Genomic DNA, 72089 nt, shown 5'->3' with positions numbered 1-72089 from the left:
AACATGAAAAATCTTGGAGACATTAAATCACAAATTAGCAATTGCAAGAACACTCTTTGATGGTGAGATTTCGTTGGTGTCCTGGTTTGAGGTAAAACAGAACCGATTTTTCTGTTCAGTAATCTTACGTCTTAGATAAGCCTTTTCTAACTCTCTGAAAATAACAGCATATCGTGCAGAAAACTGTTCATTCTCAGAGTGATAAGAACTATGTTTATAGTTGATGCCAAGCAATGGTATGCAGAGAGTCTCTGGCTTATACTTATTGCTATAACAACCAAGGTCAGCCAATTTCGTTATTTGACCCGCTGGAAGGTCGGATATGGAAAAGCATAGAGGGATCCCACTTGCAGGGAGGAGCGGACAGGACAGGTGACCCAAAACTGACCAACAGGGTATTCCATCCCATCTGCCCCATGCTCAGTATAAAAGCTGAGGGAGCAAAGGGTCATCCCTCTTTCTTCAATGGCCTACATCCGAGGAGGACCCTGTTTGTTCATCTGCCTTTGATCCCGATCCATGTGTTCCTGAAGCCAGAGCTGGAATCCAGTTCCCATCCATCGCTGAGTCCAGTCTGGGACTTCCCCAGTGCCTGCCGGCGATGTCATCCTGGGAGCTTGATATGGTTTTGTAGATATTGTATCTATTTCATTATTTCCTTTTAATTTTATGATTAATATTTCATTAAAGTAGTTTAGTTCCTTCTAAAGTTGTAAATCTTTTTATCCCTCCTCCCCCTCTCCTTGGAGCGAGAAGTGGGTGAGAGCATCTGTCGCCAGTCATTGGCCGATTCCACAACAGTTGGCTAAGGAATGTATCCTCAGAGAAGATCACATTGATCCTCATCCTGTAGCTGTTCAGAATATGGTGAACATCCATATGCCATCCACAGGTTTTCCCCCATAACGTCTGTTTTGTAAATAAATACATGTACAAATATGTGCTAGAATTCAGACAGAGGACAAACTGGCTTTGGTCTGGAGTCTCGCGCACAGACCTGCATTCTTTGGTGCCAACAGCTTCTCTTTCTTTCTGCCCCCCACCCCCTGCCCCCAATTTATGCCTATTAAAGAACTCATCATTTATTGGTTTTTTTCAGTCTTCTGTTTTTAAAAAAATAACATTGGAGCAGGGAGTACAATACAGGCATTACCTTAAGATATTTTAGCTCTTGGGGTGAAAGAGCTTCCCCCTGTTGATTTCTTTCTTGCTTTGTGTATGCAGTTCCATGAGCATTGATGATTGTGCTATCTACCTGATGTGTGCCTTATACTTGTTTAAAACTTAATTACACTTTGAACTCCTCAAACAAAGGATCCTACTATTTTGGCCTGGATTCCTCCTAGCTAATGCTAAGCTCTTAAATGGGATGTATGAATTACGAGTTAAGAGGTTCCTACTTTTCCTCAGTAATTACAGAGGGATCTACAACTTCTTCAAGATAATTCCTTTCTTCGGTGGTCTGACTGTCTCAGAAAGTGCCAATTACTTTCCATTGAACATAAAGGCATCCCAAGATATGTGGTTTCAGTTTAGTTGACTCAATTTCAGCACCTAAAGAAGTGAGTCTGAATCTCTCTATTTTTACGGTGTCATAGACCTAAAGAATTATAAAATATTTTCTGTGTAGTTTCAGGTGAAAGTACTACCTATGGTTGGACTATTCATGTCTGTTGGCCCCAGCTGAATTCAGGAGTCCATGTTGTTAGGGACCATACAAACATATTGCCATTAATTCTTCTTCCACATCATTGTTTAAACGAACATCACAAGCAGAAACTGAGATGAGGAACAGGAAGGTGAAATGTCCTGCTTGAATCCAAACAGCAGATCAGGAAAGCTGCAATCAGTATCTTGGTCTCTTTACTACTACTCCAGTTCCCTTGACATTTTAGTTCCTTGCTGGAGCCAAGAAACATACAGCCCTATCTATTAAAGAAGTTCAAAAACGTTTTGGGAGCATGAATGCTTCTCCTATCCACCCTTAAAAAGTGATTAAAATAATTTCCTTCCGCATACACCCACACACACTTCTCAATTTCAAATTTAAAGTTGGCTGTCATTTGCCCTGGCCAATTGTTATTCGGGAAAAAAAAAACTAAAAAAATAATTCTCCAATTGCATGAGTGCAAAACTCAAATAACCCTTTATTTTAACATCTGTTTCATAATGGATTTTTTTCATAGGTTTATTGTAAATGTTGCTTCAGCTACTTTCCAACACATAGAATGATACCTCTATTTGGTATATTCTCTTAATCTATTTTTGGAATTAAACTTATTCATAGCCAGTGATAACCAGATAGGCTTAACAAGGTATATTTATTTTGGTCACCATTCTTTAATAGTTATTTGCTGTCATAATTAAATAGAATAATCTGCAAATTTTCCTTTTCTTATTACGCTTTTCCATTTGTATCTCAGAATATTTGAGAAGCTGATGTCAAACTCCCTAAGTATTGCTTGTAGATAGCGTACACAAATAAAGACTGACCCTATGTTACAGCTTTTAGAAGAACAGATAAAGGACGTGAGAAAGTGAGACTTACTGTAGAGCCAGGGAATTGAAACACAGAGAAATCCCACCAAGACAGACATACAAGCTTCACTCAAGGCACATGAATAATGAAATCACTATTGTGATATTGTCCAAATAATAGCAGGGGGCATGGGGAGGTATCTCCAATTGAGTGTGGTTCTGAGGAGAACAATTTTTTATTGAGGTGAGCATAATTAAGAGTGAATAAATGAATAATTGAACTGAATGTCTAGAAAGACCCCTTAACAATGCTTGCTCTGTGGGGACACAGAATATTTTCTTCAGGGGACTGACAGAAGATCTGGTACTTGAAACATTTGAAACCAAACTGGATGAAGAATTAAAAAGTTTATAGTCTGTCCCAGAAAGAAGTGCTCTGTAAGTGCCTTTAATGTAGGTTTTACCTTCTTCCCATTCCAGAAAACTGTGATTTATTGCAAGCAAGCATTCAGATCTCTATTAGAATTAGAATTACTACTTAAGGGTCTGGTTTCTCATCAATATATGGGGATTTATAGACCTGATTTCAAATAAAGTTAATGCATGTTGCCTCTGTAAATCCTCTTTATGTGATGTGAGACTAGACCACCTAGAATAAATAAAAAAAAGTGAGATTATTTACCTAATAGTTCCAAAGAACTCCTCTGGCACGCATATCAATTTTAAAGCTTCATCTAATTTGCCTGATAAAGGACAACAGCTCCTCTGCTGCTGTTAAGGCCTGCAGGAGAAATAATTATACAGGTGCTCATATTTACTTAAGGAAAAGTGCATATTATTTAACTAATCCTTTGTTGTTCATCTACAAGAATTGCTGATGAATGTCCAAGGCTGAGTTTTGTTCTGTGATATGGATGGGCAGAACCTGTTAAACAAATAAAAATTATGCACGTGCATCCAAAGTCAGAAGTATTTAAACATACCTGGAAAAATTTCAAAATTTTGAGTGCAAACTAGATCTTATGGCCTGCGGAGCATATTTCTTGCTAAATGGAGTTTTCAGAATTGCAGCTTGGGGTTTAGTTGTCTGTAGCTATCCTAAGTCTTATTTTAAATTTCATGTTTTCCATGATTGTGGATCCTCAGTTATAAGCCACTTGGAGTGCATCCTTCTGATTCACATGCTTGTTAATTTAAACCTGCTGAAGATCAGAGCCCTAACTCAGGACCCTGAGTTTATGCCTGAACCATGTGAGGATTACATAAAAAAAGCATTCTTCTAAATTCTTATTCTCACTGAAGTCAGGGAACATGGCTGATGGAAACAGTCCTTGCTGGAGTCTCACCTCACCCCGGGCTGGGAACCATTTCTGAATCCCACAGACTTACTGAATACATTGCAACCAAAAAGCAATAGCAACAGGCTGTAAATCACATCCTTTCTTTTTAACTACATTTTTTGGTGCTTTCTCAAGATCCCTTTTGACAAGTGACATTCTCTGGCACCTAGATGACTTTCTTAGAGTCATCATGTAGAGAGGCACAGCTGAGAAGTATAGAGAATTAACTCCAGTTAATACAAGGAATTTAAAGTTAACCAGATGGATGTGTGGACACTGTCATTTTGAAATAAAGTTAGGCTGTTTGACCTGATGTCACTTTATTTCTGAATGACAGTCTTCATGCAGAGTTTTAATCGACTGCAATTAGAAATATTTCAATTTTTATTTTATTATTATTTATCTTTAACTTTACATGTGGTGAGCAGACAAGCTCTCAGGATTGTCTTGTTTTAAGTAGCAATAACATATTCCTTCTCCAAGACTGATAATATATTGTTTCTCATATCAGTTTCACATGCCACATTGCTTATTATGGTACAAAACTAATGGGACAAAAGCCAATCATGTTACTAAGGTATTATTCTGGGGCTCAAGAGCTGTGGGTTTGTATCAGCTACAGCAACAATTTTCCTTTATTTTTTTGTTTTGTATTCTTATTTTTTGAGGCATTACTCACCTCCTCTTACTCCACCCCTTTTAGACTAAGGATGTGGCTCTATCATTTGTACCAGTGTCTGTTACAATATCTCCAACTTTGGCTGGGAGACCTAGATATTATTGTGATAGAAATAATACTTTAGATGACTGCTAGACAGCTTTCACAGCTCTATTTTCAATAGGGGAAATAGAGAGAAGGAAATATTTCTGTGGGTGCCTTTCTGGGCACTCTCAAATGCCTGTTGAGGTCACTGGGAACAGGATATTGACTGCACCCTCAGTAAGTTTGCAGATGACACCAAACTAGGTGGGAGTGTTGATCTGCTTGAGGGTCGGCAGGTTCTACAGAGGGATCTGGACAAGTTGGATCAATGGGCCAAGGCCAATGGGATGAGATTCAATAAGGCCAAGTGCCGGGTCCTGCATTTCGGTCACAACAACCCCAGGCAACGCTACAGGCTTGGGGAAGAGTGGCTGGAAAGCTGCCCAGAAGAAAAAGACCTGGGGGTGTTGGTGGACAGCCGGCTTAACATGAGCCAGCAGTGTGCCCAGGTGGCCAAGGAGGCCAACGGCATCCTGACCTGTATCAGGAATAGCGTGGCCAGCAGGAGTAGGGAAGTGATCGTGCCTCTGTACTCGGCCCTGGTGAGGCCTCACCTCGAGTACTGTGTTCATTTCTGGGCCCCTCACTACAGGAAGGACATTGAAGTGCTGGAGCATGTCCAGAGGAGAGCCACCAAGCTGGTGAGGGGTCTAGCGAACAAGTCATATGAGGAGAGGCTGAGGGAACTGGGCATGTTTAGTTTGGAGAAGAGGAGGCTGAGGGGGGACCTCATTGCCCTCTACAATTCCCTGAAAGGAGGTTGTAGAGAGGTGGGTGTTGGCCTCTTCTCCCAAGGGAATAATGACAGGACCAGAGGAAATGGTCTGAAGTTGCGGCAGGGGAGGTTTAGATTAGATATTAGGAAGAATTACTTTACTGAGAGAGTGGTCAGGCACTAGAACAGCCTGCCCAGGGAGGTGGTGGAGTCGCCATCCCTGGAGGTATTTAAGGAACGTGTAGACATGGCACTTCAGGGCATGCTCTAGTGCCCGAGATTGTTAGTTTGTGTCTGTTTGTTTGTTTGTTTGTTTGTTTTTTTGTGGTTGGACTCGATGATCTCAAAGGTCCCTTCCAACCATGAGGATTCTGTGATTCTGTGATCTCACAGGTGGTTCCCTTTCCTTCTTGCCTGTTCAGGAGAAAATCCAAGACTCGCGCTTGGTGGCAGTGTTTGGCAGAAAATTTAGAGAGAGCCCACAAGCAGCATCCATGATCCAAATGGGGATCTGGGTTCATGTTTATTAAGATGAAAGATTCAGTTTGAATTTGTGCATTATCCTTGTGTTTGATAATAAAGCTTTGTCAAAGTCTGCAGAAGTAATTTAAACGGCCATTAAAAAAAAGAGAGAGAGAAGCTTTTGAGCCAACCCCCACTGCCATAATAAATTCTTGCTTCGTACAACTTTCTTATCCAGATTGTCAGAGCACATAAACAAACATGGGGGAGGTTTGCTGAGCCCCTGCTGTAGCCAAGCAGGGCCTGTGATGCCACTCTCTTGTTGCTATCTGTGTTTGCCATGTTTATCTTACACAGAGCAGAGGCATCGATGCATTGCAGAGAGCAAGGTTCTTGTAAAGGAGACTGTAGATAACTAGATGTCATTGGCAGTAGGGCTGTCAAGCAACTATATGTATGTGTGTGCACCTGTATGTGTGTATGCTGTGTAAAGAATAGCTAGAAAAAGTACAGTGCATGTATTTATTTTCTTTTCTTCAGGTCAGGATTCTTTTATCATATATGTTTTACCTAAGCCAGACATAATGTTAAGGTTTTAACAAATAATCACATAAGATAAGAAGACATGGATATCGTCCATGTTAGAATAGAACCAGCTCAAGGCTCTGAAGGCTGATCTACTCTAAGGAATGGATATCTTTGCAATGTCAAGATCTGGCACTCAGTAATGTCCATAATTTGCACCTAAGGCTTTGGCTTTGCTTTATGTCCACCTCTAACACCAGAGGCTGTTGGTATCTATTAGCATCTTGTCTGCTTAATAGCTGTCTGCTTATCAGAGCATACCTGTGAACTCTGGCACTGGGGTGATCCTTGCATACTTTCAGCAGTCTTGGGCTGTTTAACGCAATAAGTTACTTGTTACTTTATTCAAAGGAAGCAGCCTGTAATGATTACAGGGCTACTTTTATCCCCATTTCAGTTCTCTATTTATAAGCATACAGGCTTCCAGCCTGCCAGTAACACTGCTTATAAACACACACGTATGGGAAATATTTCAAATTGAGATGATGAAGTAATTTCACTATACCCTAAAATACCATAAAAAATAGCACAGAAGTTTCCTGCTTCAGCAGGGGAGTTGGACTAGATGATCTCTATGGTCCCTTCCAACTCTAAAAAAATTCAGTGAAAATTTAGTGAAAATTCTAGTCCAAGAAGATGGAGAGATGTGATATGTTCTTGGAAAGTTACCACTCTAGCTTTCCCACCTCATAACAGTTTTTGAGGCAAAACTGAAATACTAGAAATGTTCATGATGATAAGCTAGAAGAATATAGGTTGACTCAATCAACATATTTTGTTTCAGTAATTTAAGATGTGATTGATTGTGGTTTGGGCCATATAATTTTTAATTTTTTAACATAATAAATAACAATTTTCAAATGGGAAAGTCTTTCTGCCACCTTGATAACATTGTATAAATGTATAACGTTTGGAACAATATATACCATATACATTCTATAAGTCTCTAAAGGTAGATGTACAACACTGAAAAAGCACTTTCTACACTGTATTAATGAATGCAATCATGATACAAATAATAAAAAAAAAAGAGTCTACAACAGTCCTACAACAAAGGTATTTAGATCTTCCAGTTTTCCAGACTGGAAAACTGACCACTAACAACAGTGATTCAGAATAGAAAAACTCTTTCTGAAAGTGAATGGACTAAGTTCCCCTGCATCATGAACAAAGAAAACCTGCCAACATTACAGAGAAATTCCCAGGTGATTCTGGCCTGAATGTGAACAGCCAAGCATCTTTCATTTCTCTACCCAGAGTAAGAGTGAGATTGATTCATCATGGCATTACAGACACAGGAGCAAGTTGGAAAATCCATCAGGTCTAAAACTAGAAAAAAATGTCTAGAGAAGCACCGCACAGAATCAAAGAATGATAGGGGTTGGAAGGGACCTCCGGAGATCATCTAGTCCAACCACCCTTGCCAGAGCAGGTTCACCTGCTCCTGTGCAGGTTGCACAGGAATGTGTCTAGGCAGGTTTTGAATGTCTTCAGAGAAGGAGACTCCACCACCTCTCTGGGCGGCCTATTCCAGTGCTCTGCCACACTCAAAGTTCCTCCTCATGTTTAGGTGGAACTTCTTCTGTTCAAGTTTGTGCCCATTTCCTCTTATCCTATCCCTGGGCACCACTGAAAAAAGACCATCCCCATCCTCCTGACACCCACCCTTTAAGTATTTAAAAGCACTGATAAGATCCCCCCTCAGCCTTCTCTTCTCCAGACTAAAAAGACCCAAGTCCCTCAGCCTCTCCTCATAAGGGAGATGCTCCAGGCCCCTAATCATCTTCATAGCCCTTTGCTGTACCCTCTCCAGCAGTTCCCTGTCCTTCTTGAACTGGGGAGCCCAGAACTGGACACAGTACTCCAGATGGGGCCTCACCAGGGCAGAGTAGAGGGGCAGGATAAGCTCTCTCGTCCTGCTGGTCACACTCTTCCTGATGCACTCCAGGATGCCATTGGCCTTCTTGGCCACAAGGGCACATTGCTGGCTCATGGTCATCCTGTTGTCCACCAGGACTCCCAGGTCTTTTTCCACACAGCTGCTCTCCAGCAGGTCAGCCCCCAACCTGTGCTGGTGCATAGGGTTATTCCTCCCCAGGTGCAGCACCCTACGCTTGCCCTTGTTGAATTTCATCAGGTTCCTCTCTGCCCAACTCTCCAGCCTGTCCAGGTCTCACTGAATGGCAGCACAGCCTTCTGGTTTTTGTAGCAGTTTTGTGTCATCAGTAAACTTTCTAAGGGTACACTCTATCCCCTCATCCAGGTCATTGATGAATATATTGAAGAGGGCTGGACCCAGTACTAACCCTTGGGGAACACCACTTGTTACGGACTTCCAACTAGACTCTGTGCCACTAATCATGATCCTCTGAGCTCTGTCTTTCAGCCAGTTTTCAATCCACCCTACTGTCCATTCATCTAACCCACACTTCCTAAGCTTCCCAGTTTTGTCCAAAGCCACCTGTGTAAAATAAAGCATTTATGAGAGCTTGACGGCTTACTGGGAAATTGTTTACAGGACAGTAATGGCTCTGCATGCTGAAAGCACATCCTTAAAGAGACAAATAAATGCCCATAGGATCAGACATATGAGCAATCTTGTGGTTTAAGAATTCACTGTGTGTCAAGTTGAAACAAAGAAGCTGGAGTCAACAGCCAATGTGACTATCAAGCGGTATTCTGTATTGCAGCGCTGGGGTCGCATCGGGATTTTTCCTCAAGGTGCTCCTGCTCAGCCACGGTTTCAACAGGCTTATGTGGGACGAGGCCTGAAGAGCAGAACTCCAAGTACTGCTCAATTAACAAGCCAGGACATGTTGGAACTTGTAGGCCATAAACCATGGGAAACTGAGGGTGGTCCTGACCATAGAAGGGTTAGACAAGGACCTGAAAACAGGTACTTGACAAATGTTGCCACACTGAGATGGGCAGCATTGAGATGGGCAAGTTCCTGGGCCCTGCCTAAAAAGGCCTTAAGGACTGAGTTGTTAAGTTAAGATAACTGTGTCCTCAAGATAAGCTATGGTTGATGGTGTGATAATATATCACTGACCAATCAGATGCAGCCGCGCGAGCAGTGTGTGTTCAAAAGGACCAATCAGTTTAAAACACGCAGCCAAAGTAAGCATATATAAAGGAATGATGGTATACAATAAATGAACATTTTGCTTGCATCAAGCTGTGTCCCGTCTTGTGGAGGAATGGCTGAGTGAAAAAGGGCACGACTTGATTACAATGAGCAACCCAGTCTTTGATAGGGATGAAAGCCTGGAGGAGGCTGTGAACTCTCCTTGAGAAACAGAAGTATGAAGAAGTAGCTACATGATAAGTAAGTGATAAGCGGTACTGCCTCCGGGAGATAGAGAAACATCTGCTGCGCGTGGACAAGAGGTCTGCACTAATTGTGTGAGCGCTCTAGGCGCGTGAACAGAGACTGTAAGCCAATCGTATAATTGTTGCTAGCGCGTGCTCTGCTTGTCTGTCTTTATATACTCTGTGTGAACTTGAATAAAGTGAGAACGACCATACTCATATTGAGACTCATCGTTACTCTGGGTCCGTCTCCCACTCCGACATCTGGTAGCAGAGGATGCACAGAGATCCATAGCTCAGCGGGACTGAGTTCTCCGAGTCTGCGGTAAGCAGCTAGAGGAGGGGAGTGGGAAACCACGGCTGGGAGAAGTGCTGCTCGGGCGCAAAGGCGGGAGCAGACAATGGTGCGAGGTGGCCTCTCGCCTCCCAGGCGCAGTGATGCAAGTAGAAGCTGCGGCCACGCTACTCGCTGGAATCCTCTCTAAGAGAGGGAATGAAGTACTAGCGAAACTGTTGATAAAGTTAATTAAATTAGGACAGCGATGGGGCCATTTTTCTGACGCACCTATGCTGTTTTCTGTTTCGGAATGGCGAGATTTTGGAGGGACGATGTGGCAAAAAACAATCGAGGGGGATGAAAAAGAGGAGAAAGAGATAAAAGCCGTCCGTGGGTTGTGGCATACTGTGCTAGAGACTTTAAAAGCAATGAAAGCGGAGCGGGAAGTAGCCTGTGCAGCTGCTCAAATGTTAGGTCCAGGAGCGGCCGCCTTAAAACCTGAAAGTAAGCCTGGACCTATTGCGCGGTTCTTTGGGCTGCCCGCGGTAAAGGGAACGACCTGGACTGTGTGTAAAACTGTTGCTGAAATTCGAGCTAATGAGGACTCTGACCCTCCTGAGAAAAGTAAAGACTTGCCGCTGAACCCCTTGCAAAACTCGGGAAAAGCGGAAGCGACCAATGCGAAACCAAACCAGAAAAGTAATGCAAATGCGGAAGCGTCTCCTCAGAAAACTCCAGCAGGGGAGGGGCCTGAAACGTCTACTGATCTCATCGATTTGGGAGGAGCAGCGTGTCGGCCTCCACCCACAGCACTGCCTCCAGCAACTCCGCCTCTCTTGTATCCACCGTTACCCCCCTCCAGTGATTCGTCTGGTCCGCCAACTCCACCTCCCGACAAGAGTCGTAAACTGTCCACAGACAAAATGCTACAGACAGTTTTAAGGCGGCTCGACGAGTTAGATTTACGTGTGGCGAGGAAGGATGATAACATGCCTCCATGGCTAGTGAATCCCTCAACACCTCCGAGAACTGCACGCTGGAATGGCATTATTAGAGACGCTATATTAGAAGGACAGTGGGGAGCAGCCGCTAGTCTGGGCGGAACTCCACCTCTCGCGTGTCCCGTCGTACATGTAAACAATACTGGCAAATGGGAACCACATGATTGGAAAATTTTACAACAAGCTCGCACCACCATCTCAACTTATGGAGTAAAATCTGAGGCTACCCGACAAATTGTCAGCTGGATTTTTTCTGCTGATCTGATGTGTCCATATGATTGTCGTAACCTAATGAGACTGTTGCTTAATCCAACACAATATTTGTTGTGGGAATCCTCCTGGCAACAACGAGCTATGAATGCAGCAGCTCGAAGACAAGGGGAGGGAGACCCCCTCCGTGGAGTCACGGCAGACATGTTCGCAGGGCACGGAAAATTTAGTGACTTGCAAGTACAATTGACGTTTCCAGCAAACCTATTACAGCGATCGGCGCAACTTGCCCTGGAGGCGTTTCTCGGCCTCCCAGGATCTACTATTCCGTCATTTGGTACCATGATGCAAGGAACTACAGAAAAATATAGTAACTTTGTTGACCGACTGTGGGAAGCAATCATGAATCACCCTGATTTAGATGACAGCGGCAAACAACAGATGTTCAAAGTATTGGCTTTTGACCATGCCAATAAGACCACCAAGCAAATTCTAGCCAGTCTACCAAAAGGAGCAGGCGTTGAAGAAATGTTATTGAGAGTAGAAAGGGCTGAAGCTCAAAAACAAAGCACCGCAGTTGCTGCAGCAGTTCAAGGAGCTGTCTGAGAAGTCGTGCAGCCCTTGGCCGCAATTTTCCAGCAGAAGCAAGTACGGCCGCCTGAACAACCCTTCCGTGGAAGTTGTTTCCGCTGTGGTGAGTCTGGCCATGTTAAAACCAACTGTCGTAGTGCCGTATGGTGCGACAAGTGTCAAAAGAATACTCATGCTACAAAAGTCTGTACGGGAAACTGGAAGCCAAGCGCGGGGAGAGGCCGCGTGCAGAAACAAATAAACCCTCAGAACAAGACAAAGGTTTTCTACAACAGCACCAACCAGCAACCCGAGGGAGCATGGGAATCGACGTGGAAACTACAATAGATGTTACCCTCATTGACTCCAACGTCCAGAAAATTCCTAGCAACGCTGTAGGGCCTTTATTTCATCAAAACAGTGCTATTGGAGGACTGTTACTAGGCCATTCGTCAGCAGGAATCAAAGGACTGATTGTACTGCCTGGAGTCATTGATGCAGATTACACTGGTTGCGTCCACATTATGGCCTACACCGTTTGTCCGCCTTTATTTATTCCAAAAGGTAGCAGAATTGCACAAATAGTCGCTATTGACAATCCATTGGATTATCCGCCAGAATCAGATGTCTATCGTGGTGATCATGACTTTGGGTCCACTGGGCCTGCGGTGTGTTTTACCACAAAAATGGACCAGCGCCCCACGATGAGTGTAATCATTTCACAGCATGGCATGTCTAAGCGAATTATGGCAATGCTAGATACCGGAGCCGATGTTACAATTATAAGCCGAGCTATATGGCCTGTAACTTGGTCGGTAGAGTTACCAACGTCATCCATTGCAGGCGTTGGAGGACAGTCTACACCTTATGTCAGTAAACAGCCAATACATTTGCAATTTCCAGAAGGCCAACAAGTAAGTCTCAAGGTATACGTGCTACCCTTACCTGGGACATTAGAAGCCTTAATCGGCCGTGATGTTCTAAGCCAAATTGGAGCAGTTTTAACTACAAGCCATTTTTAGTCATGGGCACTGGAGAGCAGTTGCCCAACCCGCCGTTAACTTGGACCTCCAATGAACCCGTGTGGGTTGACCAGTGGCCCATGACTGAAGAGCGACTGCAGATCGCTAGACAGCTAGTTGCCGAGCAACTTGCAACTGGCCACATAAAACCTTCTGTTAGCCCATGGAATACGCCCATCTTTGTAATCCCAAAAAAGAGTGGAAAATGGCGACTTCTACATGACCTATGAAAGGTTAATGCACAAATGCAATCTATGGGTGCATTACAACCTGGAATGCCTTCCCCTAATATGTTACCAGATGGATGGCATATATTGATAGTGGACTTGAAAGACTGTTTCTTTACCATTCCCTTACACCCTCAAGATAGACAGAGATTTGCCTTTTCTATACCAGCAGTAAATAAAGCCTCACCTGCAGACCGCTACGAATGGGTTGTTTTACCACAAGGGATGAAAAATTCACCCACGCTATGCCAACTTTACGTAGCACGGGCACTACAACCACTTCGGAACCAATGGCCGAACACAATAATCTATCATTATATGGATGATATTCTCTGTTGTCAAAAGGAGCCTTTCACTGAAGAGTCTTTGCAGCAATTATCAAGAAAAGGCCTTGTTATCGCACCCGAAAAGGTGCAGCGCACAGCTCCCTGGAAATATCTCGGATGGTCCATCATAGACTCCAAGATTCGACCGCAAAAAACCGAGCTCGCAACTCAATTGCGCACACTGACTGATGTCCAAACCCTGCTTGGAGACATTCAATGGGTGCGGAACTGTGTTGGCATCTCCAATACTGACATTGTACCCTTAACAGAATTATTGAGAAGCAATCATCCAGCCAACAGCGTTACTCTGACGGCGACGCAGCAAGCAGCACTACAACAAATTGCACAAAAACTGCAATCGACGTGGTCATCTCGACGCATTTTAATGTTGCCAGTGTCTCTGATAATATGTAATGGGAAAGATTCACCATATGCAGTCATTTGTCAATGGCAAAACAAAAAGGGGGAACTTGCTACTCCTTTCTCCTTTGGTGATGCCACTGACAAATGCGAAGGGAAGGTAACAAAGGAGGATGTGTTCAATGTCTTGGAATGGGTGTTCTTAAGTGTACAACCAAAAACGAGCATTCAAACGCGAACTGAAGCAGTAGGTGAATTGATACGAAAAGGAAGATCACGAATCATAGAAATCAGTGGTAAAGAACCAGAGGATATTAGCATACCTGTTAACGCTGTAGATTTAGAATGGTGGCTGCGCAATGACGCTGCTATGCAAAAGGCCTTGTTAGGCTACAGTGGGAGAGTGCATTCACAACAGCCACAAGGGAAATTGTGGCAAGTTCTAAAAAGAAATCAGTGGCTAGAAAGACCCAAGGTACGGAAAGACCCATTGTCAGATGGTATCACTGTGTATACAGATGCAGGCAAACGCTTAGAGAGACAGCTAATCCTAGGCTGGGGAGTTTATTTATTCGGTTGTGATCTATACTTGACCAAAGAACAGCTGCCTGTTGTGTTATCCATATTCGTAGTCATCAGCTAGACCTTGGACTAGGCCAGGGCAATCAACTTGCTGACAGCCTGGTTAGCTCAGTGTGTCATGTGCCTCCTATGGATAAATTTCAACAAGCTAGGCAGAGTCATGAGAATTTTCACCAAAATGCAAAAGGGCTAAAAAGACAATTTAATTTAACAGAAAATGAGGCTCGAGGCATTATCCAAGCCTGCCCGAAATGTGGGAGCCATGGCCCAGGAATAGGGTTAGGAGTGAACCCAAAAGGATTAAAGGCGTTAGAGTTATGGCAGATGGATGTCACACATATCCCAGAGTTTGGTCGCTTGAAGTATGTACATGTGACCATTGATACATTTTCAAAAATGATCTGGGCAACCGCATTGCCCGGAGAAAAGGCACATCACGTCTGTAAACGCTTCCTTGCTTTGCTGTATTAGGAGTGCCTGAATGCATTAAAACTGATAATGGGCCTGCTTATGTTAGTCAAAAGGTTAGAAAGTTCTTGCTAAGATGGGGGGTCGATCACACGACAGGGATCCCACGTTCGCCTACGGGACAAGGATTAGTGGAACGCACTCATCAAGTATTGAAGGACTATCTAGGTAAACAAAAGGGAGTAGAGACAGATGCTCAGCAAAGGCTACATCGTGTGCTCTTTACGTTGAACTTTCTCTGTCTCATGGGTGATCGAGAGGAACCGCCAGTGATGATTCACCATCAAAACCTTAAGTTCAATAGTACAACAATACTCTCGCAACTCAAAGTGATGTATAGAGATCCAGTCTCTGGAATTTGGATGGGGCCTGTTCCTGTTATATTTAATGGTCGAGGTTATATGTGTGTCTCCACAGATTGCGGTCCAGTGTGGGTGCCCAGTCGAGCTGTAAAACCTGCTCTGACTCGACATGATCCGCCTAACAACCAAGATGTTCAAGATCCTGACCCCTGGGGATATTGATCCTGGGGATATTGTCTCTCAGTCGCCGCAAATTGGTGACCCCGACGTGATGGGTTTATGAACCGCCTAGCTGAGCGACTTGCTGCGAGTCCCACAGAACTTTGAATGAGCTGCTGAAAGGAAGCAGGAGCCGGCCGGCCTGAAATCCCTCCGGAGTAGAGAGGTGAGCTGTGGGAAACATGGGGAATCAAGCGTCTTCCCCGGAAAGAGACGTATGTGAACTTATGAAAGGTCTACTTAAAAAGCATGGGAAAAATATTTCCGGGCATGACCTCAAGGCAATGCTTAAATGGGTGCAGGTGAAAATACCCACTGTAACTGCATCGAGTATTTTTACATGGGAACTCTGGGATGATGTGGGGGTGGAATTATGGGACGCGGCAACAACGGGAGACGTCGAGGCTCAACGTATGCTCCCGTGGTGGAGGAGCATTTTTGAGACTCTAAAAGCCCAGGAAGGGGGAATAGAAGCCAAAGAAGGGGAAGAGGCCAAAACCCCTCCGGCGCCACCTTCTGGGCCACCGTGTCCCGGACCTTTAGGCACACACGCCGCCGGTCACCCCCCGGAAGAGGAGCCTTTCGATCCGGGTCCGGTCAATCCGGACAAGGAACCGGACTTATACCCCCCCGACCCACACGATGTGTGGGCTAACATAAGACAACAAGCCCTGAAAAAGGGGGAGCTGGAGGTTGCTAGAACAATAGTGGCTCTGGTGATTTATCAGGGCCAGGGGGTGCAATGGGAAGCCCTATCTTTTCCGGTTATTAAGGAACTGCGCCGTACCGTCACCGAGCACGGGCTTTCTTCCCCCTATTTTGCGAGTCTGTTGTCTTCCGTGTTCGACACATATGTTATGACTCCTCATGATCTAAAGTCTCTAGCGCAGCTGCTATTGACTCCGACTCAATACTCGCTATGGGAGTCACACTGGAGAAGGGGACTTCAGGCACTTCTCCTTACATATGCGGGTCATAATAACGCTGCATTGGCTGCGCTGACCATAGAGCACCTTACCAGTATAGGTCAGCACTCAGATCCGGCAGCTCAAGCTTGGGACTGCCCCCGAGAGGCTCTCGCGGCGGTCTGCGAAGAAGCGAAAAAGGCTTTCCTTAAGGTCCCCGACTCACTCAGGGACCCCGGGAGCCTTACATGCAGTTTATTGATAGATTGAAACAGGCTTTGGAACGTCAAATAGAGAACACGGAAGCTCGGGAAATACTGTTGCTAAAGCTGGCTGTTGAAAATGCTAATGCTGATTGTAAAAAGCTATTGAAATCTCTTCCTAATCTGAATCCCACATTGATTGAAATGGTGGAAGCTTGTAATAGAATTGGCGCTGTAGATCATAAATTTGAGGCTATGGCTGCCGCCTTTGCGGCCATGAAAGGTCCATCAGGAGTGGGGAATTGTTATGGTTGTGGTAAGCCAGGCCATTTGAAAAAGAACTGCCTGGTCACAAAAGGAGGGGCTAAGTCTCAAGCCCCTGGGATTTGCCCTAGATGCCGAAAAGGACGTCATTATGCTAATCAATGCTGGTCTAAGTATGATTTCCAGGGTCAACTGATACAGGGAAACTGATCACGGAGCGCGGGGCAGCGACGCGTGCAGACACAAGTACCGCAGCCGACATTCCAACCCCCCCGGAGGGAAGCAGCAGTGCCTCAAGTCTTTGTCCAGCAACAGCAGGCAGCGCCGGATTGGACCTGGCAACCTCCCACACAGTAACGTTACTCGATCCCTCGGTTCACCTATTGTCAACAAATATCTCAGGGCCCTTACCCCCTGGAACACAAGCGCTATTGTTAGGAAGATCATCTACAGCATTGTCAGGCCTTTTTGTATTACCAGGGGTCATTGACTCTGACAGTACTGATGAAATTAAGATTATGGCATGGACCCCATTTCCTCCCTGCACAATACCTAAAGGTAGCCGTATAGCACAATTAATATTGATTCCAGCGGGGACGAACTCCCCCGTTCCTAGTCAACCTCACCAAAGGAGGGGAGGGTTTGGATCTACGGGCAACCCGCAAATTCTATGGGTGCAATCCATTTCTCAAAAGCGACCCGTATGTCAATGTACCCTTATCCGTGGAGGACAGCAAGTAGTGCTAAATGGAATTATTGATACTGGAGCTGATGTTACGGTAATCTCTCAGGCTAAGTGGCCCCCGCAATGGCCTCTGGCTAACGTTTCCCAAGCATTGGCTGGAATTGGGGGAACTGGTAGCAGCCACCAAAGTTTGGAGTTAATCCAAATCCAAGGTCCGGAGGGGCATATAGCCTCTGTTAAACCCTTTGTGTTACCCGTTCCTATGATTCTGTGGGGGCGTGATGTGCTATCACAGTGGGGAATGTCCATTCGGACCCATTTTTAGACAGGGCCATTGAAGTGCGCGACACCCTAAAATTGACATGGAAAACCGATACCCCTATTTGGGTAGATCAATGGCCCCTCCCACTGGAAAAGCTTCGCGCCCTCCAAGAGTTAGTTATGGAACAGTTAACGAAGGGGCATATTGTGCCTTCCACTAGTCCCTGGAATTCACCTGTTTTTGTTATTAAGAAACAAACTGGCAAGTGGCGCTTGCTCCACGACCTCAGGAAAATTAATGACGCTATGGAAGACATGGGAGCCCTCCAACCAGGACTCCTGTCCCCCACTATGATTCCTCGACATTGGCATTTGACTGTTATTGACCTCAAGGACTGCTTTTTTAATATCCCACTGCACTCAAACGATGCTCCTAAGTTTGCTTTTTCAGTCCCAAGCGTCAACATGCAAGCCCCGTTGCAGAGATACCAGTGGGTTGTGCTGCCACAAGGAATGAAGAACAGCCCTAGGATCTGTCAGTGGTATGTAGCTAAAATACTTAGTCCTGTTAGGACCGCAATGTCCGGTGTCTTATTGTACCATTACATGGATGACATCCTAGTGGCTGCACAACATCACGAGGTCATGGAGGAAGCTGTAGCCCTTGTCACAACTGCTGTCAACTCAGCAGGCCTCTGTATTGCGCCAGAGAAGGTTCAAAAGATACCCCCATGGAAATACTTAGGTTGGTGCATCAGGGCCCAGACTATAGTTCCTCAACCTTTACAGATACAGGTGGACATAAAAAACTTGCATGATGTACAGAAATTGTTGGGAACAATCAATTGGGTCCGACCGCTGTTGGGAATTTCTAATGCGGACTTAGGTCCTTTATTCGAACTGCTTAAAGGAGATACTGACTTGCGTTCCCACCACAGTCTTGGCCCTGAGGCCATTGACTCTTTGCAAAAGGTTGCTACAGCAATCACTCTCAGACAAGTACACCGGTGGGCTCCTGAATTACCTTTTTATCTCATTATTTTAAACCCCGCTCGACAGCCTCATGCACTAATATTTCAATGGGACTCTCAGAAATCAGACCCACTGCTGATTATCGAATGGGTTTTCTTGCCGAATCAATCTACAAAAACCATTTCGACGCAGCATGAGATGTTTGCTTCTTTGATAATTAAAGCCAGGCAACGCTTGTTAACATTATCAGGAGTAGACTTTGCTTATATTTGCTTACCTGTGACGAACATGTATTTACAATGGCTTTATCAGCAGTCAGACACCTTTATTATGGCATTGGCAGACTATAGGGGTCAACTCACATCCCACCCACCTTCGCATAAGCTGCTTAATGTTGACTTCTGCTTGATGCCCAGGCTGAAAAGGAGCGATCAGCCATTACAAGCCCTTACTGTATTTACAGACAGGTCTGGAAAATCGCACAAATCGGTCATCTTATGGTGGGACGACCAGCATGGACGATGGGACTCGGACATAGAGACCGTTCCTGGTTCTCCCCAGATAGTGGAGCTGACTGCGGTTGTTCGAGTTTTTCGAAGGTGGTCCACACCGCTTAACCTCATCACTGATTCAGCCTATGTTGCAGGGATTGTTGAGCGAGCTGAGGCATCTGTATTACGTAACGTCTCACTTTCTGAACTATTTGCTTTATTACAGGAACTTATCTTTCTCTTGGACTCTCACCCTCACCCCTATTTTGTTATGCATGTCAGGTCACACACTTCTCTACCTGGCTTTATTGCAGAAGGGAACCGACGAGCTGATTTGCTGACATTACCAGTACAAGTATTGCCGGATCGCGTAGCACAGGCTAAACTCAGCCATTCTTTTTTTCACCAGAATGCTGGAGGTCTCAAATGGCAGTTTGGGCTTACCTCCCAACAAGCGTCTAACATTATCGCAGTATGTCCTGACTGCCAAAGGCATTCTTTCCCGTTGATAGCAGGAGGGGTTAATCCCAGAGGGCTGCAGAGCTTACAGCTATGGCAAACGGACGTTACGCATTATCCAGAGTTTGGTAAATTGAAATATGTCCATTCCTCTATTGACACCTTTTCAGGCGCTTTGTTTGCTTCTTGCCACACAGGGGAGAAGGCGCGTGACATCCGCAAACATTTGATGCGTGCTTTTGCCACCTTGGGCATACCCTCTCAAATAAAAACGGACAATGGCCCTGCATATGTCTCAACCGCAACAAAAGCATTTCTTGACTCCTGGGGTGTGACCCACATTACCGGCATTCCTCATTCCCCTACAGGTCAATCTCTGATTGAACACTCCCACCAGTCTTTAAAACGCTTGCTGCAACAACAGAAAGGGGGAATGGGGACAATGGGGACAATGGGGACTGCCACCCCTGAGGAATGACTACAGAAAGCTTTGTATGTTTTTAATTTTTTGAATTGTTCTTTAATAGATAACAATCCTCCGATAGTTCGACATTTTAACGCAAACGCTTCACTTGAGGTACGAATTAAAGCCCCGGTGTTGGTTCGTGATCCAGAAACAGGTAAGATCATGGGACCATATCCTCTTGTTACATGGGGAAGAGGTTATGCTTGTGTCTCTACAGAAAAAGGTCCCAGGTGGATTCCAGCGAAGAACGTACGACCCTTCCGTGAATCCCTACCACAATCATCCAGTGATGACTCTGATCATCTCTTTGATCAACAAACTCCTGAACCCTCTGGGACCGTGAACGACTGAGACGCTGACGACTAAGACACTGAGGGAGCCTCGGAGCACCTGGATAGGACCAGACTTTGACTCTTGTTACTTTGAAAGAACTTGAGACCATGATTGGGTGTCTGGTTTTGATAACAATAGGTATAAGACCCTTACCTCTTTGGGGCAGTCTTTTTCCCCCTCCTCTTCCTAAAGTAAATGTGTGGGTCACATTGGCAAATTTGACCGGACAAGACACTTTGTGTCTTGCTACTGCCTCTCTTTTGTTACCTGGAGTTGCTGTTGGGAAAGCATTAGCGACTTTAGATAAGCTTGGCTGCTGGCTTGCTAAACAGACTAATGCTACTAGTAATGCATTGTCTGGCCTTTTATTAGATGTTGATAGTGTTCACCATGCTACATTGCAAAATAGAGCTGCTATAGATTTTTTGCTTTTAGCGCAAGGCCATGGCTGTGAAGATTTTGAAGGCATGTGTTGTATGAATCTCTCTGACCACTCGGAATCGATCCATGCCAGCATTCAACAGCTTAAAGATGGAGTCTCTAAACTCCGACAAGACGATAGTTGGGATTGGTTAGATAAACTTTTTGAAGGATGGGGTCTATCGGGATGGTTAAGAAGTTTGGTAAAGACGATTGTATATGATTTAGCCGTTTTTATTTTTTTATTGCTTTTTTGCCTTGTCTGTTTGCAAAGGATAATAGCACGCTCGATGAAGAAGGTTCTTTTTGTACAACAGGAAGGGGGAGATGTGGGACGAGGCCTGAAGAGCAGAACCCCGAGTACTGCTCAGTTAACAAGCCGGGACATGTTGGAACTTGTAGGCCATAAACCATGGGAAACTGAGGGTGGTCCTGACCATAAAGGGTTAGACAAGAACCTGAAAACAGGTACTTGACAAATGTTGCCACACTGAGATGGGCAGCATTGAGATGGGCAAGTTCCTGGGCCCTGCCTAAAAAGGCCTTAAGGACTGAGTTGTTAAGTTAAGATAACTGTGTCCTCAAGATAAGCTATGGTTGATGGTGTGATAATATATCACTGACCAATCAGATGCAGCCGCGCGAGCAGTGTGTGTTCAAAAGGACCAATCAGTTTAAAACACGCAGCCAAAGTAAGCATATATAAAGGAATGATGGTATACAATAAATGAACATTTTGCTTGCATCAAGCTGTGTCCCGTCTCTCAATCGCCGCAGGCTTATATTTACAAAAGTTTTGCATAATCATAGTTTTTCTGCTACATGATTAACAGAAGTCTGCCTTTCTTAGAACTAATTACATATTCAGGAGGTGAGATTCTCCACGGTCTTTGCTGCCATTTATTGACCGTTTTCAGGAACCACGGTCACTCTGGTGGTCGTTTACTTCATCTGGTGGTCGTATCTTCCTCTTCATCAGTTGTCCCCTAGATGAACTTGGGTTGTTTTGCTCCCTTTTCTTGCTGACTTGGTAGCCGGCCTTGCTTCAAGCCGGTTTTCTCCAGTCTTGTTGTCTGAGCTCCCTCTATCTTTCTTTCTAGTTCTTCTTATGATAAGCGAGACTAGTTACTCCATTGTCTAACAACCACGCGGTAACCTTAGAATGTTGACAGTCACACAACAGCTTACAATAGATAAGCAAATCATTAACTACTTTAGCAAGATTCACTAATAATCACAAGGCCCTTTATTTCAATCCCCCCTTTTATATATACTTTGCAAATTCTTTTGCAATAGTTGGTACATTTAAAATATAAAGTTAAATCTATAAAGCAGTTTTACTATATTTGTTTGCCTTTTTGCAGAAGTTCAAGTTGCTCATATTTTAACACCGTAGGCAATGCCCAAATTCTTTTTGTTAATCTTTTCAGTTTGTAACAGAAAATCAGATTTCCTATTGTCAGGACTACTACCAATACGAAAACAACTAACAAAGGGTAAATCACTATATTTATTACCTTGGTAGCTGAGGGGGAATACCCTAAAAATATATCATACCAGTGATGGGCTGTTTCTGATTCAATTTGGCCAGATACTTCTTGTAATTTTCCTTTAGTTATGATTGTTTTTACAAGAGATTCATGTAGAGTTTTCTTGCGCTTTTGCACATACTCTTTAAACAGTTTAGTCAGATTCAAGATTTCATTTGTTTTATGTAATGAGATTCCTAGTTTGCTTACATCTAGAGATTCATAATGCCAGAACAGTGATAACTGTTCTTCAGTTGTCGCATAGAAAGTGAATGTGGTATTTTTCCAAAACAAATGTGTGATATTTCTTAAACACCCTACAAATGGTACTGATAGCTTATATTCTTCTACACTCCTTTTGTCATTAGTCACTATGCATACATGATGAGCATTAATTTCTATGACCATTTCTAATTCTGTAACCGGCAGTATTGCCCATTTACAAACGTTAATCGAGTGTTCTAGGAAACAAGGTTCTTGTTGTTCTGACTGTTGACTGCAAACTATTCTGTCAATAGTGGACTCGCACAAACTTAGATCGTGAGTCTTATTTTTCTTACTTATAAAATTCCCTTGGAATTGTGGGATCCAGTATTCGTTCACAAACAGAGAGGGTAAGGTTATAAAGCAGCACATGATTTCAGGCCTAGTAACATTATAATAAATTACTTTTCCAATGCACCATTGATCTGAACATTTCACATATTGGGGATAGGGCTTAAGCCAATGATCCCGACTAATCCATCTGCAAAATATTCGCCTCCACATCCATTCATTATTACTCATTAGATATGACTGTACTTTATCTTTTTGTTGAATCTGATATATAGTTTGCATGGTACATACAGTCCAATTAAACAGTTCTGATACATTTTTGTTAATCTGTAGGGAGGCCACCATAGACTGATCAAACAAGTTGTAGAAATTCGGTATCATATTTCAAAGTTTGGAATTGTGAAATTAGAGTCGTAGGCATCCAATCAGCTTTTATTTTAATAGCTTGCCCTACTTCAAATCCTGTACAGCTTATTTAATTCCTGATGGTTTTTAAATCTACTGAATTTAGCAGACCTAGGCTCGTTTCTACTCCTCCTAAGAGCGTGTCATACCAAGCTCTCTTAGTTTGACAAGGAGGGGTTTTTGGAAAGGTTACATTAAACTGCAATATATGCTTTTGTTTTTGCTGGGCCACATTAATACAAGTGGAAGGTAATCTTTGTATTTGTTCAGTCCTGACAATAGGTTTAGGATTCAAGAGAGTAAGTAGTTCTCTCTTCCAGTAAGTACTATTTTCAATTACGGTTCCATTGGTACAGAATATTGAGTCCCAGGTATTATTAAAAGAGGTTATTTTCAAAGGTTGCTCAGTAGTAACATTGATTTCTTCTCCGGTACATCTTTTGTCAAATCCTAGCCAAAACCAACAGGTCCAGGTCACTTTGGCTCTAATAATTTCTGTAAGGGTAAGGTTGAGGCATTTAATAAACTGCCCCCCTTGGAACCCCGTCAACTTTCTATTTATACCTGTAGGTTTATACCACTTACACTCATCACCTTTAACTTCTGCCTCTGCAAAATGCATACAATCTGTATTAGCTGCACAAGAGAAATTGTCTTGTTTTTGGGTAACATTCTTAAACCACCTGTACTTCAAAATTCCTCAGTCAAGTAAAGCAGCATTTTGAGAACTGCCTTTCCAAATTAGGGTAAGAGGCCAACTTGGGGTAAAAGCATTTACTAATGCAACCATACTTATCAAATATATGATACTCAGTGCCGCACAAGTCTTAATTTGGTTGGTCCTACAGCTTCCGACATCCATAACTTCTCAAGGGCTTTCTTCACTCGGGAGTAGTGGATCCACACAGCTTGTTCTTTTATTTTGACTGCAGTAAAAGTTGTCATCAGGATTTGATAAGGTCCATTCCACTTTTCCAGTGGCTTTCCTGCAAAATCTTTAACATAAATCCAATCTCCAGGTTTAAAAGGATGTACAGGTTGATCCAACCCTCTAGCCCGAGTAGCTAACACAGTCTTCTCAAGTAAGTTTAACTGCTTTCTTAAGCTGATCAGATATTGTTGTAAATAATTTTCACCTAACTGTTTAAGATCTTCACCTGTGTACTGCAATTGGTATGGTATCCCATACAAGATTTCAAAAGGGCTAACCCCTTCCTTGGACCTTGGCTTAGTTTGGATCCTAAGCAAGGCTAAAGGAAGTGCTTGGTACCAATATAGGTTAGTTTCCTGACAGATTTAGCTACTTGTTGCTTTATCAGGTGATTCATTTTTTCCACTTGGCCACTAGCTTGTGGTCGGTATGGAGTATGTAATTGCCAATCTATTCCTAAAATTTTACTAAGCTTTTTAACTACCTTAGCACAAAAATATGCTCCTCTGCCTGATCATATTACTGCTGGTACTACAAATCGAGATAAAATTTCATTCAACAACACTTTTGTGACTTCTTTTGCCTTATTTGTCCTGCAAGGAAAAGCTTCTGGCCAACCCGAGAAAGTGTCTGTTAATACTAATAAATACCGGTAGCCCCCTTTTCTTGGGAGTTCAGAAAAATCACAGAATCACAGAATGATGTGGGGTTGGAAGGGACCTCTGGAGATCATCTCGTCCAACCCCCCTGCCAAAGCAGGTCCACCCAGAGCAGGTTGCACAGGAACTTGTCCAGGCGGGTTTTGAATGTCTCCAGAGAAGGAGACTCCACCACCTCTCTGGGCAGCCTATTCCAGTGCTCTGCCACCCTCAAAGTAAAGAAGTTCCTCCTCATGTTTAGGTGGAACTTCTTATGTTCAAGTTTGTGCCCATTTCCTCTTGTCCTATCCCTGGGCACCACTGAAAAAAGACTGGCCCCATCCTCCTGACACTCCAGATGGGGCTTCACCAGGGCAGAGTAGAGGGGCAGGATAACCTCCCTTGACCTGCTGGTCACACTTGACGCGCGGAAACAAACCTTACAACTCGCAGAGAGTTATAAAGCAGGTATGTTTATTGCGGCGCCGGGTGCAAGGGGGATCGCTCCTCCAAACTTGCACACCGGTTTGTAAAACAAGCGTCTATTTATGATGAAAAGCATACATATTCATTAATGTGGGCTGGGTTATTATAATTGATTCTAAGAAAAGGCGTTACTATTCTAATTATTTCTAGGAACTCATTATCATAAGTCTCCTCCCCTTGCCGCATGCGTACTGTCGCCTGGTGGTCGTGGGCTGGGGTCTTCTGGAGGAAGGCTCGCAGTCTTCTTCACCGTGTACTTTTACCTTTGGCTTAGAATGCTGGGCTGGCTGGACCCCAAACCGTGAAACTGATCCCGACCAGATGGACACTTTACCCAGACAGTTAGGTTCCTCCTTAGCATGCAGGCTGTTCCCGCTATCTTATACACAAGGCCATTTCTTTATCTTGGAATGCTGGGCTCCTGGGCTCCGAGCTCTGTTCTTTGCCAAGCTGTACTAAATCCACACTAACAACCTTTAACCATTCATTCTCTGAATCAAGTCCCCCCTTTTCTTTCGCCTTTGTAAATTCTTTTACAATTGCCTATAACACACTTTCCTTCTCCATCTGATTTCTAAAATACTTCCCTGACTCCACTCGTTCACGGAGCTGATGCTTCTTCCATTGAATGTATTCATCTTTGCCCCCCCTGGTACAACACATAAGACATCTAGCTAATGCACACACTAAGATTCCTAACACAAATATTGCTACTAGAAAGATAAACAGTTGTTTAAGCCAAGCCAAGTTAGGTAACCACGAGGTTCCCAGGTACAATTGTTACTGCTAATTAATACAACAAGCTCTTCTTTCAACACTTGTAAATCAAATCTGGGTCCTAAGGGGTAGATATTATCATCGTACTCACAATACCCGTTCAACTCATTTCCCCCTCTTGCCCAAAATTTGGGCCAGGTTCTGTTGGCACTGTTCCAATTGCTTGCTGCCACCCCATATAGAGGCAATTTCATTTCTCCTTTGGGTAGGGTAGTACATACCCAACAATCTGACAGATTAGTAGCCCTTACCAATGTTTCCAGATTTCGTGAATATGTATTCATATCCCATGTCCCTCCCCCTGAAACACAAAGTCCTGGCATGTTGACGACTATTAATGTCATTAATGTCCATATTTTCGTTGGAGGCGAAGTTTCAGGGGTCCGGCCTGCGTTGATGTCCATGGGGTTCTGGAGCTCTCTTGACTCGAGTCCAATGGATCCAAGCGGCTTGTTCCTTAATCTTTATGGCTGTGTGAGTGGTCAGCAGTACCTGGAAGGGACCTTCCCACTTTGGCTTCAGTGGTGAATCTGTAAAAGACTTGACATATACATAATCCCCAGGTTCGATCTCGTGTACTGGTCCATCCAGCCCACGAGCTCTTGTTCCCAGAACCAGTTTTTCTACCCCTCGGAGTTGTTTTTGTAAATTTATCATGTAATCTGTCAATATTTCATTCCCCAACTCTGTGGATGTCCCGTCTTGTACACTATATGGTCTCCCATAGAGTATTTCAAAGGGGCTCAAACCTTCTTTGGTTCTGGGTTTTGTTCTTATCCTGAGAAGGGCTAATGGTAATGACTGAGGCCAGGCCAAGTTAGCTTCCTGGCCTAGCTTTACAATCTGCATTTTGATTAAGTGATTCATCTTTTCTACCTGACCACTCGATCGTGGGTTGTATGGGGTGTGAAGTTGCCAATCTATACCCAATAATCTGCTTACTTTTGAAACAACCTTTGCAGTGAAACGAGATCTTCGGTCCAAGGAAATCACTGCAGGAACCCCAAATCTTGGTATAATTTCTTGCAACAACGCTTTAACGACTTCTCTTGTTTTATTGGTTCGGCAGGGAAATGCCTCTGGCCATCCTGAAAAGGTATCAGTTAATACCAATAGGTATCGAAACCCCCCTTTTCTTGGAAGTTCTGAAAAATCAATTTGCCGGATAGTTTCCCTTCCCTATCTGGCCAAATTGGACTCTGGAGCCTGTCTTAGGGTTGTTCTGTAAACATACCTCACACTGCTGAGTGACTTGTTTGACAGTGGCATATAGATTCCGAGCACATATTAGCCTACTCAGGTATCTGTAAAGTGCCTCTGTTCCCCAATGGGATTTCTTATGTTCTGCCATGACTACAGCCCATAGTAACGAGAAAGGCACTATTATTTTTCCCTGTGGGGTTCTGGCCCATTTCCCTTCAATTTTCCCATTTAAGTCTTTGATCAATTTGTGATCGTCCCTAGAATATCTAGGTTCGTCGTCAATTTGTATCTTACCATCTGGGACCAAGGATTGTACCTCTGCATTACCCATCTCTGCTGCTCTTTTGGCTTCTCGGTCCGCCAGTGCGCTGCCCAGTTCCAGAGTGGTATTCCCTTTTTGGTGAGCTTTGCAGTACATGATAGCCACTTTGGTAGGCAGTAATACTGCATCTAAGAGCTTGAGAATTTCTTCAGCATGTTTTATGTGTTTCCCTTGTGTAGATAAGAGTCCTCTTTCTCTCTAGACCACCCTGTGAGCATGCACCACCCCAAAAACATATTTAGAGTCTGTCCAGATATTTATCCGTTTTCCTTTGGCTAGTTCCAGCGCTCAGGTTAGTGCTATTATCTCAGCCTTTTGGGCTGATGTATTTGTGGCCAGGGCCTTGGATTCTATTACCTTCTCTGTGGTGGTTACCGCATAGCCAGCTTTGCGTATCCCCTGTTGAATGAAACTGCTCCCGTCGGTGAACCAGGAATCCTCTGCATCCTCTAATGGTTCTTCTTTCAGGTCTGGTCAACTGGAGTACACAGCCTTGATTGTTTCCAAGCAGTCATGGGTCACTGATTCTCCTTCGGTTCCGCTGAGGAAAGAGGCTGGATTGACAATATTAGTTACTGTTATTTCTACATCATCTTGCTCTATCAGGATAGCCTGGTACTTAAGAAACCTCTGAGGTGAAAGCCAATGCCCCCCTTTTCTTCCAGTACTGCTGAGACAATATGTGATACCATAACTGTGATTTTCTGGCCTAGGGTGAACTTATGGGCCTCTTGGATGTTTATTACCACTGCTGCCACTGCTCGGAGACAGCTAGGCCACCCTTTACTTACTCCGTCGAGCTGTTTAGAGAAGTATGCCACCGCCCTTCGATAGGGTCCCAGATTCTGAGCTAGGACTCCTAAGGCCATTCCTTGCTTGTCATAGGAAAACAACCAGAAAGGTTTAGTAGTATCGGGTAATCCCAGGGCAGGTGCTTCCATTAACCTCTTTTTTAACTGATGGAAGGCTCTGTCTGCTTCCTTATTCCACACAATATTCTTTGAGTTAGATTTTAATAACTCGTATAGCGGCTTTACCAAGAGTCCATAGTTATATATCCAGAGACGACACCATCCTGTCATTCCTAGAAAGGTCCGAAGTTCCTTAGGCATCTGTGGTCGAGGTGTCTGGCAGATGGCTTCTTTCCTCTCCTTCCCTAGTGTCCGTTGGCCTGCGGTTATTTCATATCCCAGATAGGTCACTTGCTGCTGGGCTATCTGTGCCTTCTGTGGAGAAACTTTATAGCCATTAAGTCCAAGAAAATTTAGCAGGCTCACAGTCCATTCTAGGCATGTCTCTCTGGTGTCAGTGGCGAGTAATATATCATCCACATACTGCAATACCACTCCTGTCCCAGGCGGGCGTTTCCACTGTTCTAAATCTTTGGCTAGCTGATTTCCAAAAAGCGTTGGACTATTTTTAAAGCCCTGTGGTAGCACGGTCCATGTAAGCTGTGTTTTCCTTCCAGATTCTGGGTTTTCCCATTCAAATGCAAATAAAAGTTGGCTCTCTGGGCTCAGAGGCAAGCAGAAAAAAACATCCTTTAGGTCCAAGACAGTAAACCATGCCAATTCAGGTACCAATTTAGTTAGGATTCCCCAGGTCCCCGTCAATCTCCTTTAAAATGGGCCTGAATTTTTTTTCTTTTCGTCTCTTTGGACACTCATTCTTCCTGTGTCCTTTCTGCTTACACCCTGCACATTGATCTCTTTCTAATGGTTTCCTAAAGTTCTCATTTCTTATTCCACCCTCCCCTTGTAGTGCTGCTACCAGTGCCCGTTTGTCCTTTCTCCTATCCTCTTCTTCTTGGTTGTTAAATACTCTCCATGCCTCATCTAACAGAGTCTCTAGATTTCTACTTTCAGTTGTTCTTAGCTTTTGCAGCTTCCTCCGGATATCACTAGCGGACTGCCCTATAAAGAGAGACAATAACTGCTGTATTCCTATCTCTGATCCAGGGTCCAAGGGGGTGTAGCGTCTCATTGCATCTCGTAATTTATCCAAGAACTCCGAGGGAGTCTCCTTCGGCCCTTGTCTTACAGCATATAGCATTGACCAGTTAATGGCTTTCGGGATAGCTTTCTCCATCCCCCTTATAACCCAATCTCTATAACCGTGTAATGCTTCCAAGTGACTGCTCCTATTTGGGTCCCAACGAGGGTCCTGCAAGGGGAAATAGTCTTTAATGTCTCTTCCTGAATCTTTCAGGTGGTCCATGGCTATATCTTGAGCAGCTTTCAATACCAGTTGTTTCTCAGTTTCTGTCAGGTGATCTAATAATAACTGGATATCACCCCAGTCAGGATTGTGCTGCTTTACCAGAAACTGAAAATGTTTAGTGACCCCTACGGGATCATTCCGATAATTCTTCGCCACGTTTTTCCAGGTTTCTAAATCAAATGAGGAAAAAGGGACTTTTATCAATATAGGTCCTTCCGGACCCACGGCTTCCCTTAAGGGTGCCTGAATCAATGCTCGCCCTGTTCCCTTTCGGGTACGGGACGATACCGGGCTATCGGGTGGGGTTCCGGAATCAGTTTCTCTATCTCCTTGGGAAACCTTTACCTCCCAATGGTCTCCCATTACCTTAACCGGTGGTAAGTAAGTTTCAAGTAAATCCTCTTCTTCTTTAAAGCCCCGAATCTTTCCAGGCTTTGTGCATATCTGCCCTATGCTACAGGCTGAACAACATATTTTTATATTTGCTTTCATTTCTTTCCTTTTTTCTTTCTCTAAGGCTAATACCATCGGGTCTTGTGGAGGTAATAGCCCGCAGTCCCGTTGGCACTCTGGGTGGTTCCGAAGGGTGAAAAACATGTCCGCATATGTGACTTTCCTTCCCTTCTAAGGAATAGCATTAATTGTAATATAGTATTGTAATTAAGGGTCCCGTTAAAGGGCCATTTCTCCTGATCATCTAACTTGTAAAGGGGCCACCATTGATTACAATATTTAATTAAGGTTTTCTTGTCCACGCTGCCACCTGGTGAGCCTCCGATCTCCTTCCAGTGTGCTAAAATACACCCTAGGGGACTCTTTCAGTATCTCGCCCCCTTGATTATTGCCCATTTTATGTCCTCCTTACCCCCTTGGTTAAGAGGTGACCCTGATCTCCGTGTGTCACCTGGGTGTTATTCTTGTTTCCCTCCCGGGAAACGGTACAGCTATATCCCTGTCGCTACCTTTATCTCCAGGGGTAGGCTATGTCTCCACAGATTACTTGTTTCAACTCTCCCGCCCGCTTGATTTTTCCACTCAGTCCAGCTACCACACTGTGGACACCAAAAATCGTCCTCCTGATCTACCCAAACCTCCGTATTACAAGCAAAGCACTTTAAGATAAAAATAGGATCACAAACGTTATCCGAATGTCCAAGACACTGCCACTTAATATTCTCAATATTAGGTTCACACAATGTTTCTTTACAGTCTGTCATACGCTTTGTTCGTCTCCGGCCGCTCTCCTCGCGGAGAACACAGAACCGCGGATCGGAACTCCGCACTCGCTCCGCAACAGTGCCGCATCTCAATCACTCATTTCACTCATACAATAATTGCCACCTTATATTAGACAATAACACGGTAGTGGTACCTTATGACAAATACAACAAGTAACCAACAGTATTACAATTCCACATACTAACACAAAACCCAAAACCGAGGGATCCCACACCAACCTTTAGCCCAAGCTTGAGCATACCCCGGGGCGAGTACGCCGACTCTTTACCACGCGTAGGACGTCTCCTCACGACTTACAGGTCCCCCCCTTAAGAAACCCTAAACATACCTGGTCCGCAACAGATGGTCCTTGTCTGTCCCCGCGGTGATCTGGATGAGTTGGGGAGTCCTCCCGAGAAATCTCGGGGGCGCCCAGAGGAGTCCCGTCCTCAGCAGGTCCCGCAGCCGGACAGAGGGGGTCCCATCTGGGGTGCCAAATTGACGCACGGAAACAAACAACTCGCAGAGAGTTATAAAGCAGGTATGTTTATTGCGGCGCCGGGTGCAAGGGGGATCGCTCCTCCAAACTTGCACACCGGTTTGTAAAACAAGCGTCTATTTATGATGAAAAGCATACATATTCATTAATGTGGGCTGGGTTATTATAATTGATTCTAAGAAAAGGCGTTACTATTCTAATTATTTCTAGGAACTCATTATCATAAGTCTCCTCCCCTTGCCGCATGCGTACTGTCGCCTGGTGGTCGTGGGCTGGGGTCTTCTGGAGGAAGGCTCGCAGTCTTCTTCACCATGTACTTTTACCTTTGGCTTAGAATGCTGGGCTGGCTGGACCCCAAACCGCGAAACTGGTCCCGACCAGATGGACACTTTACCCAGACAGTTAGGTTCCTCCTTAGCATGCAGGCTGTTCCCGCTATCTTATACACAAGGCCATTTCTTTATCTTGGAATGCTGGGCTCCTGGGCTCCGAGCTCTGTTCTTTGCCAGGCTATACTAAATCCACACTAACAACCTTTAACCATTCATTCTCTGAATCACACTCTTCCTGATGCACCCCAGGATGCCATTGGCCTTCTTGGCCACAAGGGCACATTGCTGGTTCATGGTCATCCTGTTGTCCAACAGGACTCCCAGGTCTTTCTCCTCAGAGCTGCTCTCCAGAAAGTCAGCCCCCAGCCTCTACTGGTGCTTGGGGTTCTTCCTCCCCAGGTGCAGCACCCTACACTTGCCTTTATTGAAGTACATCAGGTTCCTCTCTGCCCAACTCTCCAGCCTGTCCAGGTCTCGCTGTATGGGGGCACAGCCTTCTGATGTGTCAGCCACCCCTCCCAGTTTTTTGTCATCAGCAAACTTGCTGAGGGTTCATTTCATCCCTTCATCCAGGTCATTGATGAATATATTGAAGAGGACTGGACCCAGTACTGACCCCTGGGGGACTCCACTTGTTACAGACCTCCAACTAGATTCTGTGCCCCTAATAACAACCCTCTGAGCTCTGTCTTTCAGCCAGTTTTCAATCCACCCTACTGTCCATTCATCTAACCCACATTTCCTAAGCTTACCTATGAGGATGCTGTGGGAGACCGTGTCAAAAGCCTTGCTGAAGACAACATCCACCACCCTGCCCTCATCTATCCATCCAGTCATGCCATCGTAGAAGGCTATCAGGCTAGTCAGACATGACTTTCCCTTGGTGAATCCATGTTGACTACTTCTGATAGATTGCTTTTCCTCCATATGCTTTGAGATGATGCCCAGAACGAGTCGTTCCATCATCTTTCCAGGGATGGAGGTGAGGCCGACCGACCTGTAGTTTCCCAGGTCCTCCTTCTTGCCCTTTTTGAAGACTGGAGTGACATTGGCTTTCCTCCAGTCCTCAGGCACCTCGCCTGTTCTCCAGGACCTTTCGAAGATGATGGAGGACAGCCCAGCAATGACTTCTGCCAGCTCCCTCAGCACTCGTGGGTGCACCCCATCAGGACCCATGGACTTGTGGGTATCCAGTTCACTTAACTGCTCCTTTAACTTAGTCTTCCTGCACCAAGGGAAAGGCTTCCTTTGTCCAGTCTTTCTCTGATTCTTCCAAATTCTGTGGCTCCCGAGGGCTGGCCTGAGCAGTAAAGACTGAAGCAAAGAAAGCATTTAGCAACTCCGCCTTCTCTGCATTCTCCGTCATCATGGCACCCGTCTCATTCAACAGTGGGCCCACATTTTCTCTAGTTGTCCTTTTGCCTCCAATATAGTTGAAAGAACCCTTCTTGTTAACTTTGACATCCCTTGCCAATTTTAATTCCAAGGAGGCCTTGTCTTTCCTCGTTTCATCCCTGCATGCTCTAACGGCATTCTTATAATCTTCCCAAGCGGTCAGTCCCTTCTTCCACTCAGTGTAAACTTCCTTCTTCCACTTGATTTTTTTCAGAAGCTCCCTGCTCAACCACGCAGGTCTCCTGCTTCCCTTGCCTGTTTTCTTGCTCTTAGGGATGCACCGATCCCGAGCTTGGAGAAGGTGATGTTTGAATATCGACCAGCTCTCATGAGCCCCCCTACCTTCCAGAGCCTTATCCCATGGGATTTCTCCTAGCAGTTTCTTGAAAAGGTCGAAGTTAGCCCTCCTGAAATCCAAGGTTTCAGTCCTACTTGTTGGTTTGCGCGTACTGCCCACGAACTCTATCTTTCCATGGTCGCTGCAACCAAGGTTGCCCCCAACCTTTATGTCCTCCACCAGTCCCTCTTTGTTTGTCAGCACTAGGTCCAGTAGTGCTTCTCTCCTCATTGGTTCTTCCACCAGCTGAGTTAAGAAGTTATCATCAATACACTGGAGGAACCTCCTGGACTGTAGATGCTTGGCTGTGTAGCCTTTCCAGCAGATATCAGGGTGATTGAAGTCCCCTATGAGAACCAAAGCCTGCGATTGCGAGGCTACTTTGAGCTGACTGTAAAAGGCCTCATCAAGTTCCGCATCCTGATCAGGTGGCCTGTAATAAACACCCACTACAGTGTCCCTCATATTGCCCTGCCCCTTAATCCTCACCCAAAAATCTATTTGCCATTGTTGCCCTGGACTATTACCTTTTCCAATCACTCCAACATGTGTTTTGTTTGTTGTGTTTGGATTGTTCTTTAAATAAATTTCACACCTTTGTGTGACCTGCTTCACTGTTGTATACAGATTTCTACTCACCAACTTCTTACTCTGTTGTTTATATAAAGCATCTGCACCCCAATGGGTTTTCCTATGTTCATCTAGAACTAATTTCCATAGTACCCTTGATGGTATTATTATTATTCGTCCCTCTGGGACATAAAACCATCCATCTTTTCCTTCACTACCTGCCGTATCAGTAATCAGGTTTTTTTCTTCTTTTGAATACTTTTTGAATTTTAAATCAGAGTCAGGAATTTGAAGCTTACCATCTGGAATTAGGGCTGATATTACTTCTGCCTTTTCTGCGGCCTTTCTGGCCTCTAAATCTGCCAATTTGTTACCTACTTCCTGATCAGTACTACCTCTTTGATGTCCCTTACAATGCATAATAGCCACTTCTTTTGGGAGGTTCACAGCTTCCAACAGCTTCAGGATCTCTGCTGCATGCTTAATATGTTTTCCTTGGGCGCTGAGGAGTCCCCTTTCTTTCCAGATGGCTCCATGGGCATGCACAACTCCAAAGGCATATTTGGAATCTGTCCAGATATTAATTCTCCTTCCTTTTGACAATTCTAATGCCCTAGTCAAGGCAAAAATTTCAGCCTTTTGAGCAGAAGTTCCTGGAGGTAATGGTTTAGCTTCTATTGCCTCCCTGAGAGTGGTCACAGCGTACCCAGACTTGTGCTGTCCTTGCTTCATAAAGCTGCTTCCATCAGTGTACCAGGATTCTTCCGCATCTGTAAGCGGTTCTTCTTTTAGATCTGGACGACTAGAGTATACTGCTTCCATTGTCTTCAAACAATCATGTACCACTGGTTCCGTAGTAGTACCGCTAAGGAAAGATGCTGGATTCACAATATTAGTGGTGACTATGTTCACATCATCTTGCTCTACCAAAGTTGCTTGGTATTTCAGGAATCTTGAGGTGGAGAGCCAGCGGCCTCCTTTTTGCTCCAGTACTGCAGAGACTGTGTGTGATACCATAACAGTTATTTTCTGGCCCATGGTAAATTTACGAGCTTCTCATATGTTCAAAACTACAGCTGCAACTGCTTGTAAGCATCCTGGCCATCCTTTGTTTACATTGTTCAACTGTTTGGGAAAGTAACCTACAGCTCTTTTATATGGGCCTAATTGTTGTGCCAACACTCCCAAAGCCATTCCCTGTCTTTCATGTGAGAATAGCCAAAAGGGTTTAGATGCATCAGGGAGGCCTAAAACCGGGGCTCTCATTAGTTCCTCTTTTAACAGTTTAAATGCGCTTTTTGCTTCTCCTGTCCACATTAGTCTTGAAGTATTTTCTTTTAGTAGATTATATAGTGGTTTTACTAAGAGTCCATAGTTATATATCCATAATCTGCACCAACCTGTCATTCTCAGGAAAGTTCTGAGCTCCTTTGCTGTTTCTGGCATGGGCGTGCGGCAAATGGCTTCCTTCCGGTCTACTCCGAGCTCTCTTTGTCCTCTAGAGATCTCAAATCCAAGATATGTAACTTGTTGTGTGACTAGCTGGGCCTTCTGTTGAGAAACTCGATACCCACTTAGTCCCAAAAAGTTTAATGAACTTACTGTCCATTGTACGCAGTCTTCTCTGGTTTGTGTAGCTATTAGAAGATCATTCACATACTGCAACAAAGTTCCTGCTCAGGGTGGAGGGTCCCAGGTCTCCAGTTCTCTCGCTAGCTGATTTCCAAAGATTGTTGGGCTGTTTTTAAAACCTTGGGGTAATACTGTCCAGGTTAGTTGGGTTTTTCTACCAGTTTCTGGGTTTTCCCATTCAAAAACAAATAGCCTTTGACTTTCTTTAGCTAAAGTTAAACAGAAAAAGGCATCTTTCAAGTCCAATACAGTAAACCATATTTGATCAGTTTTCAATTTAGTTAATAAGGTGTAAGGATTTGCAACCACTGGATGCAAATCCTCCACAATTTTGTTTATAGCTCTCAAATCTTGAACTAATCTGTAACTTTTCCCATCTGGCTTCTTCACTGGCAAAATTGGAGTATTATATTCTGATTCACACTCTATTAATAATCCATATTGTAAAAATTTGTCAATAAGTTCTTTTATCCCTTTCCGATCTTCTAATCGTAACGGATATTGTTTAATTCTTACAGGAGTGGCTCCTGGCTTCAATTTTACCTTTACTGGTTCCGCATTTTTGGCCTTACCAGGTACTTCAGAAGCCCATACTCCTGGATAAGCCTGTTCTAGAATTTCTGCTGGTACGGGTGCTTCTTTTTCCACATGTATTAAAGACAAACTCAATACTTCAATTAGTTGATCTTCTTTCACTTTGAACTCTATTCCTTTTGGCCCGAACATTATCTTTGCCTCCAGCTGCTCTAATAAATCTCTTCCTAATAATGGTCTAGGAGCTCCTGGTAAATACAAAAATTTATGTGTACCTACTTGTTTTCCTAATTTATATTTAATAGGCTGCATAAAAAATGCTTTCTCGGTTTGGCCAGTGGCTCCTACCACAGTCACAAAGTCCTTATCTACGGGTATCAGCTGTTGATTTAACACCAAGTAAGAGACTCCCATGTCTATCAAAAATTCTACCTCTTTACTTTGATTCCCTAGCTTTATTTTAACCAGTGGATCCCCTCGGGTAGATTCTTCAGGTTCCCATTATTCAAGTTCAGCTACAGCATCTGACTCTGGGGAACTCTGTCTCAACTCTGGACAGTCTCTTTTCCAATGTCCAAATCCTTTACAATATGCACACTGATTGTTTCTTAATCCCGGACCAGACCTTGGACCCAACTCCCTTCGCTCGCGGCCTCACATTCCTCCTCTGCTTCCCGAGGGTCTAAAAGGTCCTTGGTTCTGCTGACTCAGCAGTGGCTATCGCCTTTCCTAACTTCCTTCGGTCATTGCCATCCCTATTCCTATATATCCTCCAGGCCTCCTCGATCAGCTTTTCCAAATCTCTAACTTCTGGTTCTTTTAATTTCTGCAACTTCCTTCTAATATCCTCCGATGACTGCCCCAAAAACAGAGAGACAAACTGCTGCTTTCCTATATCTGACAAGGGGTCCAAAGTAGTATACTTTCGCATTGCTACCCTCAATCTTTCCAGGAAGTCAGTAGGAGATTCTGTTTGTCCCTGTTTTACAGCATACAAGGCTGACCAATTAACAGCTTTCGGTATCGCATTTTCCAGTCCGAATTTTATCCACTCTTGGTAATGTTTCAACTGCCGGTACTCATTGGGATTATTGGGGTCCCAGCCTGGCTCGGTCAATGGCACATAATTGTCCACATTCCCAGGCAGGTTACTTGCTGTAATCTGTGCCTGTACATAAGTTCAAGCCGTTTTCAATATGAGCTGTTTTTCTGTCTCAGTCAGGGCATCCAGCATTATACCAATATCTTTCCAGTCGGGGTCCTGATTTTTAACAATTAACTCATATCTCTTTGTGACCCCTATTGGATCGTCCCGATATCCTTTCACAATTTCCTTCCAGGAATCCAAATCATTCATCGAAAAAGGGACCTTAATTCGAGTAGATCCTGTAGGACCCATTGACTGTCTCAGAGGCGCTTGAATAATCGGTCCCACTTTGCTGCGAGTTCAGGCGGTAATTGGGGCAAAACCTCCTACCGCACTTTCCTGCTCCTCCTCACTCAGTGTCTCATATTCTCCTGGAGGAGGGCTCGCAGGATCCCTTTCTCTATGGGAGAGCAAATAATCCTCTATACTTTCCTCAGGTTCTTTATTCTTTCTATCTGGAATCTTCAAGCACCTCTGTCCTATACTACATGCTGAACAACAATGCCGCATCTTTCCCTGTACCTTCTTGTTTTCTTTTTCTAATGCTAATACCAGCAAATCCTGGGGAGCTAAATTTATACTGCACTCCTTCTGCCACTCCGGGTGATTTCATAAAGTGAAAAACATATCTGCATACATTACTTCATCCCATTTTCCCTCACATGTCAGAAACAACATCAATTGCAACAAGGTGTTATAGTCTAATGCACCATTAAATGGCCATTTTTCTCCATCTCCTAACTTATAAAGTGGCCACCATTGATTACAATACTTAATAAGCGTTTTCTTGTCCACACTCCCACCTGGTGGACCCCCAATCTCCTTCCAGTGACTCAGTATACACCCTAATGGGTTCTTCTTCAAAACACCCCCACTCTGCTGTCCTCCCATTTTACTGATTCAAAATCCTATTTCTTAGCCTACAGTTTCTTTCTCTGAGGCCACAGTTTACTCGCACCGTATAAGAAGACCTTTCTTTATTATCCCACGCTGTCCAAACGTCACACTTAGGGCAACTAAAACTTTCGCTAAACTTTACCCACACCACATACGTTCTAACACATATATGGGTCTACACAAATTATCAGGATGTAACAGACACCAGTCTAGGAGACACATTCAGATACAGCCTGGATAAGGCTCACAATGGTTTTTACAACAAAACAGATGCAATACTATCCCGATAATAACAATAAAAACAAAAGACAATACTTATCACCATAACATTACCCAAAAACATTTAAAATAAATACCCACAATTCCAATAATCAGCTAAACTTCTACAATTTTACACCTGCTTCATTTGTCTCTGGCCATACCCCTCACAGAATAACGGAACCGCAGATCAGAACTCCGCACTCGCTTCGCAGCTATGCCATGTCTCAGTCACTCAAATCATACACACAAGAGCTAGCCCCATTCATTCACACGCTTTTCATCAAATCCAAATCAGTTTTCAATAAACGATTCCTTTAAACAGATCTGGCTTCGATATCAATAATTTACTACCGCCATAAGATACATTATTGCAAAGGTATACAACTATTCATATCCTTTTCGCCTTTACAACCAAGACCTCCTTAATTACATGGGCTGCAATGTATGCCTAAAAGACACTAGCAGTCCGACATACGCTCATCCTGCATTATAAAGTAACGACTTACAGGTAGCTACCAAATGGACGTCCCAAACCCTAGACAAAATCTCAAAATTTAAAGAATACCTTTAATCAGATGGTCCTTGTTTGTCCCCGCAGTGATCCAATTGAGGAGAGGAGTCTCTCCGGAGAAATCCCCGGGGGTACCCAAGAGAGTCCCGATCTCAATGGGTCCTGCAGCCGGGCAGAGAGAGTCCCATCTGTGTCCTCAATCTGAAACAAAGAAGCTGGACTCAATAGCCAATGTGACCATCAAGTGGTATTCTTTATTGCAGCGCTGGGGTCGCATCGGGATTTTTCCTCAAGGTGCTCCCGCTCAGCCACGGTTTCAACAGGCTTATATTTACAAAAGTTTTGCATAATCATAGTTTTTCTGCTACATGATTAACAGAAGTCTGCCTTTCTTAGAACTAATTACATATTCAGGAGGTGAGATTCTCCACGGTCTTTGCTGCCATTTATTGACCGTTTTCAGGAACCACGGTCACTCTGGTGGTCGTTTACTTCATCTGGTGGTCGTATCTTCCTCTTCATCAGTTGTCCCCTAGATGAACTTGGGTTGTTTTGCTCCCTTTTCTTGCTGACTTGGTAGCCGGCCTTGCTTCAAGCCGGTTTTCTCCAGTCTTCTTGTCTGAGCTCCCTCTATCTTTCTTTCTAGTTCTTCTTATGATAAGCGAGACTAGTTACTCCATTGTCTAACAACCACGCGGTAACCTTAGAATGTTGACAGTCACACAACAGATAAGCAAATCATTAACTACTTTAGCAAGATTCACTAATAATCATAAGTCCCTTTATTTCAGAGTAATCTGGAGTTAAATGTCTGGTTGCTTAATCTTAGTTTATGCAAAATATGGAGTAATTTTGCATAGCTGAATGCATCACCAAATATGATTAAGACAAATCACACTGCCTCATACTTGCCAAGTGCATGCAGAAACAGTTACTGAAAAACATTTGCTGTGGGTACCCAATTAAGTCATGATTACATAGCTCAGCCCTAGGAACCTTTGAGGATCTCTAAGAAACATAGGTATGAAGATATTTGGGCATTTATAGATGAACATAAGCTCTTTAAAAGCACTTTCTCTAAGGGCAAAAATCACCATTCCGATTTCCTTGTCTAGATGACAGCTAGATAGCTGGTGAGTTAATTCATGGACACAAACCAACATTCCTGAGTACTAGGATGTGTGACTATCTTGGGTTTCTTCTGAGAAGACAATTTGGGGATGTCCACTGCATGACAAACCAATGGTAATTTCTTGTGGAACCTGGCAGACAGGGAAAAACAGCATGGGAGGTGGATAACTATACCTTGATAGGCTCAAACTGCATACATTTCCATAAAAAATGTTAGTCCTAAATCTTAAACACTGAAAATCCAGAAAGAAAAGAAAGGATCTCAAGATAATTCAGGGAGCATGCTTCATTTGAATTCTCAAAACATTTTAATAAGAGCTTTTTTTGAGAACTACTCGGAAAAATAACCATGTTAAGCGACAGCACAGGATTGTAGATTAAAATTCAGTAAATATTAATTAGAATAAATGCAATTATACATACATCTGTGAACATAGAGGGAAATGAGCAAGACAAAGTCAATTAAATGTAAATTTCAATTTAATTGAAATTCTAGATAGTAGAGATTTTTGTGTGCTACTGAGGGATCCCTGAGCACTTTCAATTCCTGATTGACATCTCTTGCCCAACTAATGCAAACTAATGGATGGTTTTGTGTGTAAAAAAGGAGTTTAGTATGCTCTGTACTTTCTGCTGGTAGCAGTGTCCTTTTCTGATACTACGATTCTCCCACAGAAGAGCAATAGCATATATTTAGGGTATTAAAAATTAGGTTTCTACTGGAGAAGTAGTATACACAGATATTTTCCTGGGTATTTTCTTGTATTATGATTGAAATTCAGTCTAATGTTTTATTGAACTGATTTGAAACACAAACAAAATAATTCCAGATAGAAAAATGAAACATTCACATTTGACAAACATATATTTATTTCATTTTTTCAATGACAAAAAAAAAATATTTCTTTTTATCAGAAAAAAAATGCAGTTTTGTGGACAATATACTATTTGGGGAGAAAAATAAACCTTTCCCATAAAAAAACCCCAGAGTTCTATTTTATATAAACCTTGCCTCAAAAAAGACTAAAAAAATCCCCAAAATAAACCGATATTGATATTTTAAAGATAATATTAAAGCACTACAAGATAAACAATATTCAGTATTGTATGAAAGAGTCACATAGTTTTTCCACACCTATATAAAAAAGTCCACTAAGTTGGTACTTGTATTTGAAAATATTTGTGATTTAGCAAATGTCTAATATTGGTATCATAGTTTTCTCACAAATTGCAATATTAATAAGTAGTGTGGAGGACAGTGGAACTTTTCAGTGGATTTCAACATATTATGGAGGTACGGCTGCCTAATGACAGATGGAATTCAACTGGGACACATGTAAGGTTATTCTTGTAGACAGAAGTACTCTAAATTTCTCATATGTTTCTCAAGCTGCAGGATTCTCTGAGGATCTAAAACATTTGGAAACTCGTGGAATGTTTGACTAAGGTATCTGTTCACTATTTGGCAGCCACAGGAAAAGCAAATATGATTCTCAGCTGCATGAAAACAAAAAAGGGATAGAAAGAGTTTATATAAAATATGATGCTACCATGTTGGGAATAGTCATCTTCAACTGGAACAGTTGTGATTCCAGGTTGCTTTATTCCCACAACAGTACCTGAGTCTACCTGCATACCCATGGTAAGAAAGGCCATCTAAAACAGTGAAGAGCAGGGATTTTTTCCAAGTAATCAAGGAAATTTCATACCACAAAACCTAGGGAATATTCTGAAGAAGAATTCAAGGCTAATGGAATATTGCATAACAACAAGATGCTATTTATTAACTCTACTCTTTTAAAGCTCTTGCCCTGAAGTTATAGCAGCAGAGTAAGTGCCAACATATGAAATTAGGACTGAATAATATGAAACAACAACAGGAAACCTGACTTACCCAGTGGATTTTCCTGCTTCAGGAAGTCTTCATGTCAAACATTATAAGAAGACTTTTAAAGAGAAAGATAAATCAGTCTTCTAGCAACAGTAAGTAGCACTTACAAGTGCAGGCAAAATGACAATGCAAAATACCTGACTTCAAAACATATCCGATAGATTCATAGCAAAATAGTAAAGAGAGTATGATCCCAAGGCTCTCCATGTGATCAGTGGAGAATCATCCAGGTCATGACTGACAGGAGCCCAACTCAAGTGTACCAATTAGGTCCCCTGGGAAGCCTGCTCCCCACCCTCCATTAACTATAAAGGAAGCCTCAGAAAATGTGCCTTGTATTTTAAGGACTGAGCTGCAGCCAAAAGTCAGGCAGTGTGAGTACTCTTCTCACAGAGACTCAAGCCCGAGCAGTAATTCTTTCCTCACTGTATAATACTACATAACAGATGTGGTTGAATTAATTCATCAGCTAAAACAGTGCAAGTATACTTTAGTAAGTGTAAAGAGAATTGGGCTCACAGTGTTTTGGGTTTGAGTTTTTTCTCCATATATACTCTCAAGGCAACATGAAGCGCTCGAAGCGCTATTCTGATATTATCAGAGAAGGCAAATACAATGTTCATATGCTTCTTGAACTGGATAAATACTTTTTATTTTAGTAAGGAGATTTATAGTAGCAGCTCATAATGAATGAGAATTTTATCTTCCTTTAACTATACAAACTGATTACTGTATTAAGGAATGTTTTAATATAAAATAACATTACTGGGGTATGAATGTGAATAACAAGCTTGCTATTTATGACAAACTTGCTTAGAAAAAAAGGACACTGCAACAATGTGCAGTTTTCTATGTTGTCCTTTGTTCCTGTAACTCATCCACCTCAACCAAAGTACAGCTAAAATTATCCTTTCACTGTTTAATGAGACATGTCCTTAAAAATGGAATAGAGTATCATATGTTCAATTTAATCAGAAAAAAATGTAAATTAATATATAATACTGAGATCTATTTTGTCTGTCATTGAAGTAAACTACAAACTTTCATTTAGTTCAATAGAAATAAAGCTGGAAAGGACTGCCATACACTGGCATGATAGATCAGTGCAACTGATCTTTCTAATTAAGCCTGGCTGCAAGGTCACAAGGACATTTTTTCCCCTTTTTCACACTCTTTCCTTAGTATGATTCTGGCATGAAAAATAATAATTTCCTTAACTCCCATTTGATATTGAATAGCCTCTGCCTGAAGTTAGCACTAGATTAATGCTGTAAGAAGCAATAATAATTTTGCAAGCGATAGGATTAATACAGTCTGATTTCTCAGTCTTTTGTCTCATTCCTGTTTAACATTTATGTCCAAGAAAGTGCCAGACTTTCAAAGCATCTTTCTCATACATAGCATCACATAACTGAAAAAAAAGCCTCAGTAATGTGTAAGTCTACAGCATAGGTATCTGTATGTGCATAAAAAACTTCAGGCAGCCTTTTTATTCACTGAAATGATAAACAGCATAAACAATGACATGAGAATACATTTTATTTCATCCCATAGGAAGCACATGCATTACCTGAATCCCATTGTAAATGTTGTATTGGCTACATTTGAATTCTCTCCTGGGCATGCAATGGGGTATGAGTCCAGTATCCAGACTTTACCTCCATCATGGCACTTCAAGGAGTGGAGTTCTTTATGAAGGCCTCTATATTATCAGGCCTCTTCTGCTGAGAGTAATTTCTTCCATGGACCATGTGACTGGGACCTCACTTAAGCATCAGCCACCATGACTAAGATTGAGGTCACTTCTTAACGTGTTCCCTTTTGCACTTAGAAATGTTCTAGTCTTAGTTCAGTAGTAAAAAGGTTTGGTAAGAACAAACCAGAGGGTAATTAAAAGAGGTAGGAACAGGTCCACTGTAGGTCATGCAGGCAAAGCACCAGAATAGGATTCATTTGTCTTGGTTCAGATTCCCAGTTCTGCCATAGGTTTTTTGTAGAACATAGGAGAAATGAATCATTAATCATTTCAAGGCCCATTTTATCAATATGTAAAATCTAGGCTATACTTCTTCCTTTCTCCCTCATGTGTCATATACATTTAGATTAACATTTCTCGTAAGCAAAAACCATTTCTTCTAGTGTTGATAAACATCTAGCTGCAAAAGTCAACTGGAAACTCCAGGCTGTAGCATATACAGGTGTATAGCAAACTTTTTTCAGGTTGTAGATTTGCCAGCTACTGCTTCAATCTTCCCTTTTTTCATGACACATGCCATCTGTGGGACAAAAAATGTATCCTGTTGTGCAGCTTCTCTCTAGCTTGGGTTTCATTTCTATGATGTCATTTGCAGATAAAGTTGCTTTTTAGTCCAGTGGGAAAGAGAAATCAAACTTCATAGTGGTCTTTCAACTTGATGCGCTGGTGAAACGTATTAAGTTAGGTTATGTTTCTAGAAGAATTACAAATGGCAAGGAGGGCACTGCTGTGAAAATACTCTAAGGTGGGCTGTCAAATTGCACCCTTTAATTGCACTGTCAGTCTAGTCATTAAAACAAGGAGAAGTAAGTTTGGGTCCATAGAGCATTTGGTCTGTTCCAATATTTCAGGTTGATTTCTAGATACTGTGGAGACATTTGCAAACTACTACAGATCTCTGCATGCTGGTTTGCTTCCATTTGCATTTTAAAAAGCCACTATATGAATAGGTAACAGCTTTCCAAGCTGAAAATGAGTGCGAACCATTCTAAAAGTTCACAGGGAGTGTAATTTTTTTCTTCCCATTCATCAAGTTTGCGAGTGTCAGTGCGTCACCTTGTTTATAATTCATCTGTAAAAGTATATTAAAGTAGTATGAAGAGTTGGAATGTAAAACCATGCAATCTAGGAAATTCAAAAGTGCTGTAATTTCCTTGACTCAACCACATATAAACTGGTATTCCTCCGGGGTACGAAGTTTTTCCAAGAGGGCACATCTCTACCTATTTTGTGATATGAAAACAAGAAGTATTAAGGGAAGAGACTAAGGCTAGAGCTGAAAGATACAGTGCACTGTAGTATCTCCAGCCTTCTCACATGACAAAGGGTTGAATAAGGATGGTCAAGTCGCAAGGAAAGGGCTGAATACAGTGATAGTGGAAAAGACCTCTAATACCAATCCCCACAATTATTTTATGCTGTGCCAGCCTCCCAAATTAACTCAGTCATTCATGACAAACAATTAGCTGGAGCACTGAATGTCGCTGATGATTCTACCTTCCCAGGGACTGCTGGGACTCCTTCACTTTATGGTCCTATAGTTTCCACACACTGGACTAAGTATGCCTAACACTAACAAATCTATTAGATTTCCCTTAATGTATACAATGATATGATCAATATTCTGATTCCATTTGATCTCTTGGATGAAGGGAATCAGTGCACTGAAAGGGACAACAAGTTTTTTTCTTCTTAACTTCAGTGTTCCCAGAAGAATTTGCCTTTTCTGGTGCTCACAGTGTGGAGGTATCTTAAAGCAACACAAAGTGCTCTCTTTTTGTCCAGTACCCTACAAGAGGGTACCCTGTTCTCAGCACAACCTCATTCCTCATCCAGGGTCTGCAGATTTCTGCTGACATCCCACAAATGGCAGCTTTTCTCTATTCTGGAGGGCAGTGGATGCACAGCCAGTGAAAGGAAGAGAGAGAAGGGAAACATCATGAGGTTCACCCATGCATTGCTGAGCAAAGACGACTTCCAGACAGCACCTTTTCAGGTGGTGCAAGGTGAAGGAGGAATAGCAGATACCTTAGCAGAGGCATAACAGGATCACATAATCAGAACAGAACTATGCAAGGCCATGCAGAGCAGTGCATAACACTGGTTTCATGGACAATATTATAGTGCAGTATCCAATCAGAGCAGCATCTAATAATTTTGAATTACAGTACTGCTGCAGTACAGACGTATCTCACCTGGCTTACCCTGTCTCTGTTCCAACCCAGCTCTTTTTAGGCAGGAACATTCTCACTGTTTATATGTTGTTATAGCCTCTAGCCCACTGTGGTTTTCACTTAGTTTAATGTAGGTGAAATGAAGGAATCTAGATGTTTAATAGCATTATTAAAGATACAACAGTAATATCATAGAATCATAGAATGGTTAGAGTTGGAAGGGACTTTAAAGATCATCTAGTTCCAACCCCCCTGCCATGGGCAGGGCCACCTCCCACTAGAGCAGGTTGCTCAAGTGGTAGGTGTCCCTGCCCATATGTATATGTCCCTGCTCATATGTATATGCACATAGTGAAACTGCTAAACCTTTCACAGAGAACATAGTACTAGTCCATTGAGAGAGGCAGTCAGATTTCACTCAGGGGTAGATCCTAAACTCTTCAAGATGAAAATAATAAGAGTAAAATGATATAGTATAGACTGGACATTGTTAACATTGTCATACATAGTTAATAAAATTAATATAAAACTCGGGAGCCAAGTCTAAGTATTTGAGAAAATGTCTGCCATAAAAATAACATGAATCAGGTGCTGTTGGAAGTTCGTATTATTCCTGAACCTATTCTAGTCATTTCCTTACACGTGGGAGATCATGGGTTAAGTCTACAGTGATGTAAGAATCTGCAATACAGTTGCTTACAGAGGAGTTGCATCTCCTTATGTGAGAGACTGAATTTGGCCTTTAATTTTGAAATATTGGCTTGAAGCTAAATAAGCTTCAGAATTAGTAACACATTTTCAGATCACCACGGCTCCTTCATCAGAACAAGTTCAGTTGCCCCTGGAGGTGAGAATGTAGGAAGTAAATTAAAGCAATCTTTTGCCATTATGCTAGTGTGTACATCTAGATTAATTGTTGGTAGCAGCAGGGCTTTCCTGTGAGAATGCTCTCAGCAGGGCTGCAGTCCTAACCTATGGCTGTTGCAATAGGGAAAAAAGCTGTCAGAAAGGGGGTGCAATTGCACAAAAGGGGAAATACTCCTCAATATAGCTGAAATTAATGCTAATTAAAATAAGGAATAGGTTACAGGAGGGAGATGCCAGTGTTAATCAGCATAATATAAGGCAGGGGACTGAAAAGGCTCCACTAGAATCTGGCCTGTATAGCTCAGTCTGTTTACAACAAACAAAATCTTCTCAGCTATTGTAGCCATGGCAACAGTACTGAGGTTACATCTATGAACAATGAGAGCAAAACAAAGATAAGGCTGGTGTTTAATAAAGATGAGCTGTGATAATTATACGCCAGGCAACAGAGGACTGCAAAATGAATAGCCTGTGCCCCCAATGTATGTGACATATCCTCTGCAGCAATAGAAATTATATAAATTTGTGACACAAGTGTCACCATTTCCCTAATAGGTGGACAAAAGGCATTGAATATATTCCCACTCCCTTTAAATATTACACAGTGATGCAAACTCCTTGCCCACTTATTTATTCCATATATAAGGCATGATGGCTTGGGTGCGACAGTGACATCTGAGGTTGTGTCAGAGAGCATAAGAGAAAAAAGGATTTTTGAGGCTCATAAGCCCAATATATCCAAGTGGAAGAAATCATGTATTAAAAAAACCCAGCATTTATACCACTTGGGATATATGCCAAATGCTACTGGGTTTTTTCTGCATATACATTCACCGTGTTCCCTTTACTTCCTTATACATTTTGCTATTAGCATGAAATGTCCATGGGGTCCTTTGTGAAGAGGTCACGTGTGATTCAGTTTTCTGGGAATGAAGTCAGCCTGTCTTCTGGATAAGAGACTGAACAGTAAGAGTCTTCAGATGATCCCCCTGCATTACATAGAGACACACTGAAGAAGCTGTGCTTCGTAAATAGAAGTGAGAGTAGGAGACGGAAGGATGTACGATGGGTGACCTAGGAAGTCTCTGCTCCAGCTAATCACGTCTGACATGTTGATGGTTCCTTTCTAATCTGAGAGAAGGACACAGCAAATGAGTCTAGAGCTAAATTTTAGGAGGACATTCTGTCACAGGACATTTGTTAGTCCATACAACAGGTGAAAAACCACAATTCAAATTATTTGAGTAAAAAGGAATGAGCAGAGTTCTTTCAAACAGTGGTGTTTGATGGAATTACTCTAGTTACATATGCCAAAAATCAGGTCTATCTTTTGGCCACCTGGCCTCCAGGAAACTCTCAAGAAGGTCAAGAGTCCCTATTAGTCCCATGTCATATCTGACAGCCTCAAGCAGATGTTCAGGATGCCACAGGGTATGTAAAATGCAATTTAGATATAGCCCCCTATACTGAGATGAATTGCTCTCTCAGCAACTATCAACTTGCTTTAGAAGTTACAGTTAATTTAAGATAGATTATTTAAGATCACTTGACTTGAAGCATCTAAAAGTTAGGAACTCAGTCTAAGAAATTAGTTGTCTAGACTACCGCATTAGTATCTACAGGGAGACTGACACTTCCAAAAAAATGATTCATCACATCTAAAGATAGATGTCTAAGATGAGTCACTCTCTGGAGGTTTTCTGCTGAACAGAGAGAAAGACTAAATGACTAATTTAGAACTAGCAGATATCTCTAAGGTGATTAAGCTTAAGTAAGATAAAATTTAAGTTTACTCATAACTTCTTGGAATGATTTCTTATTTTTATTTAGTAATGGATTTACTTTTTGGAAATAGCTGGAATTGTCACTTGGGATTTTTTTCTTCATGTGGTTTTTTTATACCAGCAAACACTAGAGCTATATCATTAAATAAAGCAAGGCGAGGGATCTTTCTCTGATCTTGAGGTCAGGTGACACAGTTTGTATGAATCCATACAGAGCATTTTTCTTTGCATCTGATCTGTATCCTATATAGGACCATTGTGGTCCTTAGATATAATTCTGATTTTGTATGATTTTTCTCAGTTTAAAGTGAGGCTCAACTGCAGATGATGAGAGATATTTTACATAGCATGAAACGGAGTTTTTGTTGCTCGCCTTTTGGTGTGGCATGAGGACATGCAGAGGTCTCTCAGAGTACAATTTTTTTAAAAAAACTGTTGGAGTGTATAGAGATGAGTGTCAAACATGTCTATGTCTTATTCATATTACCCATTAGAAATGATCCCTAAGTATTTATTCCCATAAATTGTGTCTCAAAGTGCATCAGGTGGCATGGCCAAGAAAAATCCCGAAGTGTGTGTGAGCAATAGAAATAAATGACGCAGAACTTCAGTAGAGATTGTCAAAGCAACTATTAACTTCAATGACACAGCAATTTTTCCTCCACTTCAGGTTTTCTGTAAGCTTCAATGAAGCTGAGAGAAGGTAAGTATGCTAAAACTATTTAAACTGTGCATATGCATCTATAGGTATGTGTCTAAGGGTGAAAAATAAGTACAGCAATGTATTTTTGTAGTGCAGCTACCTGACAGAAAATAGATGTATGTGGGAGACTGGCTAGCTGAGAAGGGTCGCATAGACATGATCCAGCTGGCCGAGCAAGAACTTGAGAAACATCGGATTCAGCCCCCGTAACTGCTGAGCTGGCAAGGACACCCTGTCCTTGACTGTAATTGTATGATAACAGGGAGATTGCAACTGCTCAGGCATGGGAAAAGAGGATGAAAGTAACTGTAAAGAAGGAACTAAGGGCGGGGTTGAAGTTTGGAGGACAGGCCAATCAGAAAGGTGTATTGCAGAATATGTATTAGCTAATTATAACGAAGCATAAAAGACGGCTGTACTATTCAATAAACGAAGCTTGCTGATCACTCATATTGAGTGTCCCCGTCTTCCCTCCGTCGCGACAGATGTAGAAGTAAAGCTCAGCAAAGAGCAGTTAACAAGACAAAAGAAAAATCCTCTGAGCATTAAAAAAGCGTTTTCAAATTATATGAAGACACGCAGTGTCTCAGGGGTTTGTTAAATAAAATACCTTTACCTTTCAAATCTACTTAACAGAATCCCAAATTTGCCATCTGAAATTAGTAAATATGAAATGCTTACAGTGGCTTCAGGCAGAATTGTCCTACTCTTTGGGAGTTGCATCCAAACTACAATTGCAAACTGTGTCCAGTAAATCCTCATTTGGAAAGGTGAAGACTGGTGGAGTGATTCCTGCACTCCAGTCTTCCTGGGTATGTGAAATTCTACAAGCCTCCAACATACAGGCCCACCAAAATGGCACGATAATGTGACAGAAAATCGCAGTGGCAAAATGCATTTTGTCCTGGGCAGAGACGATTTCCAACTGGAGGAGTTCAGAGGCACTTATTTTTCTCCATTAACTGGACAGAAGCCTATGCACTTATTTTAGAATTGTTGCTTCATTTGGCCCAAACAATTGAAGCCTCTATTGTGTGTCTGAACTTGGCAACATAAATCCTGCCCAATATTTTATAAAGGACTTGTTTGTTTGGACTTTTTTACACCTATTCTTTCAGCAAAAATGAAATCAACACAGGGTAATTTATTGTATATTTTATTGCTGATTGGTCACTGCTGGGGCTGTAAGATGGACATGAATTCCCCACTGACTCTCTGCTTCCCAGTAACTTGTATCTAACATTTCCCATGGGGCGATTCACATATCCAAGCTGGAATGGTTTGTGGCTGTTTATCTTCTCTTTCATGAACTGCAAACTCCCGAGTATCTCAAAATATTGTTAAATATTTTTGATTCTTGTCTAATTGTCATACAAGGAGGAGGCTGCTGATTTTTCACAATGCATATATCTCTTCTCCAGGTATTTTACTTTCAGTGCTCTCTGAAGCAGAGACAATTTTGAAAATTTAAGCAACAAAATGCTCCTTCCATACATGTATTTCTTGAGATAATTTTATTCCAGATGATGCCTTCATGAAAGAACTTTGTTCCCTAAGTGTACCTAAAAAAGAGTGCAACTCATTTTCAAAAGTGAGTATGAATTGAAGCAGGAAACAAGCAGAAGGAAAAACACATTTTGCTGAGACTAAGGTGGCACATGTAGTTTAGATACTGGCCTTGAACCTGTGAGAGCCGATTTAATTGCTGACAGTGCTACAGATTCCCTACCTTGGAAAAATCAATTTACCCCTGTATGCCAAAACTACATTAAAGCTAAAGTATGTTCTTCCATTCAAGTTTACTTTGCCTATTTATTTTTTTTTCATGCTGTAGGCTTGTAAGTGGAGAAAGCTTGGTATTAACTCTGCCTACCAAACATAATACAACATGCCATAATTTCAGTGAGAGCTTTAATGAAGGCCATGTGGGCTTACAAGGGTTTGCTACACAGGTAAATGGGGTTTCTGTGGACTGGATTCAAGCTGAAACCCTGCATGTTCTCTGTGTCACCATAGGACCTTATACCTTATAACCCTGTGCTGCATCCTCTTTATGCCAATATTTCAGAAAGTCTTACCTGAAAAATGTTCACAAGGTGGGAGTCCAGATCCTGGAGGGGATGGAGAAAAGCAACTCTGCAGCTGGTGTCTGGCCCTAGAGATGTTCCTAGGTGAGGTGGCAACACAGGGGATATCAGTGCAGGTAGCTGCTCTGCAATTACTGCCGTAGCTACCTCCTGCCATGCACATTGGTCCCCATCTTTCACATCTTGCTGGAGTGATAGCAGGAGGGTCCAGACCGAATCAGAGGGGCAAGTGTAAGGATTCAGCTTGTGTATGTATGACCTATAGTGTATGTATGTCTATATAGACATTGATGTAGTTCTTGATATGCAGGATGTAAGGATGGGATTAGTAGATGAAGAAAAATGGTGACACCTGCATTGCTCTGCTCTATTATTGCAGTGCTCCCCCTGAACTGGTACAGTGTTTCAGTGGTGTTCAGACTCAGAAGTGGCCAAAATCTCCTACAAGACATGCTGATAAGATTAAATATTGTTTTATTTATATGAATTAGAAAATATTTTAGGTTTCTATTAGGACTCTAGATCTTTAGAGACCATCAGGCCAGGAGTCACATCTGTATACATCTCTGAACCAAACTGGCAAATCAGTAGATAAGGGATAGTGAATCCCTAGAAAACCTGCTGGAATCCCTTTCAGTCTGTGGCTACCTCCTGCCCTCCTGGTAGCCCTTAGCTTGCCTCCAAAGGTTTGTTGGTTGGGTTCACAGAGACACCTCAAACTGCCTTACCAGTTGGCCAGAAAAAAATAATCTCTTTAAATGAGTAATAGAAAAATTAGGCTGAAACCAAGGGTAAGTGAGATCTATTAGACTGTAGACTCTAGAGAGAAATGGTGGAAACTGTTGCATGAGTCATTTCAAAGTGGACTGTAAAAAGTACTGGAAAATATACCTCAGGGAGTAATCTTGCATTGGATGAAGGATAATGTGATTTACACTAACAGGTCTTTTTCATCTTTAGTTTTGATGAATCTATGATCCTTAGCAAAACAGGCTTATTTCCTCAGTTTAATATACCACAATCTGGAAGAGAATATGACAGAAGTGTTTGGGGATGTGATCTTTCATACATCCCAGTCAATGCCAGAAATCAAGCTGCTAGCACACAAAACTATTTTGTCACTGTCACTGATCCACACAGTAAGATAGATTAAAGATTTGAGATGCTGGGTCAGTCTGAGGAGAGTCTTTTGCTTTCCCCTCCTCCTTATTAAGTGAAAGTGCAGGCCATATGATCAACACAAAACCTCTGCAATCAATACAAAAAATTCATTCCCATTGCTTCCATTTCATGATACATCATTCCTTCTAATTTCTCTGGCCCATGGTCTGTTTGCTAATGTGATGTCATCTGCATTGTCTGCAAGAACATTAAAAGGTATTTTGACCCATTGTTTTTGCCTTAAGTGCACACATTCTCTACCTCCTTCATAAAAGATGGAAATTACCATCTGCGGGTTCTGTGGGTTTTCTTTTTTTTTTTTTAAACAAACAAATCAGGCTAAATTACTGGAGAGCTGTATTATTCTAAATAATTTATGAGACAGTCTGCCTCACTGTATTTCCCTGTAGAAGGGATCGGGATGATTTTATAAATGATTTACTACTGTTTTCTTCTGTAGGCACCAATATACTAGACAGAAAAATAAAAGTAAATTGAATGCAAAATAATCAGTTTTCTTCCTTTAGAGTGGAACAACACACAGAGACATCCATAGGCATACACTAAATATTGTTAAAATTTGGCTGTAAAAATATCAACATAAAAATAGACGATGAATTACGGAATCACGGAATTGTCAGAGTTGGAAGGGACCTCTAGAGATCATCTAGTCCAACTCCCCTGTTAAAGTAGGATTGACTAGAGCACATTACTCACTGAACCCACACTTTAGGTACTTGTAAACATAGATAAGGTCTCCCCTCAGCCTTCTCTTCGCCAGGCTAAAGAGTCCCAGCTCTCTCAGCCTTTCCTCATAAGGGAGATGCTCCAATTCCTTAACCATCTTTGATGCCCTATGCTGGACTCTCTCCAGTAGTTCCCTGTCTCTCTTGAACTGGGGAGCCCAGAACTGGACACAGTATTCCAGATGGGGCCTCACCAGTGCAGAGTAGAGGGGGAGAATGACCTCCCTCGACCCACTGGCCACACTCTTCCCTATGCAGCCCAGGATTCCATTGGCCCTCTTGGCAACAAGGGCACATTGCTGGCTCGTGGACTATCCACCAGGACTCCCAGATCCTTCTCCATAGAAGTGCTTTCCAGCAGGTCCACCCCTAACCTATATTGGTGCCTGGGGTTCTTCCTCCCCAGGTGCAGGACCCTACACTTGCCCTTGTTGAACCTCATTAGGTTCTTCTCTGCCCAGCTCTCCAGCCTGTCCAGGTCATGCTGGATGACGGCACAGCCCTCTGGAGTGTCAGCCAGCCCTCCCAGTTTGGTATCATCAGCAAACTTGCTGAGGATACACTCTGTCCCCTCGTCCAGATCATTGATGAATATGTTGAACAGGACTGGGCCGAGTATTGACCCCTGGGGGACACCGCTGGTTACAGGCCTCCAACTTGACCCTGCTCCATTAATTACAACCCTCTGAGTTCTGTCACACAGCCAGCTCTCAATCCACCTCACTGCCCCCTCATCTAGCCCACCCTTCCTTAGTTTCCCAATGAGGATGCTATGGGAGACAGTGTCAAAAGCCTTGCTGAAGTCAAGGTAGATGACATCTGCTGCTCTCTCCTCATCCAGCCATCCAGTTATAACGTCACAGAAGGCTATCAGATTGGTCAAGCATGATTTACCCTTGGTAAATCCGTGTTGACCACTTCCAATAACTTCTTTATCTTCAATGTGTTTGGAGATGACATTCAGAACGAGTCGCTCCATTATTTTCCCAGGGACAGAGGTGAGACTAATTGGCCTGTAGTTCCCTGGGTCCTCCTTCTTGCCCTTTTTTGTAGACTGGTGTGATATTTGCCTTTCTCCAGTCCTCAGGCACTTTTCCTGTTCTCCAAGACCTCTCAAAAATGATGGAGAGTGGCTCAGCAATAACATCTGCCAGTTCTCTCAGCACTCGTGGGTGCATCCCATCAGGGCCCATGGACTTATGGATGTCTGGTTTGGCCAAGTGGTCTCTAACCCAGTCCTCCCCAAAAGAGGGAAAGTCTTCCTCTCTCCAGACCTTCCCCCTTGTCTCCAGGGTCTGGGATTCATGCAGGGCAGCTTTGGCAGTGAAGACCGAAGCAAAGAAGGCATTCAGCAACTGGGCCTTCTCTGTGTCTTCCATCACCAAGGCACCCACCTCATTCATCAGTGGACCTACATTTTCCCTAGCCTTCCTTTTCTTATTGATATACTGAAAAAAACTCTTCTTGTTATCTTTAACTGTGGTAGCCAAGTTCTGTTTGGGCTTTTGCCCTTCTAATTTTTCCCCTGCATATCTTCACTACACCTTGATATTGCTCATAAGTAACCAACCCCCTTTTCCAGAGATCGTAGACTTTCCTTTTCTCCCCGAGGTTCAGCCAAAGCCCTCTATTTAGCCAGGCTGGTCTTCTTCCCCGTTGGCTCGTTTTATGGGACCTGGGGATGGCCTTCTCCTGCGCTTTTGAGAGTTCCTCCTTGAAGTATGACCAGCCTTCCTGGGCACCTATGCCCTTCAGGACTGTCTCCCAAGGGACACTCTTAACCATGCTCCTAAACAGGCCAAAGTCTGCCCTTCGGAAGTCCAAGGTGGCAGTTCTGCTGGCTCCTTGTCTTGCTTCTGCAAGAATTGAAAAGTCTATGATTTCATGATCACTCTGCCCAAGACGACCTCCAACCTGTACATCCCCCACAAGACCTTCTCTGCTAACAAGCAGCAGGTCCAGTAGGGCGCTTTCCCTGGTTGGCTCGCTCACCAGCTGTGTTAGGAAGTTGTCTTCCACACACTCTAGGAACCTCCGGGACTGTTCCCTCTCTGCTGTGTTATATTTCCAGCAGATATCTGGGAAGTTGAAGTCCCCCACGAGAACAAGGGTGAGTGATTGCGAGACCTCTGCCAGTTGCTGATAGAATATTTCATCAACTTCTATGTCCTGGTTTGGGGGTCTGTAATAAATTCCCACCATTACGTCTGCCTTGTTGGCCTTCCCCTTGATTCTAACCCTTAAACATTCTACACTGTCATTCCCATTATTAAGTTCTAGGCATTCAAATCCGTCTCTAGCATAGAGGGCCACCCCACCACCTCTCCTTCCTTGTCTATCTGTGGGTTCAGTTAAAGGTCACTCACACAGCTAAGATTTACGTGCATCTGGAGCAACAGTGTGTGCCAGTAGCCACCTTGAGAGCAGGGGAGGATGAGAAACATAAGTTACACATCCTGAAGCTCATCCTGACAAAAACAGAACACAGTCTGGGAACCGAAACTTGTCCTGTTAGCAGAGTACCTGTTATTGTGATAAGCTCAGTAGAAGGTAGAAAATATTTTTGTAAGTCCATGATTGGGCATTACGAGGGGAGTGGGTTTGTGTCTTAGTGTATATAAGTTTCTCTGTGTAGCAATAAAGATGGTTGAATTTGGATTCGCTTACTGCATGACCTACGAGTCCGTGATTTCTTCATACGCCACAAATGGCACCTGAACAGGGTTAAAGATTCAGCACGACGGTGATCAAGGATCGGTGGCGTACCCCCGTGAGCCGGACGGAAGACGTTGATCACCAAGGAGCTCCTATATACTCATCGCTGCGCGATATAAGGTTAGCACAGCGAGGGGCCGGGGAAGGTATTATTATAATGGGGCAGTCTGCGATGAAAGCGCAGCAGATACATAAAGCACTTTTAATGAAAATTGTTAAGGAACAAGGATTAAAGTTACAGCCTCTTAAGCTTGTACAGCTTTTAGTGTGGATTTGGGATCATTGTCCGTGGTACCCTCCCAACGGGTCTTATGATCTTTCTGACTGGCAGAAAGTAGGAGAATGCTTGCAAGCGCGACTAATTATTGATCATGATGTTAATCCTAATAATATCGTAACGTGGTGTGTCATATATACGGCGTTAAGAACGTTCCTCCCTACCGATAAAGTGTTTGCTAACTCAGACTTTCCGCTTCTGCCAGCTGATTTATTAACTTTAGAGGATACAGCTCCGGCTGGTTCAGACCCTGACGCTGAGCCTGTCTGTGATTCAGCTCAGCAGCCGCAATTGCCGTTAGCTGCTACAGTAGAAGCAGCCAAGGACTTAGACTCACAGATACCTGAGGATCCCTTCGATCCAGGTCCTATTGACTCTGATCAAGAGCCTGATTTGTACCCATCTTTAACTCTGGTTAAAGCTATGGTGGCTTCTGCACCAACTGCGGAACAGATCTTACAAAATACTAAACGAATGACTGTTAGTCGTGCCTCCATTATGCGTCCGCCGCCTTATGCTCCTTCTCTAGGCGTGCCTCCTAATGATTCTCACGATAAGGGAAGAAGGGAGTTCGTGGAAGAGTGTAGAAAAAGGGCTTTGCAAGAGGGTGATATTGAAATGCTTCAAGCTATGCCGGTCATCTATAGACCCCAACAGCTTCCTCACTATGAGACACTGACATATGAAGTTATCAAAGAGTTACGAAAATCCATTAAGGAAAATGGTTTACAGTCCTCCTTTATTATTAGTTTGCTGGAAGCGATATCGGAGTCGTATGTTATGGTTCCTGCAGATTGGAAAATGGTGTTGATGTTGATGTTAACAGCAGGGCAATATTCCATCTGGTTAACAGAATATCGTGAGTTGGTTGCTGCCCAAGCATTAGAAAATTTGAAGGCTGGGCATCCTATTGGGAATGATCACTTGATGGGAGAAGGGCAATATGTGACTTCAGCAGCACAAGTTCAAATGAATAGATTAGCTTTCCAACAAGCATCTACACTCGCCTTACGGGCTTTAAAGTGAGTTCCCGATGGTAAACGTACAGAACTGTCATTTGCAAGTATCCGACAGGGAGCATGAGAGCCTTACATAGAATTCATAGACCGCTTGCAAACAGCTATTTCTCGACAGATTGAACTTCCAGCAGCTGCTGAACTTTTATTAATGCAATTAGCAGTGGAAAATGCTAACACTGAATGCCACAGGGCTTTAGACCCTATACGTGGCAAGGCCACCACTTTGAATGAACTTATTAAAGCATGTCAGCATATAGGAATGGAAGAGCACAGGGCTGAGATGTTAGCGACGGCATTGGCTCAACAACTAACCGTGGCTCGTGCTGCTATTAAATGTTTTTCGTGTGGGCAGGACGGACACATGAGAAAGGATTGCCCAAAACAAAGGGGAGAAAGGGATAAGACTCCGAATGAATTATGTCCTCGGTGCCAGAAAGGATATCATTGGAGCAATCAATGTCACTCTAGATATGATAGAAATGGTAATCCCTTACCTGCTCCGCGGTCGGGAAACGCCAGGAGGGGCGCGCGGTCCTATGCCCCATGCAATCCCAACAGGGCCCAAGGCCAGATGCTGCAATTAGCACTACAGCAGGGGAATGGATAAGCAATGCAGGCATCATCCCCCGCCATGCCACCCCCGGAAGTGCCGGGTTGGACGTGGCAACTGCCGCCACAACAAACGTAAATGATACTTCTGTGCACCTGATATCGACGGGACTGCAAGGGCCGCTGCCTTTTAAAGGACATGCTTTGTTACTGGGCCGGTCTTCTACTACAAAGATGGGTTTGTTTGTTTTACCTGGGATTATTGATAGTGACTATCGGGGAGAAATTAAAATCATGGTATGGACTCCGAATCCTCCCTGTACCATACCAGCAGGTGAACGCATTGCTCAATTAATACCTCTCCCTAGTTTGTCTCCTTTAACAGACGACACTGCTGCATCGGCACCGATCCGTGGAGCTGGAGGTTTCGGGAGTACAGGTGCCCCACAGATTTATTGGACTCAGCGGATCACGACTCAACAACCCTTTCTTACTTGTTGACTTAATGGTAAAGATTTTTCAGGGTTGGTAGATACTGGAGCGGATATTTCTATCATCCATAAGTCTGACTGGCCCTCTGAATGGCCTGTTGTGGACACAGCTGCTTTAATTACTGGGGTCAGAGGAACTCAGCTTCCTCAACAATTGCTACAATTCCTGCTGGTTGAAGGACCGGATGGGAAAATAGCTAAATTGAAACCATACATTCTACCAGTACCCTGTACATTATGGGGCCGTGACTTGATGTCACAATGGGGTTTGTTTTTAACAAAACATTTTTGACTGGGGTTGCTGATGTCCAGCCGCGGCTCAAACTTACATGGTTAACCAATTCCCCTGTTTGGGTTGATCAGTGGCCCCTCAGAGGTGAGCGGTTGGAGTGAGTGCGAGAGCTGGTTGCAGAACAATTGCAGTTAGGACATATTGTCCCTTCTACAAGCCCATGGAATACTCCAATTTTTGTAATACCTAAGAAATCGGGCAAATGGCGATTATTGCAAGATTTACGGTCAGTTAATGCTGTTATAGCTCCAATGGGTGCACTGCAATCGGGACTGCCGAATCCTGCAATGATACCACAATCTTGGAATCTTCTTGTCATTGATTTAAAGGATTGTTTCTTTACAATTTTTCTGCATCCTGATGATTGTCCACATTTTGCCTTTTCTATACCTTCTATTAACAATGAAGGGCTTATGGAGAGATATCATTGGGTAGTGCTTCCTCAAGGCATGAAAAATAGTCCAACTATTTGTCAATTTGTTGTTTATTCTGCTTTGAAACCAGTGAAAACACAATTTCCTACCCTGTTGTTTTATCATTACATGGATGATATTTTAATTGCTGCGCCTGATGAGTTTCAGTTACAATCTGCGTTTGCTGAGGTGAAATTGGCCATGGAACGCTACGGACTTTGGATTGCACCTGAGAAGGTACAGTCTATACCACCTTGGAAATATCTGGGTTGGCAAATCAGATAAAACCATTATTCCACAACCCATATGAATTGTCAATACAGTAACTACATTGAATGAGTTACAAAAATTATTGGGAACCATTAATTGGCTACGACCTTTATTGGGGATTTCTACAGAATTATTATCTCCCGTTTGACCTTTTGAAAGGCGATTCTGATTTGTCATCCCCAAGATCGATTACCGGGGAAGCTTCACAAGCATTGCAGATTGTGGCAGAAAGGGTTAATACAGCCTTTGCGTCCAGGCATGATTTAAATTTACCTGTTTGTCTATTTTTAATCCCTAATTCTTTCCAGCCGTACGTGCTTATTGGCCAATGGGATGAAAAGGAACAACAGCTATTTGTACTAGAATGGATTTTCCTTCCTCATTCATTTTCAAAAACTGTAACTACTTTGCTTGAGATGTTTGTGAGATTAATTTCTACAGGTCAACTGCGATGCCAGCAACTTTGAGGAGCTGATCCGGATTTCATTCATATGTACATCATGAAAGAAGATTTTACGGTAATGCTTCGTGAGAGTTTATCTTTACAGGCAGCCTTTGTGGACTACCTTGGCAAAATACTTTATACTCTGCCGAAGCACCATCTGCTTAACTCCCTAAAAGATGTTCCTCTACAGCCTCTTTTTTTACAGCAATCTTCGCCGATCCCTAATGCCCGAAGGGCATTCATTGACGGCTCTGGAAGAACGGGCAAGGCTGCTGTTGTCTGGCAAGAGGCCGCACGTGGGTGGCAACACTGTTGTTTTTCAGTCAGGTTCTACTCAATTGGTTGAGCTTGCAGCTGCTATCCATGCATTCAGTTTATTTGCTGCTGAACCCCTTAATGTTGTCACTGACTCTGCCTATGTCTTTGGTATTATACGAAGATTAGAAAAATCCTTTTTAAAGGAAGTTGCAAATCAGGACTTGTTTGATCTCCTCTCCAGGCTGTATATATTGATTTCACGGAGAGCTCATTCTTATTTTGTGTCTCATTTACGTTCTCACACTACATTGCCTGGGCCAATTCCTTTACTATGACTGTTGTGGTACCTAAGAAACTTCAACAGGCTCAACTCTCCCATGAATTTTATCATCAGAACGCCAAGGCACTCTCCAAGGATTTCCACCTTACACTGCAGCAGGCACGAGAAATTGTCTCTGCCTGTCCAGATTGCCAGCGTCTCCTGCCGCTTCCTACACAGACTGGATCCAATCCTCGTGGATTGCAGCCCAATGAACTATGGCAAACTGATGTTACTCATATTTCTGCGTTTGGAGTTTTTCGCTTTGTACATGTTACTGTTGACACCTTTTCTGGGTTTATTGTTGCTTCTGCACACAGGGGCGAAAAGGCTAAAGATGTCTGTTGCCATTGGCTTCGTGCAATTGCTGTTTTAGGTATTCCACGGAAAATTAAGACTGATAACGGGCCAGGCTATGTCGCCAGACAGACAAAAACGTTTTTAGCTGAGTGGGGTATCCTGCACATTACAGGTATTCCCCATTCTCGGACTGGTCAAGCAATTATAGAGCGTTCTCATCTTACTCTGAAAAATATGCTTCATAAACAAAAAAGGGGGAATCCCCTGGGTATCACACCTCAGGAACAATTAGATAGAGCCACTTATGTTCTAAATTTTTTGAATCTTACTCATGCTGACAATTTGACTGCTAATCGACGGCAATGTGGTTTGCCGGATCAGACAAATATGAAGCCTACTGTATTTTATAAAGACTTACAATCAGGACAATGGATGGGTCCAGTACCCTTGTTGTCATGGGGACGTGGTTATGGTTGTGTTTCTTTATCCACAGGACCATACTGGTTACCTGCGAAAAATATCAAGCCTGCCAACACTATACAGAAAGGCGCAAAATCTGTTGAAGACGTCTCTCAAGGTGAAGATAAAGAGGAAGATTCTAATCTTCCTCAGGTTTAATCACGTCGCATGTGTCTCGCATTAGCATATGTATGTTATGTAGCTCAGTAACTAGAGCTTATGTCTATTGGGCGCATGTTTTAGACCTGCCTCTGTTCAGGCCTCTCACATGGTGGGATCTAGTGTCACCTTTAAGTAATAATGACACGAGATGGATGAGAGGAGTTTGATTACCACCATCTTGCGATGATCTTAACAATTCCTTTGAGACTAGCCAGATATTTTATAGTGACTTACATGTGTGTCACATGGGCCAATGTTACTAGGCCTGAGATTCACTCTCCTTATATAAATTTTACTCCTCAGTTACATCTTATTGGATTAAAACTAAATGGCAAAACTAATTACACTATGGTCACTCTGCCAAGTCCAAGCAATACCGACAAGGAAGGTATTATCCCATATTTGTCTTCTTTCCCAGCATGCAACCTGCAAAACTGCAAGATCTACAACAATTGGCTTGGAGACCATGTCTGAGGTTGTATCCTCAAAGACATTGTCATTTGGGTTTGTTATTGACTGGGGTCCGCATGACACCTTTTGGAATCAAAAATACAATTATTTAGCATTATCTTTTAGTGAGGATAGTGCGAGCCTAATTTGGCATGATGGGAAATGGCAGGACCTTTGATTCTAAGGACAATCATTCTAGCATTAAAACAGATCTATGGAGATTAGTTTTGCCAGGTTTAACACGAACTGTATATCAGTTGTATATGCAGAAAAATATTACCTTAATCAATCTGATGGGTTTTGCATTGTGCTAACATAACTGTGTGTACTACTCACCCATATGTATTCGCATTATTGTATTCATTAGAAGCACAGTCATTTGAGACTTGTATTACACATGTTAATTTAGCATTAGGAAATTACATGACTATTGTTCTTTTAGAAGATGACCAGAAGTATGGATACCTGCTAATTTTACGCGTGAATGGGAAGAGCAAGATGGTATAGGTTATTTAGTTAGACTTCTTAAGGATGAAGTTGAAAATACCAAAAAGAGGGTTAAGTGCTTTCTTGAGTGATTAACTTTTGCTATAGTATGTGATTACAGGCCCTTGAAGCTGCTTTGCTCTTTTTGTTTAATTTTCTTTCTTTTTGGGTTCCTAGGTTGAGTTATTAATTAGACGCGTGGTGTTCAGTGCCAGGTTGTGATGACCTTCGCTTTGATTTCTATTCTAACTAATAAAGGAGGGGGAGATGTGGGTTCAGTTAAAGTTCACTCAGACAGCTAAGATTTACGTGCATCTGGAGCAACAGTGTGTGCCAGTAGCCACCTTGAGAGCAGGGGAGGATGAGAAACGTAAGTTACACATCCTGAAGCTCATCCTGACAAAAACAGAACACAGTCTGGGAACCGAAACTTGTCCTGTTAGCAGAGTACCTGTTATTGTGATAAGCTCAGTAGAAGGTAGAAAATATTTTTGTAAGTCCATGATTGGGCATTACGAGGGGAGTGGGTTTGTGTCTTAGTGTATATAAGTTTCTCAGTGTAGTAATAAAGATGGTTGAATTTGGATTCGCTTACTGCATGACCTACGAGTCCGTGATTTCTTCATGCGCCACATCTATCCCTTCTGAAGAGTTGGTAGCCATCAATTGCAGCACTCCAGTTTTGTAAGTCTTCCCACCACATTTCTGTGATGGCAACTATATCATAGTTTTCCTACTGTAATTAACTAACATTAATTGTGAATATAAAAAGTGGTAAGCAAGGAAATATTTACAACTGCCTGTGGAGAGAAACCAGCTTGTTTGCTCAGTCGCTCGAGATCTGATTGGGGCCAGGTGACTTTTCTTTTTTTCTTGGAAATTCTTTTCTGACTGTTGGAGGAATTGCAGTAGGTAGTAAATTCTGATTGACTTTTGATTTGACTGCAAGTTAATATTTGTATTTAATTTCAACCAGGAAACAAAACAAAACAAAACATTCAAAGGGGCAAACCCAGAGATCAGTCAGGCCAGTCCATACATATACAGTTTATATATATCTGCCATTCAAAATTCAAACAAATCAACAAAGATTATTTTTGCCCAATAGTAATTTTGCCAGACATACTGAGGAAGGTGAATAATCATTTGGCTATTAGTCCATGAGTTCATATGCTAACTCTATTACACTTTATCAGTTCCTAAACTAGCCACTTTTTAGCTATTTTAGGCATATCTACAAAAACCTATTGACTGACACTCAAAATAAGGACACCACTTGTGAATGTTGTTTACAAATGAGAAATAGTTTAATATTAATTTTAACTGATGTCAGTTATATTATATTTATATTTTCATTACTACACTCTGTTGAAAATACTTTACCAGAAGAACACAACCTAATGATAAGCTAATTTTTTAGCCCCCATTTATAGACAACAATGGCAGCTAATACAGCATCATGCCTATGTTGACTGATCAGAAATGTACTGTTAAATGTACCATTTTGTCTGTGCTCCCAGTGAGCAAGAAACCACAAACCCATTTTAATTTTACAGAGACAAATTAAAAGAGTCAAGCATCTTCACTACGGTGCAGCTGTCATAAAAACTGAGATAGAAAACAGAAGTGAATGTATCTTCAAATCACATCCATATTGGTATCTCACAGCTGCAGCCTGATTGTATTATTAATTAATTCTCTAAATGCACAATAAGCCAAAGAGACAATTTATAGAGCATACTTGTCATTTAATTAGTAAATTAACTTTTTATCTCAAACGTTTCTCCATTTAATTAGTAGGTACTGAAGGCCAAGATCACACCAGCTGGACTTTGTAGAAACAAAAAATTATTTAATTTATCTAGTCAACAACTTTTAGCAGAGTGGTCTGTGATTTCTCTTCTGTCTGGTTATTTACGCTTTTCCATTATAAAGCAGAATCTGGAAATAAAATTTCAAAGATGAGTTAATATTGTAATCCACAAGATCAAGTTTGTAATTATTCATGTCTTCAGTTTTACTTAATTATACTCAGCTTTTGTACTGCCATGTTACTCACGTGAAGTCAATTAAATGTGCAAGCGTTTCTTGGACCAGACCCTCTGTATTAATTAAGGAGATTTGGAAGTTGCTCTCTGAGAAGTGACTTGTTACAAGATGCTCTGTACCGAGCACATACGGAAATGAAAGTAGAAATGACTAGCTTGAGATACTGTAAATCTTAAATGGTTCTGCAGTTTTGTATGAACTTCTTTAAATACAGGCAAGTTGCTAAGGGCCAATCTAACCAATGTGTTAGATGACCCAGCAATGTTAGATGCTAGATAGATGCCTTTTCCATACCAGAATCAGGAATAGTTTTGTGTTTTCATGATTCTCAGCCTTCTCCTGAAGTTATATTTTTTCTTTCAAAGAACTCAGTTTGTTTCAAACTTCTTTTAAAATAAGCCTTCTAGGGATGGAAATGGTGGCAACTTCCTCATAGAGAAAGTCCACAGACCACTCTCCTGGGAAATGAGCAGTTTTCTCTGCAGACTGAAATGATGCAAATCTGTCTCTCCCTCAGCAGAAGCTTTTCTTAGTCACAAGGGGAGACAGATCTAGATAAATCTGAGGGATGAGAAATGCTCCACACTTCTCTTGCTGAGGTTATGCCAAAGTACAGGTTTTCAGAATTTCAGACTCACTCAGAAGCACATACATTTTATTTAAGTAACACTTCAGGGGTCTAAGTATTTCTAGATGCTGTTCTTAGTTGCTTTTCACTCCCGTGAAGTGAGGATGATAGCGCTTCCCTATCTCACAGGGTGTTTGAAGTATTCTGGAGTGATGATAGATGCATAGTATATCCCTTTCCCCGTGCATATTAGGTAGAACTTACTGAAAAATCTTATATTCCATATATAAAGTATTTAAATGTTATCTCTTGTTCTTCTGACTCTCTTTTTACTCTCTGAAGCAAATAATAATATTTTGGTCTGAACAATTTTGTCTAAGAGCATTTGGTTGAGAGGAACCTGCAGGTTTTGACTAGATGACCTTAAAAGTTGATTTTCCCAGCTGTGATTCATAGCTTAAGTAAAAACAAAATTGCACACTTGTCCCTTATTCCATACCATTTGCATCATGCTCAGATCACCAACACTTTTATCTATCAAATCTATACCTATACATATATACATGCAGGTTACCCATTTATGATTTACCTTTATATACAAAAGTTCACTAAATCCATTTAGTTCATAACTGCAGATTTCATCTGTCATAGTGTGAGAAACGCTCCTTATCCAATAACAATGGCTCAGGCAGTGATCAATACGAAGCACATTTTATTTAAATGTTCTTGCAAGAATGGGTGACACAACAAGTAGGTACACCTGGGGTCCCGGAGTGATTCATTTTTATTCCCTATTCCCGGCCGAAGTGTCCCTCCCCTGTTTCCCTATTGGCTAGGTACTCCAGAGTTCACAGCCTATCCGATGCGCCTAAAACTACTTCCGTTTGTCCCCCCTCTGTTTACTTCTCACCATCACCCCACCCACACCTCTTTCTTCACTTGTTTATTTCTTCCCTTTTTTGGTAATATTGCTCAATGTTGCTGGTCTTAGTTAAACATTCATCCTCCCGTTAAACCGCTAATCCGGTATGGACTGGTTTCCCTTTTGTCTAAGTGATGAGCATTCTTGCATGTCTCCTGATAATCCTATTTGTTCTTAATCACCTCCTGGCCACATCATTGTTGTTCCTCTGCAAAAACAACACCTACTAGCCAAGTCGTTCCTCTGCAAAAACAATAGCTAGATTTTCCGTACAATAGCAGGTTCTCAGGGCAGGAAAAATGATGTGAAATTCATTGTGGTTCGTGTCCACAGGTAGCATGTCCATCTCGAAGAGTTTTGCTGGACGCCACTTGATGAATCCAGCTCAGGTTTCATCATTGCTATGTTATCCTGAAAAACATTTATAGAACACTGTTAGTATTATATAACAATTAACATCATACAGTTCAGAATTAAGTATTCTCACCAAGGGTCAAATTTCCTTGAGGGACACACTGAACTTCTCCATTCTTCAGCATCACCCACCAAGTACATCCAAGTCCTTGAGCAAAAACAGTCCCACGAATGGGTTTGTCTTTGCCTGAGGCAGGAAAAACCCAAACAGTTTTCCCCATCATATTCCTGTCATGCACCACAGGGACTTTATCCCTTTCTGGGGCCTTTATCCCTTTGGGGCCTGACGGGAAGCACCCATGAATGCTGAGAGAACTGGCAGATGTTATTGCTGAGCCACTCTCCATCATCTTTGAAAGGTCTTGGAGAACAGGAAAAGTGCCTGAGGACTGGAGAAAGGCAAACATCACACCAGTTTACAAAAAGGGCAAGAAGAAGGACCCAGGGAACCACAGGCCAATTAGTCTCACCTCTGTCCCTGGGAAAATAATGGAGCGACTCGTTCTGGATGTCATCTCCAAACACATTGAAGATAAAGAAGTTATTGGAAGTGGTCAACACGGATTTACCAAGGGTAAATCATGCTTGACCAATCTGATAGCCTTCTGTGACGTTATAACTGGATGGCTGGATGAGGAGAGAGCAGCAGATGTCATCTACCTTGACTTCAGCAAGGCTTTTGACACTGTCTCCCATAACATCCTCATGAGAAAATTAAGGAAGGGTGGGCTAGATGAGGGGGCAGTGAGGTGGATTGAGAGCTGGCTGTGTGACAGAACTCAGAGGGTTGTAATTAATGGAGCAGGGTCAAGTTGGAGGCCTGTAACCAGCGGTGTCCCCCAGGGGTCAATACTCGGCCCAGTCCTGTTCAACATATTCATCAATGATCTGGACGAGGGGACAGAGTGTATCCTCAGCAAGTTTGCTGATGATACCAAACTGGGAGGGCTGGCTGACACTCCAGAGGGCTGTGCCGTCATCCAGCGTGACCTGGACAGGCTGGAGAGCTGGGCAGAGAAGAACCTAATGAGGTTCAACAAGGGCAAGTGTAGGGTCCTGCACCTGGGGAGGAAGAACCCCAGGCACCAATATAGGTTAGGGGTGGACCTGCTGGAAAGCACTTCTATGGAGAAGGATCTGGGAGTCCTGGTGGATAGTCCACGAGCCAGCAATGTGCCCTTGTTGCCAAGAGGGCCAATGGAATCCTGGGCTGCATAGGGAAGAGTGTGGCCAGTGGGTCGAGGGAGGTCATTCTCCCCCTCTACTCTGCACTGGTGAGGCCACAACTGGAATACTGTGTCCAGTTCTGGGCTCCCCAGTTCAAGAGAGACAGGGAACTACTGGAGAGAGTCCAACGTAGGGCAACAAATTAAGGAATTGGAGCATCTCCCTTATGAGGAAAGGCTGAGAGAGCTGGGACTCTTTAGCCTGGCGAAGAGAAGGCTGAGGGGAGACCTTATCTATGTTTACAAGTACCTAAAGGGTGGGTTGAAGGAGGATGGAGCCGGACTCTTTTCGGTGGTTCCCAGCAATAGGACGAGGGGCAACAGGCACAAGCTGGAACATAGGAAGTTCCATTCAAATATGAGGAAGAACTTCTTTCCGGTGAGGGTGACAGAGCCCTGGAACAGGCTGCCCAGGGAGGTCGTGGAGTCCCCTTCTCTGGAGATTTTCAAGACCTGCCTGGATGCAGTCCTGAGTAATGTGCTCTAGGCAATCCTGCTTCAGCAGGGGAGTTGGACTGCATGATCTCTAGAGGTCCCTTCCAACTCTGACAATTCCGTGATTCTACAGTATGTAAAAGGTCTGATTGAGCAGGACCAGCTCGACTGATGGATCCCTTGGTGCTAACTAACCAGGTAGCTTGCGCTAAATGCTTGTCCCAGTTTTGAAAGGATCTGCTACCCATTGACTTCAGAGTAGTTTTTAACAATCCGTTGTATGCTCAATTTTCCCAGAAGCTCATGCACGATAGGGGATATGATATACCCATTCAATGCCATGTTCTTTTGCCCAATTATTTATAAGACTGTTTTTGAAAAGAGTCCTACTGTCTGACTCAATTCTTTCTGAAGTACCATGTCGCCACAACGCCCAGGATGGCATTCTGGGCAGTAGCATGGGGTATGGCATAGGTTTCCAATCATCTGGTGCTTCCTTCCACCATGGTAAGGACATAACGCTTACCCTGGGAAGACTGAGGGAGTGTGACAGTCATTTGCCAGGCCTCCCCATACTTATAATTTAACCATCGTCCCACATACCACAAAGGTTTTAACATTTTAGCTTGCTTGATTTCGGCACATATTTCACAATCGTGGATAACCTGCTCAATAGCATCCATGGTTAAATCCACCCCTCGGTCACAGGCCCATTTATATGTGGCATCTCCTCCTTAATGACCTGAAATGTCATGGGCCCACCGAGCTAAAAACAATTCACTTTTACGTTGCCAGTCCAAGTCTACTTGGGACACTTGAATCATAGCAGCCTGATCCACCTGCTGGTTGTTTTGTTGTTCCTCAGTGGCCCGACTCTTAGGTATATGGGCATCTACATGACGTATTTTCACAGACAGCTTTTCTAATCGGACAGCAATATCTTCCCATAATTCAGCAGCCCAGATGGGTTTACCTCTGCGCTGCCAGTTGCTCTTCTTCCATTGCTTTAACCAACACCATAAAGCATGGGCCGCCATCCATGAGTCAGTATAAAGATAAAGCACTGGCCACTTTTCTCGCTCAGCAATATCTAAAGCCAACTGGATGGCTTTCACTTCTGCAAACTGACTCGACTCACCCACTCCCTCAGTCGCTTCCGTGACTCATCGAGTAGGACTCCACACAGCAGCTTTCTACCTTCGCTGGTTTCCTACAATACGATAAGATCCATCAGTGAACAGCGCATATCGCCTCTCGTTTTCCGATAACTGATTATATGGTGGTGCCGCCTCAGCCTGCACCACTCTCTTCTTTCCATCTTGTCCTGACAGGACTGGCCCAAGGGCTACCGCATGAACAATCTCCCGTTTAATCTGCTCAAAGGCTGACTGCTGCTCAGGGCCCCATTTAAAATCATTCTTCTTTCTAGTCACTTCATAGAGAGGGCTCACAATCTGACTGTAACCAGGAATATGCATTCTCCAGAAACCCACAATGCCTAAGAAGGTTTGTGTTTCCTTTTTGTTAGTAGGTGGGGACATAGATGTTATTTTGTTAATCACATCCATTGGGATCTGGTGACGCCCATCTTGCCACTTAATTCCTAAAAACTGAATCTCCTGTGCAGGTCCCTTGACCTTACCTCGTTTGATGGCAAAACTGGCTTCCAGAAGGATTTGAATTACCTTCTCTCCCTTCTCAAAAACTTCTTCTGCTGTATTACCTCACACAATGATGTCATCAATGTATTGCAAGTGTTCTGGAGCTCCACCCTTCTCCAGTGCAGTCTGGATCAGTCCATGGCAAATAGTAGGGCTGTGTTTCCACCCTTGGGGCGATTCCAGGTATACTGGACGCCCCTCCAGGTGAAAGCAAACTGTGGCCTGCACTCTGCTGCTAAAGGAATAGAGAAAAATGCATTAGCAATGTCAATTGTAGCATACCACTTAGCTTCTTTTGACTCCAGTTCATATTGCAGTTCTAACATATCTGGGACGGCAGCACTCAGTGGTGGTGTGACTTCATTCAGGCCATGATAGTCTATTGTCAGTCTCCATTCCCCATTAGGCTTTCGCACTGGCCATATGGGACTATTAAAGGGTGAGTGAGTCTTACTGATCACCCCTTGGCTTTCCAGCTGACAAATCAATTTCTGAATAGGGATCAAAGAATCTCGGTTCATGCGATATTGTTGCCTATGTACCGTTGTGGTAGCAATGGGCACATTTTGTTCCTTGACCCTCAGCAGCCCTACAATAGAAGGGTCCTCTGACAGGCCAGGCAAAGTAGAAAGTTGCACAACTTTCTCCATCTCCACCGCCGCTTCACCAAATGCCCACCAGAACCCCCTTGGGTCCTTAAAATACCCTTTCCTGAGGTAATCTATGCCAAGAATGCATGGTGCGTCTGGGCCAGTCACAATGGAGAACTTTTCCCATTTATTCCCAGTTAGGCTCACTTCGGCCTCCAGTACAGTCATCTCCTGAGATACCCTTGTCACTCCAGCAATAGTGACGGATTCTTCCCCTCTGTGATTTGATGGCATTAGGGTGCACTGTGCGCCAGTGTCCACCAGGGCCCTATACTTTTGTGGTTCTGATGTGCCAGGCCATCGAATCCACACAGTCCAATAAACTCCATTATCCCTCTCCTCCCCCTGGCTGGAGGCAGGGCCCCTCTACTTTTGAGGAGAGGGCCCACCACTTCCATCCATTACAGTTGCATGTTGCAAATCAGGCTCCAAAGCCCATTTCTGCCTTCTGGGGGACTTTTCACTGGAAACTGGAGCAGCACTTCTCCTGGAAGAACCCCCCCCGGGGGGTGTTTTACTCTGCAACTCACGTACGTGTGTCTGTAAAGCTGAAGTAGGTTTTCTATCCCAATTCCTCATGTTTTCTCCCTGATTACACAGGGTAGACCACAGGATGTGTTGTGGTGTGCTTTGTTTCTCTCGAAGCATTTGTCCCCACCTGAGATATTGGCCTTGCCAAATGATTTCTTCAGCACTGAGACACTGTCCTGTGGGGCAGAAAAAAGATTATTTGCATAATGCTGCATTCGAGCATCCATATCACCCACCATTGGGGCCTCATCTTCTCTCCAGCAAAATAATGCCAATACATTAGCATATGCTGCTGGTGCACTCAGTACCCATTTGCGCCAAATGGGTCCAGTAATTTGGAGTGCATCTGGATCTAATTGGTCTCAAAATTGGAAAGTCATGGGTTTGATGGATGGACCACTCGGTGGATAAGGAACTGGCTGGATGGCCGCACTCAAAAGGTTGTGGTCAATGGTTCAATGTCCAATTGGCGGCCAGTGACAAGTGGTGTTCCTCAGGGCTCGGTACTGGGACCAGTGCTGTTCAACATCTTTGTCGGAGACATGGAGAGTGGGATAGAGTGCACCCTCAGCAAGTTTGCCGACGACACCAAGCTCGGTGCCATGGTCGACACGCTGGAGGGAAGGGATGCCATCCAGAGGGACCTGGACAGGCTTGAGAGGTGAGCTCGTGCAAACCGCATGAAGTTCAACCAGGCCAAGTGCAGGGTCCTGCACCTGGGACGTGGCAATCCCAGGCACAAATACAGGTTGGGTGGAGAATGGCTAGAGAGCAGCCCTGAGGAGAAGGACTTGGGGGTGTTGGTGGATGAGAAGCTCAACATGAGCCGGCAATGTGCACTGGCAGCCCAGAAAGCCAACCGCATCCTGGCCTGCATCAAGAGATGTGTGGCCAGCAGGTCGCGGGAGGTGATTCTGCCTCTCTCTCTGCTCTCGTGAGACCCCACCTGGAGTACTGTGTCCAGCTTTGGAGTCCTCAACACAGGAAGGACATGGACCTGTTGGAACGGGTCCAGTGGAGGGCCATGAAGATGGTCAGAGGGATGGAGCACCTCCCTTATGAGGACAGGCTGAGAGAGCTGGGGTTGTTCAGCCTGGAGAAGAGAAGGCTCCGGGGAGACCTCATGGCAGCCTTCCAGTATCTGAAGGGAGCCTACAGGAGAGATGGAGAGGGACTCTTTGTCAGGAAGTGTAGTGACAGGACAAGGGGTAATGGTTTTAAATTGGAAGAGGGGAGATTTAGATTAGATACCAGAAAGAAATTTTTTACTGAGGGTGGTGAGTCACTGGAACAGGTTGCCCAGGGAAGTTGTGGATGCCCCATTCCTGGAAGTGTCAAGACCAGGCTGGAT

Source organism: Numenius arquata, chromosome W (assembly GCF_964106895.1).
Source record: "Numenius arquata chromosome W, bNumArq3.hap1.1, whole genome shotgun sequence".
Classification (NCBI taxonomy): domain Eukaryota; kingdom Metazoa; phylum Chordata; class Aves; order Charadriiformes; family Scolopacidae; genus Numenius; species Numenius arquata.
This window is presented reverse-complemented; position numbering follows the sequence as displayed.